The sequence below is a fragment of the Malaya genurostris genome, chromosome 2 (assembly GCF_030247185.1).
Source record: "Malaya genurostris strain Urasoe2022 chromosome 2, Malgen_1.1, whole genome shotgun sequence".
NCBI lineage: Eukaryota > Metazoa > Arthropoda > Insecta > Diptera > Culicidae > Malaya > Malaya genurostris.
In genome coordinates this window covers 117,661,479-117,733,567 of record NC_080571.1, presented here as the reverse complement: position 1 = coordinate 117,733,567, position 72,089 = coordinate 117,661,479, and the positions used below count along the sequence as shown (strand labels likewise).

Sequence of the window (72,089 nt, the reverse complement as noted above, 5' to 3'; positions counted from 1 at the left end):
CTAAAAAAGGTTCATAAAACATTTCGTTAATATTCATAATATTTTGCATTAGATAAACATACATACATACATAGTTTAACCCCTGAACGGCAACTATCTGTATAAGCTAAAAACATCGTTTTCGTTCAGCACGTTCGTAAAGACTTTGCACTTTAGTGCAAAACAAGTTCTGTTTTGCAAATAGCATTAACTTTATGTCTTCATAGTGGTATATTTTGAACTAATATGTGACATAATAGTTCTTCTTGAACTGTTGTGCACCGGCGAGTCTGAGACGAAACGTAAAGCAAAATAAAGACGGCTTTATTCCCAAGTAAAAAAACCTGTTTTAATCCACCTAGTGGTGTAATGATGCCTTTCTCATATCAATCATACTATCATATATAATACTGTGGTATTCTTCAAAATAATTTTCCTCGAACTTAAAAGAATAACCGAAATTGGTTTGTTTGACCGTCTACTGATAAAAACTATCAATTGGAAAAGATTTCAGGTCGATTTAGAAATTTTTTAAAGGTTTTTCCCCATTTTCAGTGATGGTATACAATTTTTAACCCACTTTACCCTATATTTCCAGCACCTTTCATTTGAACCTAAGTTCTTAAAAATCGGTCGCGCCATCTATGAGAAAAGTTAGAACACATATTTTTTTCACATTTTACCCCATAACTCCCGAAACCGGAAGTCGGATCCAAATAATATTCAGGAATTTTGTATGGGACCCCGAGACCTTTCATTTGAATCTAAATTTGTGAAAATCGGTACAGTCATCTCTGAGAAAAGTTAGTGCACTTATTTTCACAATTTTTTGCACATTTTACCCCATAATTCGGGAATCGGAAGTCGGATCCAAATAATATTCAGGAATTTTGTATGGGACCACAAGACCTTTCATTTGAATCTAAGATTGTGAAAATCGGTTCAGCCATCTCCGAGAAAAGTTAGTGCAGAAAAACGTTACATACACACATACGCACACACACACATACACACATACACACACAGACATTTTGCGTACTCGACGAACTGAGTCGAATGGTATATGACACTCGGCCCTCCGGGCCTCGATTCAAAAGTCGGTTTTCGCAGTGATTGCATAAGATAGGATAACTAAATGGCCACTAACTGAATCGGACGGTGTTGGCCGAAACGTCCAAAGTACACGTATTTATAGTAACTTAAACTTTGCAAACTAAATTATTAGACACTCTTTACCTTATAGATCTGGAACCGGTTGTCGAACCTGGATGAAATTAAACAGCAATCTATGAGACTATAGGAACGTTTATTTGAGCCTGTTTGTGGAAATTAATCTAATCATCTCTGAGAAAATTGAGTGATTCTTCAGAGTTTTTGATCACTCTTTCCGGTAGTTGTGGAACCGGGAACTTGGAACCAGTATAACCGAAGTCGGTTCGTTTAGTAAGTAGCTAATATAGCCTACAAATTGAATCAGTTTTGAGCCGAATCTAGAGGAATTTTACACTTTTTTGCATCGTCGCTCTAAATGATAATGTTCAATTTTAAACACACTTTATTCTATGAGCGCATGATGAAATTCAATAGCAACTTGTTTTATTTTATGAGTGGCATTATTGAAACACATACTCACACACATTCACACACAGGCACATACATTGCTCAGCTCGATGAACTGTGTCGAATGATATAGAACACTTAGACCTCGGGCCAATTTTCACTTGTCAATTTTTCAAATGATTACATAAACTTTCTATATGAGAAAGGCAATAAGTGTACTTTTATACTTTTATAGAAAAGCATCGTTATCATGATTTTGTAATAACACTAACAGGTAGGTACAAATTGGAAAAAGATGTACAAATTTACATTGTTTTTCACCTGAAATATATAGATTTAAATGTGGCAACCCTGCACGCTATACGAAATTGAACAAAGCACGCTGCGAATCGCAAAGCCGCACGTACCGACGCGTACCAGTTTTGCGTCGTCATTTTGAATGACGATTTAAATGTTTTGACACTCATCGTCCTATAATTTCGGAACCGGAAGTCGGATTTGGATGAACTTTCACAGTACATTTAAAGACAATGAGAGCTTTAATTTGAATCATGATTCGTGAAAATCGGTTTAACTGTTGCTGAGAAATCGAAGTGAATTCCGTTTTTGAAGCTTTTTTCACTATTATCGGTGCTTTCGGAAGCGGAAACCGGATACTAGTAGTCCCAAAGTAGTTCTATATATTCACTAACTAACAAGATCTATCAACTAACAGTTCGACTGAAAAGTTCGTATCGTTTAATAGAAACACACATTTTTTTGCCAAAATTCGTTTTTATTATTCAACATAATTGCCATCAGAGGCGATACAGCAATTATAGTGATCTTCCAACTTTTCGATACCATTTTTGTAGTACGATTTGTCCTTTGCCTCAAAATAGGCCTCAGTTTCAGCGATTACCTCTTCATTGCTTCTAAATTTTTTACCAGCGAACATTCTCTTGAGGTCTGAGAACAGGAAAAAATCACTGGGGGCCAAATCTGGAGAATACGGTGGATGAGGAAGCAATTCGAAGCCCAATTCGTTCAATTTCAGCATGGTTTTCATCGGCTTGTGACACGGTGCATTGTCTTGATGAAACAAAACTTTTTTCTTCTTCAAATGAGGCCGTTTTTTTTTGAAATTTCATCCTTCAAACGCTCTAATAAAGCTATATAATAGTCACTGTTGATGATTTTTCCCTTTTCAAGGTAGTCGATGAAAATTATACCATGCGAATCCCAAAATACAGACGCCATAACCTTACCGGCCGATTGTTGAGTCTTTCCACGCTTTGGGTTCGGTTCATCGCGTGCAGTCCACTCAGCTGACTGTCGATTGGACTCCGGAGTGAAGTGATGGAGCCATGTTTCGTCCATTGTTATATATCGACGAAAAAAATCGGGTTTATTTCGATATAACAGCTCCAAACACTGCTCAGAATCATCAATTCGTTGTTGTTTTTGATCGATTATGAGCTCACTCGGCACTCATTTTGCAAAAAGCTTTCTCATATCCAAATATTCGTGAATAATATGTCCAACACGTTCCTTTGATATCTTTATGGTGTCAGCTATCTCGATCAACTTCACTTTACGGTCATTGAAAATAATTTTGTGGTTTTTTTTCACGTTTTCATCGGTAACAGTCTCTTTTGGACGTCCACTGCGTTCATCGTCTTCGGTGCTCATATGACCAGTACGAAATTTTGCAAACCACTTACGAATTGTTGCTTCGCCCGGTGCAGAGTCTGGATAACACTCATCAAGCCATTTTTTGGTTAGATGAATTAAGCAGTAAGTTTGATAGAAATGTGTACCTCGTTTCGCTATCGCTTGTGAAAATTTTCACTAATCGCACTGTGATTCTGGAACCGGAAGTCGGGTCAAAATAAAATTCAAGAAAAATGTATAAGGCTATAAGACCAAAACGACACTAAATCAGTGGAATTCAAGACTTAAATACGAAATAAAAACAAAACAAACCAAGTACTGTAATAAAGATGAAATATGTAACATAGAATCACTTAAAATGTAAATTATATAGAGATGTAAAGAGAAAGAAAATAAAGATGAATTTAACTGAACTGAACTAAACTGTTCAGCCATCTCTGTGTCTGACTATTGTTTTCCTTTGACTAGCGTCATTGGAAGTGCAACCAATTTCTTTTATATAATATTACATGTTAATTACATTCCATTATTCAAATAGTAATACTTGTCATGTTAACAAAAATTTCGTCGTATTTTGTGTGGTATTGAGTTATCCAACATTTGGAGATTTTATAAATATCTATTTAGGCTGTGAACCATTTAAACTTTTGGTTGAAATTTGACACTTGAGGTGTTATTTTGTGTCGAGTAGTTAAATTTAACTAAAACTGCGGCCCATTCCAAACTTTGACGGATGGAATGTTATTTGGGTTTATTTTGCACTGGAAATAGTTTTAGCTAAAGAATTGATATTGGAATTTTCTTTGAAAAAATTTTTCAGTGCCGGAAAATGACCATCGATCTGTCAAAAATAACCATGCTTTCGAGTAGGGTTATTTTTGACAACATCATAACAACCGCTCGAGTGTCAGATTTCAACCAAAAGCTAAAATTAACCGCGAAATGGTTCACAGTAGAGATGGGCAAAACAGTTCATTTCAAAGAACCGTTCAGTGATGCAAAGTTCTATTGAAAGAATTAGTTCTTCAAAGCCGTTCGTTCGTTCTTTTCATAGTTGGTTTGTTTGTTCAAAGACTAGACGAGAATATTGTTAGGTTATACGAGCAAAAAAAACAGGTTCCACGAATTAGAACTGAGCTGTCGTGATGCAGCTTTCTTATTATAGAACTACCGTTCTCGAAAAAAGAACTACTGCTCATTCATTCTTTCAAAAGAACTAGTTCTTTTGAACCGTTCGCGAACGAATTGCCCATCTCTAGTTCACAGTCTTAGAGTACCTACAATAACCGCGAAAAAAAACTCATAACCGGTACCAACTAAAGCACCTATAACTTAATGGTATCTTGTCGTATGTTGACTATTGAGGCTGATTCGAAAGCTGTATTGAAAATTTCAGAATATGAATACATTTATTGCATTGTTGGGCATTTTCACTAATCTTACTGCAAACATTGCGAAATACGATGAGAATAACCCTGTGGTAACGAAAACAGTACAACACCAAAAGGCAACCAATCGGTGTAGTTTTGAGTATTTTGCAAGGAAAAAAAATCATCTGTACTTTGGTTGCTCAGTAAAGTAAAGTCCATTAAACTATAAACGAAAATTAAGGGACGGGTAGGGTCTAACACGTTTAAAAAATCATTTATTTTTTTCTTTGTATTTTCTCATAGTAAAACATTTCAATAATATTCTGTGAAATATTCAAGCCTCTCGGAACAAAACTCAGCAAGTTATGGGCCTTCATCTTTGTTCATCTCATACTGCGAAGAAACAAGAGCTCGGCACACAGGCCCAAGATTTCTGTTTCGATTGACTTAATAACTTGACAAAATATTCTTGAAATGTTTCATTATAACAAATTATAAAAGAAAAAATATGATTTTTTGAAAATGTTAGACCCTACGGGCTCTCTTGAATAATCAAATGTTTTCATTGATTTCATGGACAAAATATTTTAAACGCGTTTTATTCGAAAGCAAGAGTGGCATTATATAACTAAGTCGAATCGTCTTCTTCGTACAATCTCTCGTACAAAAATCCTTTCGTTTCGAGTTCCATAATGCGGCCTCAGGTTTTGAAAGTCCGTGTCCATCGTCATTCAAAAACTACTGCACCAATTTTTTTTTTAATTTCTCACACACTTTCTACATATTAAAAACCAGGCCCCAACGTTTTCCGTTTCGTTGTTTGTTACTTTTGGTAGGTAAGCTACAAAACGGCAGATTCTTTCGTGAAAAATCGTAGCTTTCACTTTGAATAACCACCAAAACTTAAAAAAAAATCAAACAGAAACGTTGGGGTCTAGAAAAACTTCTACTCTGACTACGCTGCTTTGATATGTTCACTTCTGATTAGTCTGCGTTGAGATACAGTGGACACCGCAAATCATGATTTTTAAGAAGCGTCCTCAAAAATACTTCTTCACTGACTTATTTCTCAATAGTTTTATATATTACAAAATGTTGATGCTTTTCATCATGCAAAACATTTGAATTTATTTTGTTGAACGATAATTCTGAAAAAAAATTACAAAAGTGATGATATTTTTCATCATTTAGACCCTACCCTCCCTAAGGTGGCAATATGCTAACATTCAGTACTAACATGTGACAAGGGCCTGGCGGTTTGATGCATGGGGCACTGGTCCTACAAGCCAGTTGTCGTATGTTCGAGAACCTGGAAGGATTCGTAGTTCGTAGAATTTGTAGAATCGGCTGCGATGTGTATTGAAGCAGAAAGTCAAATTCCACAAAAGAAATGTTAAAGCTAGACTTTGATTTGTGAAAAGGGCATACGTCAAAATGTTAGGTTTTGAGACATTTGAGGTTAAATTTCGAAGGTATACATTTTAATGCCCTTCAATGAAGATCTTCTTTATTTTTGGAACAATCGGCTGAAAATACGATAAATTTAACAAGACACGTATTCCTATGTTTCGGTATGAAGTTATTAAAATTATGCGATACGCCCGCTTGAGATTGACTTACACGAATGACTGTTGTCGATGAGTATGATTGCGTTATGGCGTTCGCATAAATATTATGATTTAATTTAAAAAAATACCTATGTAGATTTTCCTTTAATGACATTTTCTTCAAATATTGAATTGTTTAGCGGTCTTCGAAAGTTTTCTTTCTCGTTAAATTTCCCTCGAATATAACACATGCAATAATATTTAGAGTTTATAGGTTGATCTCGAGCCGTTCTCTTTTTGTACGAAGTCAATTTCCCCATACTAAATCCAATACAAACTTTAAGCCTCGGGCGAGAAAATATAGTTTCATCGATCGAGTTCAAAATTTTCTATTGTCCTTATGGAACCTAGAAGGAAACACGAAAAGCTCGGTGGAGCTGAAATCGAAATTTTGTTACACCCTAATGAATAATGAATAATCAGGAACATTGTTTGTTAGATTTTACTACAGATAACAGATATACAGGCTCGAACAAAAATTTTCAAACTCCTGTGTAAATTTCGAATTTGCTATACGTTGGAAACACTACTGCCACCTATTCGACTATTCGCCGCGATCTTCCAAAACGTTCCACTACGTTCCGAAACGATAACAAAATCCTCCTGCCTCCCACATTATCAGATCCGAATGAATTCCAAATCGGCGAGAAATTTTCATTCGGAAATCCATGTGGAAATCATGTGGAATTCCGAATAAATTCCACCTCCAGTGCAACAACCGATTCTGAATGGATTTCGCCAACAACCGGTTGATTCGGAAATCTGTCGGAATCACCCATCTGACACCGGTATGTGAGCACCAGCCATTTGAAAGTATACCGATTACGTTGAGCCCCTCGCGTTTCGAGCCCCAAACACTGCGATGTTTTGATACTCATCGCGACTCTCAAATTGTGAAAATTACCTGCACTTGATGTCCCAAAACATTGCCTGCTGTATTTTAGGTAAACCGACAAGTTATTGTGAGAGAGTCGATCCAAAATTCACTAATTTTCGTGCACTAAACAAGGTAAACGCGTAAAACAAATGTATTACTGTTTGTTTGTTTACGTTGCAATCAGCTGATTTTGAAGTTCCGATTTTGATCTCATCAAGATGGCGTCGTGATAGGGGGCCGGTCGGAATTGAGTGAGAAGATGCGGACTGAATTGTCAATTTGTTTTCTTCTTATTCTTTTTCGTTTTTTTGGTTTCGCGCTGATTTTCAGTTTATTTCTAAATAAAAAAATTATATAACTAATATATTTGAATTTAAATCTTCAAGTTTTTCGGATATACAAAACTAGTAAATAATTAGTTCTTTTAGAATTCCAGCATAAATTGTTGAAATTCGCTGGAAATGAACCAAAAAACCCTACCTTAGTCAGCATCATCCATTCCTTTAGCTGGAGTGTAATAAAATGGCGTAAGTCACCTAATTTTTACATTAACATATTCGTAAAATGAGCGAAAACTCAATGACATTTATACTGTCACTGTCAATCGGGTTGATCGAGCACCCAACTCAGGCGAAAATTCTAGCACTGGAACGATTGAGCACTGAAAAATCGAGTAGTCGAGTAAGAATTCATTACTCATTCCGTCATTTCGATAATGCGGGCTGTTGCATAAATATTCGAACTATAACAATTTTTGCACTTATCACACGATTTCCCTAAGTGTTAGAGACAAATTAATTTCCATGTCGCATAAATCACACGAGAATTCGATCGGAATAAAACAATAATAAAATTGCCAACAGCAAAACAAAAATCTAGCGTGGCTCATGTAAAAGCAGCACCCAAATCGTCGTGGCATCCCACACTCATTGAACATAGCTCAAAATTGAGTGACACATCACTCAAATTCTTCAAAAGTGCACGTACTCTAAACTTGAGATACCACCTATCTACTCATTTTTGAGTTAAGGGACGAAATTGTCAAAACTTGAGTAATTTTTACTCAAAATAAGAAAAAAATATTCTGTTCAAAATTTGAGTAAGTTCAACTCAAAATTTAAGTTCCTTGCTCTCAAAATGAAGAAACTTTTCTTCGTTATTTTTATATATAAAATTATTCTTCTTTCTTTTGAATGCGCAAAATAGTGATTTAAAACCGTTTCCTTTTGGACGGTTTGGAGCCAAAATTGAATTATTTTGATATCCCTATGTTGAGCTTTTCACTAAACTAGATTGAAACCACAAAACATCGATGATTGACGTTGATTCATGCTTTCAAAACCAGATCTAGAAACGGCAATGGAAAACGACGTATTCTTGCATTCTTTATTTCAATAAGAATATTCCGAGAATGAAAACGCACTGAACTGCAAAAAGTATTTTTTTCACTCAAATGTTTAAAAACTCAACGCTTACTCTAATATATGAATAAATTTTACTCAAATCCATACTCAAATTTTGACATATTGTTCCAGTTTATGAATTTGAGTAATCGCAACTCAAACCATGAGTTATGTTCAAAGAGCAAAGAGCAACGAACAAACATGTATAGCATCGTACACTTTATGCTCAACTGTATGCTTCATAAGCCATTAAATTATTTGAATAATAATTAAGATGTTTTGTAGTAATTCAACGAAATAGAAATAATTACAGATAAGGAAAAGTATCTGTAGTATCCCACCTCTCCCTCTCATTTCTCAAGAAATATCCGGTTTCGCTACAAGTGGTTTTACTGTATTGTTCTATTATCTAAAAAAGGTTCATAAAACATTTCGTTAATATTCATAATATTTTGCATTAGATAAACATACATACATACATAGTTTAACCCCTGAACGGCAACTATCTGTATAAGCTAAAAACATCGTTTTCGTTCAGCACGTTCGTAAAGACTTTGCACTTTAGTGCAAAACAAGTTCTGTTTTGCAAATAGCATTAACTTTATGTCTTCATAGTGGTATATTTTGAACTAATATGTGACATAATAGTTCTTCTTGAACTGTTGTGCACCGGCGAGTCTGAGACGAAACGTAAAGCAAAATAAAGACGGCTTTATTCCCAAGTAAAAAAACCTGTTTTAATCCACCTAGTGGTGTAATGATGCCTTTCTCATATCAATCATACTATCATATATAATACTGTGGTATTCTTCAAAATAATTTTCCTCGAACTTAAAAGAATAACCGAAATTGGTTTGTTTGACCGTCTACTGATAAAAACTATCAATTGGAAAAGATTTCAGGTCGATTTAGAAATTTTTTAAAGGTTTTTCCCCATTTTCAGTGATGGTATACAATTTTTAACCCACTTTACCCTATATTTCCAGCACCTTTCATTTGAACCTAAGTTCTTAAAAATCGGTCGCGCCATCTATGAGAAAAGTTAGAACACATATTTTTTTCACATTTTACCCCATAACTCCCGAAACCGGAAGTCGGATCCAAATAATATTCAGGAATTTTGTATGGGACCCCGAGACCTTTCATTTGAATCTAAATTTGTGAAAATCGGTACAGTCATCTCTGAGAAAAGTTAGTGCACTTATTTTCACAATTTTTTGCACATTTTACCCCATAATTCGGGAATCGGAAGTCGGATCCAAATAATATTCAGGAATTTTGTATGGGACCACAAGACCTTTCATTTGAATCTAAGGTTGTGAAAATCGGTTCAGCCATCTCCGAGAAAAGTTAGTGCAGAAAAACGTTACATACACACATACGCACACACACACATACACACATACACACACAGACATTTTGCGTACTCGACGAACTGAGTCGAATGGTATATGACACTCGGCCCTCCGGGCCTCGATTCAAAAGTCGGTTTTCGCAGTGATTGCATAAGATAGGATAACTAAATGGCCACTAACTGAATCGGACGGTGTTGGCCGAAACGTCCAAAGTACACGTATTTATAGTAACTTAAACTTTGCAAACTAAATTATTAGACACTCTTTACCTTATAGATCTGGAACCGGTTGTCGAACCTGGATGAAATTAAACAGCAATCTATGAGACTATAGGAACGTTTATTTGAGCCTGTTTGTGGAAATTAATCTAATCATCTCTGAGAAAATTGAGTGATTCTTCAGAGTTTTTGATCACTCTTTCCGGTAGTTGTGGAACCGGGAACTTGGAACCAGTATAACCGAAGTCGGTTCGTTTAGTAAGTAGCTAATATAGCCTACAAATTGAATCAGTTTTGAGCCGAATCTAGAGGAATTTTACACTTTTTTGCATCGTCGCTCTAAATGATAATGTTCAATTTTAAACACACTTTATTCTATGAGCGCATGATGAAATTCAATAGCAACTTGTTTTATTTTATGAGTGGCATTATTGAAACACATACTCACACACATTCACACACAGGCACATACATTGCTCAGCTCGATGAACTGTGTCGAATGATATAGAACACTTAGACCTCGGGCCAATTTTCACTTGTCAATTTTTCAAATGATTACATAAACTTTCTATATGAGAAAGGCAATAAGTGTACTTTTATACTTTTATAGAAAAGCATCGTTATCATGATTTTGTAATAACACTAACAGGTAGGTACAAATTGGAAAAAGATGTACAAATTTACATTGTTTTTCACCTGAAATATATAGATTTAAATGTGGCAACCCTGCACGCTATACGAAATTGAACAAAGCACGCTGCGAATCGCAAAGCCGCACGTACCGACGCGTACCAGTTTTGCGTCGTCATTTTGAATGACGATTTAAATGTTTTGACACTCATCGTCCTATAATTTCGGAACCGGAAGTCGGATTTGGATGAACTTTCACAGTACATTTAAAGACAATGAGAGCTTTAATTTGAATCATGATTCGTGAAAATCGGTTTAACTGTTGCTGAGAAATCGAAGTGAATTCCGTTTTTGAAGCTTTTTTCACTATTATCGGTGCTTTCGGAAGCGGAAACCGGATACTAGTAGTCCCAAAGTAGTTCTATATATTCACTAACTAACAAGATCTATCAACTAACAGTTCGACTGAAAAGTTCGTATCGTTTAATAGAAACACACATTTTTTTGCCAAAATTCGTTTTTATTATTCAACATAATTGCCATCAGAGGCGATACAGCAATTATAGTGATCTTCCAACTTTTCGATACCATTTTTGTAGTACGATTTGTCCTTTGCCTCAAAATAGGCCTCAGTTTCAGCGATTACCTCTTCATTGCTTCTAAATTTTTTACCAGCGAACATTCTCTTGAGGTCTGAGAACAGGAAAAAATCACTGGGGGCCAAATCTGGAGAATACGGTGGATGAGGAAGCAATTCGAAGCCCAATTCGTTCAATTTCAGCATGGTTTTCATCGGCTTGTGACACGGTGCATTGTCTTGATGAAACAAAACTTTTTTCTTCTTCAAATGAGGCCGTTTTTTTTTTGAAATTTCATCCTTCAAACGCTCTAATAAAGCTATATAATAGTCACTGTTGATGATTTTTCCCTTTTCAAGGTAGTCGATGAAAATTATACCATGCGAATCCCAAAATACAGACGCCATAACCTTACCGGCCGATTGTTGAGTCTTTCCACGCTTTGGGTTCGGTTCATCGCGTGCAGTCCACTCAGCTGACTGTCGATTGGACTCCGGAGTGAAGTGATGGAGCCATGTTTCGTCCATTGTTATATATCGACGAAAAAAATCGGGTTTATTTCGATATAACAGCTCCAAACACTGCTCAGAATCATCAATTCGTTGTTGTTTTTGATCGATTATGAGCTCACTCGGCACTCATTTTGCAAAAAGCTTTCTCATATCCAAATATTCGTGAATAATATGTCCAACACGTTCCTTTGATATCTTTATGGTGTCAGCTATCTCGATCAACTTCACTTTACGGTCATTGAAAATAATTTTGTGGTTTTTTTTCACGTTTTCATCGGTAACAGTCTCTTTTGGACGTCCACTGCGTTCATCGTCTTCGGTGCTCATATGACCAGTACGAAATTTTGCAAACCACTTACGAATTGTTGCTTCGCCCGGTGCAGAGTCTGGATAACACTCATCAAGCCATTTTTTGGTTAGATGAATTAAGCAGTAAGTTTGATAGAAATGTGTACCTCGTTTCGCTATCGCTTGTGAAAATTTTCACTAATCGCACTGTGATTCTGGAACCGGAAGTCGGGTCAAAATAAAATTCAAGAAAAATGTATAAGGCCATAAGACCAAAACGACACTAAATCAGTGGAATTCAAGACTTAAATACGAAATAAAAACAAAACAAACCAAGTACTGTAATAAAGATGAAATATGTAACATAGAATCACTTAAAATGTAAATTATATAGAGATGTAAAGAGAAAGAAAATAAAGATGAATTTAACTGAACTGAACTAAACTGTTCAGCCATCTCTGTGTCTGACTATTGTTTTCCTTTGACTAGCGTCATTGGTAGTGCAACCAATTTCTTTTATATAATATTACATGTTAATTACATTCCATTATTCAAATAGTAATACTTGTCATGTTAACAAAAATTTCGTCGTATTTTGTGTGGTATTGAGTTATCCAACATTTGGAGATTTTATAAATATCTATTTAGGCTGTGAACCATTTAAACTTTTGGTTGAAATTTGACACTTGAGGTGTTATTTTGTGTCGAGTAGTTAAATTTAACTAAAACTGCGGCCCATTCCAAAGTTTGACGGATGGAATGTTATTTGGGTTTATTTTGCACTGGAAATAGTTTTAGCTAAAGAATTGATATTGGAATTTTCTTTGAAAAAATTTTTCAGTGCCGGAAAATGACCATCGATCTGTCAAAAATAACCATGCTTTCGAGTAGGGTTATTTTTGACAACATCATAACAACCGCTCGAGTGTCAGATTTCAACCAAAAGCTAAAATTAACCGCGAAATGGTTCACAGTAGAGATGGGCAAAACAGTTCATTTCAAAGAACCGTTCAGTGATGCAAAGTTCTATTGAAAGAATTAGTTCTTCAAAGCCGTTCGTTCGTTCTTTTCATAGTTGGTTTGTTTGTTCAAAGACTAAACGAGAACTTAATATTGTTAGGTTATACGAGCAAAAAAAACAGGTTCCACGAATTAGAACTGAGCTGTCGTGATGCAGCTTTCTTATTATAGAACTACCGTTCTCGAAAAAAGAACTACTGCTCATTCATTCTTTCAAAAGAACTAGTTCTTTTGAACCGTTCGCGAACGAATTGCCCATCTCTAGTTCACAGTCTTAGAGTACCTACAATAACCGCGAAAAAAACTCATAACCGGTACCAACTAAAGCACCTATAACTTAATGGTATCTTGTCGTATGTTGACTATTGAGGCTGATTCGAAAGCTGTATTGAAAATTTCAGAATATGAATACATTTATTGCATTGTTGGGCATTTTCACTAATCTTACTGCAAACATTGCGAAATACGATGAGAATAACCCTGTGGTAACGAAAACAGTACAACACCAAAAGGCAACCAATCGGTGTAGTTTTGAGTATTTTGCAAGGAAAAAAAATCATCTGTACTTTGGTTGCTCAGTAAAGTAAAGTCCATTAAACTATAAACGAAAATTAAGGGACGGGTAGGGTCTAACACGTTTAAAAAATCATTTATTTTTTTCTTTGTATTTTCTCATAGTAAAACATTTCAATAATATTCTGTGAAATATTCAAGCCTCTCGGAACAAAACTCAGCAAGTTATGGGCCTTCATCTTTGTTCATCTCATACTGCGAAGAAACAAGAGCTCGGCACACAGGCCCAAGATTTCTGTTTCGATTGACTTAATAACTTGACAAAATATTCTTGAAATGTTTCATTATAACAAATTATAAAAGAAAAAATATGATTTTTTGAAAATGTTAGACCCTACGGGCTCTCTTGAATAATCAAATGTTTTCATTGATTTCATGGACAAAATATTTTAAACGCGTTTTATTCGAAAGCAAGAGTGGCATTATATAACTAAGTCGAATCGTCTTCTTCGTACAATCTCTCGTACAAAAATCCTTTCGTTTCGAGTTCCATAATGCGGCCTCAGGTTTTGAAAGTCCGTGTCCATCGTCATTCAAAAACTACTGCACCAATTTTTTTTTAAATTTCTCACACACTTTCTACATATTAAAAACCAGGCCCCAACGTTTTCCGTTTCGTTGTTTGTTACTTTTGGTAGGTAAGCTACAAAACGGCAGATTCTTTCGTGAAAAATCGTAGCTTTCACTTTGAATAACCACCAAAACTTAAAAAAAAATCAAACAGAAACGTTGGGGTCTAGAAAAACTTCTACTCTGACTACGCTGCTTTGATATGTTCACTTCTGATTAGTCTGCGTTGAGATACAGTGGACACCGCAAATCATGATTTTTAAGAAGCGTCCTCAAAAATACTTCTTCACTGACTTATTTCTCAATAGTTTTATATATTACAAAATGTTGATGCTTTTCATCATGCAAAACATTTGAATTTATTTTGTTGAACGATAATTCTGAAAAAAAATTACAAAAGTGATGATATTTTTCATCATTTAGACCCTACCCTCCCTAAGGTGGCAATATGCTAACATTCAGTACTAACATGTGACAAGGGCCTGGCGGTTTGATGCATGGGGCACTGGTCCTACAAGCCAGTTGTCGTATGTTCGAGAACCTGGAAGGATTCGTAGTTCGTAGAATTTGTAGAATCGGCTGCGATGTGTATTGAAGCAGAAAGTCAAATTCCACAAAAGAAATGTTAAAGCTAGACTTTGATTTGTGAAAAGGGCATACGTCAAAATGTTAGGTTTTGAGACATTTGAGGTTAAATTTCGAAGGTATACATTTTAATGCCCTTCAATGAAGATCTTCTTTATTTTTGGAACAATCGGCTGAAAATACGATAAATTTAACAAGACACGTATTCCTATGTTTCGGTATGAAGTTATTAAAATTATGCGATACGCCCGCTTGAGATTGACTTACACGAATGACTGTTGTCGATGAGTATGATTGCGTTATGGCGTTCGCATAAATATTATGATTTAATTTAAAAAAATACCTATGTAGATTTTCCTTTAATGACATTTTCTTCAAATATTGAATTGTTTAGCGGTCTTCGAAAGTTTTCTTTCTCGTTAAATTTCCCTCGAATATAACACATGCAATAATATTTAGAGTTTATAGGTTGATCTCGAGCCGTTCTCTTTTTGTACGAAGTCAATTTCCCCATACTAAATCCAATACAAACTTTAAGCCTCGGGCGAGAAAATATAGTTTCATCGATCGAGTTCAAAATTTTCTATTGTCCTTATGGAACCTAGAAGGAAACACGAAAAGCTCGGTGGAGCTGAAATCGAAATTTTGTTACACCCTAATGAATAATGAATAATCAGGAACATTGTTTGTTAGATTTTACTACAGATAACAGATATACAGGCTCGAACAAAAATTTTCCTGTGTAAATTTCGAATTTGCTATACGTTGGAAACACTACTGCCACCTATTCGACTATTCGCCGCGATCTTCCAAAACGTTCCACTACGTTCCGAAACGATAACAAAATCCTCCTGCCTCCCACATTATCAGATCCGAATGAATTCCAAATCGGCGAGAAATTTTCATTCGGAAATCCATGTGGAAATCATGTGGAATTCCGAATAAATTCCACCTCCAGTGCAACAACCGATTCTGAATGGATTTCGCCAACAACCGGTTGATTCGGAAATCTGTCGGAATCACCCATCTGACACCGGTATGTGAGCACCAGTCATTTGAAAGTATACCGATTACGTTGAGCCCCTCGCGTTTCGAGCCCCAAACACTGCGATGTTTTGATACTCATCGCGACTCTCAAATTGTGAAAATTACCTGCACTTGATGTCCCAAAACATTGCCTGCTGTATTCTAGGTAAACCGACAAGTTATTGTGAGAGAGTCGATCCAAAATTCACTAATTTTCGTGCACTAAACAAGGTAAACGCGTAAAACAAATGTATTACTGTTTGTTTGTTTACGTTGCAATCAGCTGATTTTGAAGTTCCGATTTTGATCTCATCAAGATGGCGTCGTGATAGGGGGCCGGTCGGAATTGAGTGAGAAGATGCGGACTGAATTGTCAATTTGTTTTCTTCTTATTCTTTTTCGTTTTTTTTGGTTTCGCGCTGATTTTCAGTTTATTTCTAAATAAAAAAATTATATAACTAATATATTTGAATTTAAATCTTCAAGTTTTTCGGATATACAAAACTAGTAAATAATTAGTTCTTTTAGAATTCCAGCATAAATTGTTGAAATTCGCTGGAAATGAACCAAAAAACCCTACCTTAGTCAGCATCATCCATTCCTTTAGCTGGAGTGTAATAAAATGGCGTAAGTCACCTAATTTTTACATTAACATATTCGTAAAATGAGCGAAAACTCAATGACATTTATACTGTCACTGTCAATCGGGTTGATCGAGCACCCAACTCAGGCGAAAATTCTAGCACTGGAACGATTGAGCACTGAAAAATCGAGTAGTCGAGTAAGAATTCATTACTCATTCCGTCATTTCGATAATGCGGGCTGTTGCATAAATATTCGAACTATAACAATTTTTGCACTTATCACACGATTTCCCTAAGTGTTAGAGACAAATTAATTTCCATGTCGCATAAATCACACGAGAATTCGATCGGAATAAAAAAAAATAAAATTGCCAACAGCAAAACAAAAATCTAGCGTGGCTCATGTAAAAGCAGCACCCAAATCGTCGTGGCATCCCACACTCATTGAACATAGCTCAAAATTGAGTGACACATCACTCAAATTCTTCAAAAGTGCACGTACTCTAAACTTGAGATACCACCTATCTACTCATTTTTGAGTTAAGGGACGAAATTGTCAAAACTTGAGTAATTTTTACTCAAAATAAGAAAAAAATATTCTGTTCAAAATTTGAGTAAGTTCAACTCAAAATTTAAGTTCCTTGCTCTCAAAATGAAGAAACTTTTCTTCGTTATTTTTATATATAAAATTATTCTTCTTTCTTTTGAATGCGCAAAATAGTGATTTAAAACCGTTTCCTTTTGGACGGTTTGGAGCCAAAATTGAATTATTTTGATATCCCTATGTTGAGCTTTTCACTAAGCTAGATTGAAACCACAAAACATCGATGATTGACGTTGATTCATGCTTTCAAAACCAGATCTAGAAACGGCAATGGAAAACGACGTATTCTTGCATTCTTTATTTCAATAAGAATATTCCGAGAATGAAAACGCACTGAACTGCAAAAAGTATTTTTTTCACTCAAATGTTTAAAAACTCAACGCTTACTCTAATATATGAATAAATTTTACTCAAATCCATACTCAAATTTTGACATATTGTTCCAGTTTATGAATTTGAGTAATCGCAACTCAAACCATGAGTTATGTTCAAAGAGCGTGCAGGTCGATCATGGTGAGATCTAAGACAAGACCTGACAACTGGGGGGGGCTGCTTTTGTTTCAAAATGGACCAGTTTCAGATTGGCTGATTTTGATGTTGCTACCCGCACATTGTGAAAAAAAAAAACTTTTGAAGGGTACGCGAGCAATGATGCCATGTATAAAGAAAATCAGAAAACAAGTTTATTACAATGAAAATGAAAATTTTCAGAGAATGTTTCACTTTTTTCCAATCTCATTTGTAATAAATGTTTATAGTGGCAGCACTGTGTACTTAAAATCAGCATCAAGCAAGTGAATAAATGTGTAACCAAAAAAGATTTGTTAAATTAGTGTAAACTCGAAAGTGTGTTTAGTTTTACGAGAAGAATCAACTGTTGTGTTCCACACTCTGGTAACACTAAGCATTTCTATCCAAACTTGACTTTTTCTGGTTTCAAAAAGATCCGGTAATATGTCAACAATGGATTCGATTTTGCGTACAACATGAGATATTTCGTGTTTTGTCATCAAAGCTAAATTAATTGTTTTTAAGCATTAATATATAATAATAAAATGCATTCACCAACACATTTTTCATGTTTATTTCAAATTAAAAACCGACTCTAAAAATTTAACTTTAATAAACAGTTTTTTCTTAGCATGAAGTTATTAAAAAAACTAAATATGACTACACTGTAGCCGATACGTTGGTATTTATTCCACAGGGCGAAAATGATGAGAAGGATGATTCGGAAGAACGAATAAGAAGCCAGTTGTCAGGTCTTGTCTTAGGGTGAGATCTGCAAGTGTTCGTTATGCTGATTGAGCAAATTTTACACACATTTCATATGTGAGTCTGTATATCTGTTATCTGTGATTTTACCGTCGTGTGAAGTCAGAATGTTCCAAATCATGCTTCGCAATGGCATAAGCGTTCATAAAGTTTTTATTCAAGAAATAAAATTTTGGATGAAGATCCAAGCTTTAACTGTATGAGTGTTCGTATCTCGTCTTTCTTGTTCTGAACGGAATTGGCGTGATTAAATGTGAAATGGGAATTGTATATTGAAAGTCGACTAATTATTTTTCACTTACCTCATCAAGGTTAATTTGTGCTAAAGCGCCATGTTATATCAGCGGTATTTAAGACGTAAAAGCTTAGCTCAAATCTCGGGTAATTTTTCATATGGGCGTATAAGCAAGTGACAGTTTCTCTTTAATCACTCTCTCTTTCGATTATTGTGATGTGATTAAAAAGATTTTCTTTGATATCACTATTCTGCTTGAAAGTCGAAAGTTTCGGATATCATTCCATGCAAAGAGTTGAGTGATTAACGTGGAAACCGCTTGGTAATTAATAGAAGATAAAGTAAACAAAAAGAAACTGTCACTTGCTTATACGCCCTTTTGAAAAATTAACCGAGAAATATTACATTTCTTCTACTGTGTCGTGTTTAGATGTTTTATTTGTCGTTTTGAACAAACATAAATGACAACGTGCTTACCGATTACAGACTGTGGTTACTTAGAGTTTTCGTTATAATAAATGAATGATCATAATAACTTTTAGATAATTGAACTACTCTGAAACATTCATTTCATTCACATCTATAGATAAAAAAAACTCCTATAAATAACCGTCTACTTCCTTCTTTTAAGCTGAGTAAAAAATCATAATCGCGGGTCATAATTCAACCCCAAATGAGCGCTGTATATCACTGCAAAGGATTATGCCGAAAACCGGAATGCTTCAGCACGAGGAAAAAATATCACCCCTCCAAACGCTTGACATAATCCGACGTTTTTAAATTAATTTTTGATGAAAGGAATTAAAAATGCCTCAATAATTGAGTGTGAAGATTAAAAACACTTTCCAGCTATTTTTCAGGTGTGCAATGATAACCGAACTATTTTGCTTGTGAAACTATCGTAACTATTCTAGTTTAGTTGATGTTTACTACATCAAATATTATAAACGAAATACTTAAAACACAATTATTTGAGTTTCAACACAATTACATTGCATTTTCCAACGATACATTTTATGCACAAAATTTTACCCTCACGGGCTGATTTTTTCGGCTAATGTTTATTCAGCTGATGTTCTTTTTTTCTCATCCCGATAACGAAGCAAAGGGGAACCTAAATCAATTCACCATCGCCACTCGTTCTACCTCTACAGCACCAGCATAAACTAAAGGAAGCTTTAAACTATAACTCACCAGTTTAGATACACTTCCTCATGAACCGTTTGTTAATATTAACTCATTTCCCGCACGTATATTTGACGAAGTGATTTTTCTCTAATTCTAAGTAATGATATTTTGTAGACAGCTAATTTTTTCGGTAAAAGAAATTTATTTACAATGCTTCAACGTTTAGTACTGAGATCTAATGAAACGACTAGAATTGTTTCAAACATTCATCATTTTCCATGAATAATGATTCATCGTTTGAACTGCTAAATCTATAAATAAATGAAATTCCAAAATGCCACTTGGAATCCTAAGCCAGTCCATTAGTGTATGCCGAAGGGCCAGCTGCGATGTTCCGTTGATTGCTGCGAGGATCTTCCGGGCGCCAGATCCGTGCGAAATAGCGTCCATCAGCACTACGATCACCTTTCCGATGCCACGAGAGGGAGTGAACTTGGCCGCTGCCACCTGCGGGGAAAAAACGAAAAGATAGAAAGCACACCCATCAGTATTTGTTCTGCTTCCTTCTTCCTGCATGCAATGCAATATGCTATCTATCCCTTCGATGCCTCTTGTGGACAGAGGGTACAAATTATGCTTGAACACTCATGTTCGCATCGAGTGTTTACAAATCCAATTTAAGTGATGTTCTAATACGGCGAGCATTAGCGAAAATTATTTACTCAGCCAGCAGCGGGAGAGCAACCGTCGTTTTTCCCACCGCACTGAATGACGACGAAACCGCCAGACCACCGCCGAACGATCCTCTTTTTTTCGAGCACTTTCCGCTCGAGAGGGGTTGAAAATCAGCGTTCACTCTCACGTATCTTATCATTCTAGGCATAGAAGGGGATGTGCAATATTAAACCTAATGAAATCTCATACCATTGAACAATGTCACTCATACTTGGTCTTGGTTCGTGGTTTATCTTGGAAGCTAGTTATCGTATGATAAAATTCAACATTTTTTCTTTAAGAAAACCACAGATCTTTTAAAAAAAATCACGGGTGCGGAAACTGAAAACTGTGCGCTTCAGAAGTTCAGTTCATGAATGGAAAGTGTGTTGTTATACACAGCAACAAAATTTTGAGATTTACAGATGACGCAAATCAATTCAAACTATTTAACAAATAACGTCTTTATAACTTTCACAAGAACGAATGAAATGAATCTGTTTCAAACATTTAAAACTTTTCATTTAAGCACGTAAAGTTACAGTTTTTTTCACTTATGTTTGAGTGAAAGAACCGTATAGTAAATCAACTGTAAAAAGGTGGGTCAGAGACATACCTGGATTGACGTGAATGTGAACAATTTTCACTTTTAAGTCACAAAAATGCATTCAAATCGATACACACAATACATCTGCATGAATGCAAAGCTGCCGAATTTTGGTTTGATTTACACTCGTTTGGTGCGAAGTTCGGTTCACCAAACTAATAATTTCACTTCCGATTTACCCATTTCAACAGTTGAATAATTCTTATAACTCTGTTGTTAACATTTATAGCCCTTAGAGTTGCTGGTTTGTAGAATAGAAAATATGCAAACTGACGATTTCCTAATACCAACGATTAAAATATCGCAATAATTCTTTGTTAAAAAGTGTGGAGACTCGAAAAGAATCGATTGTTCTCGTTGATATAATACACTTCAGCAAAATCTAATTTCGAATTATTTGTGGTTATGTTATTGAACTGAAAATTTTATCTTTATAATATTTCCAATGAAATATATAGAAGAATATGTCAGTATAAGAAGACGTAAATTTACATAATAACGTAATAGAGACATCGTATCTCACATTATCAGCTCGAAATGAATTCCGAATGGAAAAATTTTCATTCAGAAATCCATGTGGAATCCAAATAATGCGAACTCCAGTGTAATAACTTATTCAGAATGAATTTCGCCTCCAACTGGTAGGTTTGAAAATCTGTTACGTTAAATTTTTGTTAAATGCGAAAAAAATATGTGATTGAATATATAAATTTAAATCTTCAAGTTTTTTCCGACATATAGAACTGGTAAATGACCAGCTCTTCCTGCAATTCCAGCATGAACTGTAATGTATGTAAAAATAAAATTGTTTTTCCTCAGATGGGAATCAGAACATACTGCAAAATACTCTACAACGAGAAAATGTGACAATAAGAGCATCACTAGTTAAAGACAAATAATTCTGAACTAGCACAAACCAAACAAAAACATGATGATGAACTCGCTTTTTAGGGACGTGAGAGAAAGAAATTTAGACAGAAACTTCTCCCATGTTACCTTCTTCATCATCGTCAATAATTGAGTGTTAGTACATTCCATGGAACATGCGCATTTGAAATTCATGAATTTGGTCCAACCTCTTTCTTTTGGCTTGTGGGGAAAACTGACGAATGGCATGAGTGATTTCACCATTCACTTCGTACATCATAATGTGGAACTGGAAGGTATGTTTTCACTGTTGCTTGCACGAAGTAAATTATCAGTTTTTCATGTACTCCTACCGCGACAGTATCGATCGTGGCGTGAGAATAAAGGGATTGGTTTGCAGATGTTGGGGATTCAAATAAATACATTTTCTGAGCGATGGGGTTCGAATTTGTTATATTTTATTTCGGTGAAACAACGAATCACGCTATAGATAAGTAAAGATACTGAAATTTCGGAAACGTTTTTCAACTGGTTCGATTGATTTAAACCTTCAGAAGGATAATCTCAGAAAACATGAAATTTAAATGTTCGATAATACTTAATCAAGTTGAATTGATTTGGGGTAAAGCCTATCGATTTTGCAATCAATCGGCATAACAGTTCCGTTATGAAGATCGTAATACGTGATTATTTAGCAGCAAATAACGGCTACGACCGAGCTTCAGCAGTATTCATTTCACAAGTAACCAGTGCCGGAGAGCATTTGGCATGATTTGAACCATATTGTGGCAACCAGAAAACACGCTGTCATCCGTACTCAAAAGACTGCTGAGCGCAATGAAATTCGTAGGGAAAATGATGCACTACATTAGCTACGGTTTACGCTTAATTTAGCCATTCCATTCATCTGTAATTATTTCGTGATCCATATGGACTGAGTGAACCCTACAATTCAATACGAAAGCGATCAAACCGGCTGCATGCAACGGGATCGCACTCTGACGCACGTTCTACGCATAGGACTCGTGATAATTCGTTCGCCACGGTTCGCAATTCGATGCGCTTCATAGCCCATTCGTAAACAACGAAATCATAAAAATGACATATTCCCTCAGTTTTCACCATTTTCAACCGAGCAGTAGATACCTACCGCGAACAATAAACTTTTTCGGTGGTTCCTTAACGGGTGCTCGTTTCATTCCGTTGACACCCGGTTCGTTGCCGTTTTTGTCCTTCCGAAGCATTTCCCCCAGAAAGGAGATGTAGCTGATGGCCAGCTTCAGTGTGTCCACCTTACTCAGGCGCTTTTCGTACGGAAGGGTTGGGATGTGCGTACGGAGTCCTTCGAACGCTTCGTTGATACTCTGCATTCGTCGACGTTCGCGAAGGTTAGCCGCCTGACGCTGCTGTGCCTGCTGGGAAGCGCATTTGGGACGTCGATACTTCGACGATCGTGTGGCGTAGATCCTGCAATCGAAGAATGATAAATTTCCATCATTTATAATCAAAGCAAAAAGTGTGAGTAACGATACGATGAAATAAATAGATTTGAAAATTTCGTTTTTCCAGTACACCTGGATAAAAAACGAGAACCAAACCAACTAAATCGACAAACGATGCTTAAAAATATAAATAACTAGATGCTGTGTTTTCCATTTTCTATTCGGTTGGAATTATGAAAGTGAATAATATGCTTGTGTAGCTATCAAATAGATCATATTATTTATTGTTATTGTTAACCACAGTACAAAACCATAATCCAGAAAACAATCGTGTGTTAGGTCAGCGGTGCGTGGTAGCTGTGTATTGCTTTGTCTGGATGGACTGTTTTTATTCACAGCACCAATGGGAAATCTGCTGGTTAATGAAGATTTGTGGTTCTGAAATGCGTGTGTGTGTTTTGGGCTTGGATTCTAGAAATGAATTCTTAACTGACCTTCGAAACAGTATTCTGGACCTAAGTTCTGAATCTTGATTCTGGAAATGAATTTTGGACGTGGATTATGAACCTGAATTCTGCATCTAGAATCTGAACCTGGGTTCTGGGAATGAAATCTTGAACCTAGATTCTAAACCCAAATTCTGGAACTGGATTCTGAACCAGAGTACAAGTACTATTAGTGAACATAAAACTGACGAATCGAAACCACGGCATTTCGTCTATTCGTTCGTAAACGAGAATGGGACTTTCCGTTCGTACGAATGATGTTCGAATACACGTATCGTTTGAAGCTAAACTGACATACATTCTAGCGTTTCGCATATGGTTAATCATAAGAATTGGACTGATTCCAACAAGGTTTAGCATTTATTTGAAAAAGTTTACTGATATATGAATATTTTGTGGTAAACGAGTCGCGTTCGAATTCATTCGAGTGAAAACAAGAATGGCTTATTCGTATTCGTTCGAAAGTACCCGTTCGTTGTATGGTCGATATGGACGTAAACAAGAATGAAGGTGAATGATCATCTCGTCGGAATTTTTGTAGCAGTATAGTACTAATGTGAAACTGAATCTAGTTTAAATAGTTTACCCGAAAAAACCTCATGTAATAAATTTTTCAATAATATAATTGTTCCTTTTTTCAATTCCGTCATGTTTTGGCGCCCGAGGCGGTCGCCTCACTCGTCTTACCCTCACTACGGTACTGAGAGTAACTACAAGAAAAGTTTTCGAGTTTAGAAAACAAATATAACAAGGAGACACGACGTCTCTAAGAAGGAGAAAGTTGAATAATTATTGCACTGAAATTAAAAAACACGTAGAAGTTATATAAAAAGCATATAATATTTTTCCATGTAGCTTTTCATATAACTTCTATGTACGAATCACTTAGATTCATGAAAGATTAATCTGATCACATTCATTGGAACGATCACATATATGTTTTATGAATTTTATTCATAGAAACTGACTATAATCCCAAGAATTAAAAATAAAACAAAACACTAGGCCACTCTGACGTAAATACTAGTTGTCTATCCTATACAGCTTATGTCCAAAATCAATGCAAGTCGTCTCGTAATCCCAATTGGCATGGCCCTGAATCAAATAGGGCTTGAAGTCGTAGACGCTGAGATTTAGCTAAATATTTTTTCTTACATTTTTATCGGTTATACCTTCTAATATTGCAAAGGACGGATTCGGACAAATCTGAATTAGCCTACAAATCTGAATTTGATCATTCAAACCCACCATTTTAAAACTGTAAATAACACTACTGTTTTTTTCAAGTGTGAAAAGCACATACCATTTTTTTATTCAATAATATAATATTATTTTTAATGTACACTGCTTAAGCTCTAAGATGCCAAGGGTATTTTCTAATCTTAATTATCGTCTAACTTAAAACTAGAATAGTATCATCATGTAATGTAGTATCGGGGTCGCGGATTTTCGAGAATTCAGCTTTTAGCTGGCGATCGGTAGTGGCCGGTAAATTGAATATAGCATGAGAGTCTTCCTGATGGCGTTGGTAAATATCTATGTTGGCCGCATCCTTCGATCCGTGAGGGTCCGCGGGAAGCACCTCCAGGCTAGGAAGGCCCGGCGGGTGGCTTGCATGTTGGTCATCGACAGGAGCGGTCTTCAGTGGATATCATTTATTGGTCTGATAAAATAAAATCCATTGACATAAAATCGCATGTATATGTACTCATTAAATCATATTGATTAATAAATATTATTGGGAAATAAAATTAATGCTATGTGATTTGAACATGATTTTGATTGAACACGCATGACTTGAATGGGTTTGTTATCAAATCGAACTCATGTGTTTTTTTTTATAAATATTATGGGATTTTTGGTTTCAGTGTGTAAGATCAACAGGAAATTTTTATTACGTTTCTTACAGGTACTAACATGGCTACCTACACTCGTTTGTAGATTTTGTATAAGACTTTCCTACAATCAAAGTTAAAAATGTTCAAGATTCAACTAATTCAAATCTAGATTATGAGAATTTACTTTAAAATTATGACAGAAAATTACAGGGTTGTGTACAAGACATGGCCGATAATGATGGCATTAAAAATGCAATTTTAAAACTGTTTTTATTCACAACACCAATGGGAAATCTGCTGGTTAATGAAGATTTGTGGTTCTGAAATGCGTGTGTGTTCCGACTTATAGAATTCAAGCATTTTCTGAAAATTTTAATCTGCGGCTAAAATAACTTATATTTCATATTTTTCGCAATCCATGCAAAATTTGTTGCATAGTTCAGTGAGTAGTTAAAGCTTGCTTCATTTTGGAACAAACTTTTTCTCATATTGTGGCGCTCCTAGTGGACGGATTTGGAAGTTCTTCTCGCCCACGTGTCGGGAATTTTGTCAGCTTCACGTATGATTTTTGACGTTCCGCAAATCGACTGTACTTTGTAAACAATCAACATGTAAGACGGAAAAAGGGAAAAATTGTGCACCGTTATTTGGAAAATCCATTGTGGTCTGCATCTAGGCTAGCTAAATAGCTGAAATTGCCCAGAAATACCATATGGCGCGTTATCAAACGGTATAAGGAAACATTGACGACGATTCGGAAGCCTCAAGCTAATCGTCGGAGTGGAACTGTCGACCGGAAACTGCGTGGTAAGATTTTGAAAACGATTAACAGGAATCCTAATCTGTCGGACCGTGATTTGGCCAGAAAATTCGGTGCTGCCCATAGTACCGTGAGGAGAACGCGACTCCGGAAAGGAATCAAGTCGTATCGAGCTAGCAAACAGTCAAATCGAACCATAAAACAGAATAGTGTGGTCAAAATTCGTGCTCGGAAACTATATGACCAGGTGCTGACCAAGTTCGACGGGTGTCTTCTGAAGGACGATGAAACCTATGTCAAGGCTGACTTCGGAAAAATCACAGGTCAAAAATTTTACATGGTAACGGCTCGGGGGGATGTTCCAGGCAAATTTAAATTTGTTTTTGCCGACAAATTTGCAAGAAAATCTATGATTTGCCAGGGCATTTGCAGCTGTGGCAAAAAAAACGAAAGTTTTCGTTACAAATAAGACAATGACATCGGAGATATACCAAAAAGAGTGTCTCCAAAAACGAATTTTGCCGTTCATTCGATCCCACGACCATCCCGTAATGTTTGGCCAGATTTGGCAAGCTGTCATTACACCAAAGTCGTTCAAGAATGGTATGCAGAGAAAGGGGTCCAGTTTGTTCCGAAAAACCTTAACCCACCCAATTGCCCCCAGTTCCGCCCTATTGAGAAATACTGGGCAATCATGAAGAGGAGACTCGAGGCAAAGGGAAATGTTGTCAAAGACATCAATCAGATGACGACCTGGTGGAATAAGATAGCTAAAACGATGGACGAAGAAGGTGTGCGTCACCTAATGAGCCGTGTTGCAGGAAAAATTCGAGAGTTCCTTCGAAACTGTGACGAATAATTTTATCCGTATTTTTTCTTAAAAGTATGAAGAAAACGCTACATTTGTTAGATAAAAGATCTTCAATTCAATCATAAATAATTGAAATACAGGCAATTATCTTTGTTCCAATTCTATCTGAAGCAAGCTTTCTGTGCAACAATTTCGATGTAATATCACAAACGTGTTGGTGTCGTTCCAAGGGTTGTAATCTTACAGGAAAAGGTGTATAATTTCCTATCTGAATATTCGGCTTGATGGGTCTTTATCCACATATAGATCGATAATGTTTAAATGTTGTTAACCTGTTGAAATGAACACTATAAAACATTCACAACGACTTATTTTACTACGGACTTTTCCAAATTTGCCTTGTAGAAGAATGGGTAGAATTTAATTATGAATATCTCTTAATCTCTTAACCACACAACATAACTTTTTACCATGCTATCTAAAATACTTGTCACTTGTTTGACATTGCATTCTCGAGTTACCAGCTGGGTATGTATAAAATTTAAAAATTTACACGTTTCATTCATTCTATCCTGCCTTGTTGACTTTTAATACCAGTAAATTAATTATTTAAGAACTTTTTGAAATTTTCTCCCATTAGAATTATTGTACTTGGTACCGTGTGTACTTTTGTAAGTGAACAATTACTATCTTTTGCCTTGCTTGATAATTTGTGTGTTAAAGTAAGTGTTTCGTTAATTCGTCGTACTTTAGTATAGGTTAACCGTTGCAAGAAATGAAGCCGCGCACAGTTAACGATTATGAAAACTACTTTAGATATTCAAATGTGCGAAGAATCGTGTTAGTTTTATTCGTATTCACGTCATCCAGTTATGTCTCTGACATTACCAACAAATATTTAATACCCGGGTTAGGTGTAATTAAAGTAATTCAAAACAAGTTGAAGGAGCGTTAAGTAATCTCTACGCTATACTTTATGAGCAATGACGTAAAAACTTATACAGTAACTAGAGTAAAGTGTTTACGTAAGGTGATAAAAATATTTAGTTAGTTGGAAATGTGGAACTTCACTGATGGCAAAATTCTGATGATGACCATTGCACTTGAAGATGAAGAGGAAGAAAATAATCATCTGCTTAAAATATGGGTCCTAGAAGCTTGAACGAAACGTGAAACGGAAGGTAAATTTGCTACACTTTTCAAAGAGTTAGTTGCAAATCAAAATAAATTCCAGGAATACTCCAAAATGTCACAAAACTGCTTTGAATTAGTGTTAGGCAAAATAGAGGTTTTTCTAAAAAAAAGAATGCAAGAAATAATGTGTTTTTTGAATTCATAAACAACATTTAAAACTATTCTCTTAAAAAAACACTTATAGAAATCACACAGATGATGACTTTTGAGTCAAAGTACTCTAAAAAGAATAACTACAAGAAAAGTTTTCAAGTTTAGAAAACAAATAAAACAAGGAGACACGACGTCTTTAAGAAAAAGAAGGTAAATAATTATTGCACTGAAATTGAAAAAAAAAACACGTAGAAGTTATATAAAAAAGCATATCATATTTTTCTATGTAGCTTTTCATATAACTTTTGTATGCGAATCACTTAGATTCATGAAAGATGAATCTGATCACATTCATCGGAACGATCACATATATGTTTTATGAATTCTATTCATAAAAAAATAAAGCAAAATACTAGGCCACTCTGACGTAAATACTAGTTGTCTATCCTATACAGCTTATGTCCAAAATTAATGCAAGTCGTCTCGTAATCCCAATTGGCATGGCCCTGAATCAAATAGGGCTTAAAGTCGTTGACGCTATTCAGGAATTGTCAATTCCACAGTCTGCAATTGTCAAGAGATTTAGCTAAATATTTTTTCTTACATGTTTATCGGTTATACCTTCTAATATTACAAAGGACGGATTCGGACAAATCTGAATTAGCCTACAAATCTGAATTTGATCATTCAAACCCACCATTTTAAAACTGTAAATAACATTACTGTTTTTTTCAAGTGTGAAAAGCACATACCATTTTTTTATTCAATAATATAATATAATTTTTATGTACACTGCTTAAGCTCTAAGATGCCAAGGGTATTTTCTAATCTTAATTATCGTCTAACTTAAAACTAGAATAGTATCATCATGTAATGTAGTATCGGGGTCGCGGATTTTCGAGAATCCAGCTTTTAGCTGGCGATCGGTAGTGGCCGGTGAATTGAATATAGCATGAGAGTCTTCCAGATGGCGTTGGTAAACATATATGTTGGCCGCATCCTTCGATCCGTGAGGGGCCGCGGGAAGCACCCACAGGCTACGAAGGCCCGGCGGGTGGCTTGCATGTTGGTCATCGACAGGAGCGGTCTTCAGTGGATATCATTTATTGGTCTGATAAAATAAAATCCATTGACATAAAATCGTATGTATATGTATTCATTAAATCATATTGATTAATAAATATTATTGGGAAATAAAATTAATGTTATGTGATTTGAACATGATTTTGATTGAACACGCATGACTTGAATGGGTTTGTTATCAAATCGAACTCATGTGTTTTTTTTTATAAATATTATGGGATTTTTGGTTTCAGTGTGTAAGATCAACAGGAAATTTTTATTACGTTTCTTACAGGTACTAACATGGCTACCTACACTCGTTTGTAGATTTTGTATAAGACTTTCCTACAATCAAAGTTAAAAATGTTCAAGATTCAACTAATTCAAATCTAGATTATGAGAATTTACTTTAAAATTATGACAGAAAATTACAGGGTTGTGTACAAGACATGGCCGATAATGATGGCGTTAAAAATGCAATTTTAAAACTCTCTCACCGATAGATTTAAATTTGAAAAATAGGCGAATAATTGTTAAGGTATAGACGTTTATGTTTCACAGCGATTATCTTGGAAATTCACACAGCGATTATCGTGGCAATCGAAGACGATTCTGCCAAGGCCGATGTGAACATGAGCCTAAATCGAATACTGCGTACTAATCGATGTAATGTTTCTTGAGACAGACAGAGCTCACGAAAGAGAGCCTAGTCTAGAGACGTAGAGCGACATTGAGCTAGTTTTTAAATTTGATCTGCATCTAACAAGGAAAACAGATGGGAAACTCTTTAGGATATTTCCAGTTGAAAATCCTTTCGGTGAATTACCCTTTGGGGAAACGGCTTTCGGCAGAATGACTCACTCCCATTTTACATTACCCAAAACAACAGGTTGAACACCTGCATGCCCAAGGACATCCAAGATAGCAACAGAAACATTCCACGGTTCCGGGGAAGGCGTTTATTTTAACATTTCTAATTAAAAAACGAAATTTTCGTAGAATCTCGTGAAGCGAAGCTAATAAAGAATGCGGAAAGATGGTTGCGTGTTTGAGCAGGTAGGACTTAATTTCTCATACAGCGAATTTGGTTCCATAGCAGTTTAAACGACTCCATGGCCTGTAATGAATGTGCCCTCAGTTCACTGGATCTGACTTACCTTACCTAACAGCTATATGCCTGGGGTGTCTTTTGCTGTATCAAGCATACGTCTCCACACAACTCGGTCCATGGCTGCTCGTCGCCAGCCACTCAAGGCACGGATGCTTCTGAGATCACCCTCCACTTGATCGATCCGCCTTGCTCGTTGCGCTCCTCTTCTTCTTGTACCAGTCGGATTAGATTCAAGAACTATTTTCACTGGGCTGTCGTCCGACATTCTTATGACATGCCCAGCCCATCGTAGACGTCCGATTTTAGCTGTCCGTACGATAGGTGGTTCCCCTAGCAGCTGTTGCAATTCGTGATTCATACGCCGTCTCTACGTTCCGTCTTCCATCTGCACTCCGCCATAGATGGTCCTCAGTACCTTTCTTTCGAAAACACTGAAGGCGCGTTGGTCCTCTGCCAACATAGTCCAGGTCTCGTGGCCATAGAGAACAGCCGGTCTAATGAGCGTTTTGTAGATGGTCACCCTCGTGCGGTGGCGTGTCCACTCGTGTCGATCCTCGCTCTTCGAATCACACCATCCAGGGCAATATTGAACAAGATACATGAGAGTCCATTACCTTGACGTAGCCCTCTCCGAGATTCGAAGGGACTCGAGAGCGTCCCAGATACTCGGACGTAGCACATCACTCTATCCATCGTTGCTTTGACCAATCGCGTCAGTTTATCCGGGAAACCGTATTCGTGCATTATCTGCCATAGCTGTTCTCGATCGATTGTGTCGTATGCCGCTTTGAAGTCAATGAATAGGTGATGCGTGGCTACGTTGTATTCACGACACTTCTGGAGTACTTGTCTTATTGCGAATATGTGATCCGTAGTGGCGCGGGCTCCAGTAAATCCCGCTTGGTACGGCCCTATGAATTCCTTAGCTATTGGTGATAGACGACGGCAAAGGATTTGGGAGAGTACTTTGTAGGCGGCGTTCAGTAATGTGATTGCGCGGTAATTGCAACAGTCTAGCTTATCGCCCTTTTTGTAGACGGGACATACCAAGGTCCCTCCGGGATTGGTTACCCGATCTTTCCTATGGTTACTCGTACCCCAGCCGGCACCGCCGGGAGGTAGTAATAGGAGTTACTGGACAAGAGGCTAAGAACCACATTGGGGCCTGAATTGCGCATTGTCCAGTCGTTTACCAATCAAATTTCACTGGATCTGAACTACTTCTATTATTTTTTGGCCGTTTGTCTATCGAAAAGGAAAAAGCACCGGATGTCTACCCTGCTTCAGTTCAAGCTCCATCGAATTTGGGACGAAAAACCGATGCTGTGCAAGCTGCTTGAAATCGGTGAAAACAATTACAAATAAGACCTCAAATTTGTAAGCCATTAGAGCAAATTCAGCAGCTGCACGATTCATATGAGTGGTCTATAATATAAATAAAACTGAAACGAACGTATCCCCAGTAAGCCGTTTTAGTATTATTTTTTCAAACAGTTCTACTGTCAAATTTAAAACTGGTTCGGATTGCGAATGATCAGTGTCCCATCTCAGATCTCACCTTTCTCTCTAAAAATATCTTCTTAGTAACCTCCGAGTTTCATTTGCATATGTGCTTATAACGTACTTGAATTATTATGTATATGTGCTTGTAACATACTTCCGTACTTCCTCGTCACATTAGATATACAATACCTTTGGCTTCCAGGGCTATAAACACTTGCTACTTCCTCTTCATCAGAAAAATTTTTGACATCATTATGTCCACGTAATTGCTCAAGATTTCCATCTGATAATGATTACTTTTAACGAAAGGCTGTTTAACATCATAACTACAGGGTGATTTTTTAAGAGCTTGAGAACTTTTTTAAACAATAAAACGCATAAAATTTGCAAAATCTCATCGGTTCTTTATTTTAAACGTTAGATTGATACATGACATTTACTTTTTGAAGATAATTTCATTTAAATGTTGACCGCGGCTGCGTCTTAGGTGGTCCATTCGGAAAGTCAAATTTTGGGCAACTTTTTCGAGCATTTCGGCCGGAATAGCCCGAATTTCTTCGCAAATGTTGTCTTCCAAAGCTGGAATAGTTACTGGCTTATTTCTGTAGACTTTAGACTTGACGTAGCCCCACAAAAAATAGTCTAAAGGCGTCAAATCGCATGATCTTGGTGGCCAACTTACCGGTCCATTTCTTGAGATGAATTGTTCTCCGAAGTTTTCCCTCAAAATGGCCATAGAATCGCGAGCTGTGTGGCATGTAGCGCCATCTTGTTGAAACCACATGTCAACCAAGTTCAGTTCTTCCATTTTTGGCAACAAAAAGTTTGTTAGCATCGAACGATAGCGATCGCCATTCACTGTAACGTTGCGTCCAACAGCATCTTTGAAAAAATACGGTCCAATGATTCCACCAGCGTACAAACCACACCAAACAGTGCATTTTTCGGGATGCATGGGCAGTTCTTGAACGGCTTCTGGTTGCTCTTCACTCCAAATGCGGCAATTTTGCTTATTTACGTAGCCATTCAACCAGAAATGAGCCTCATCGCTGAACAAAATTTGTCGATAAAAAAGCGGATTTTCTGCCAACTTTTCTAGGGCCCATTCACTGATTTGCAAGCGTTGCTCGTTAGTAAGTCTATTCATGATGAAATGTCAGAGCATACTGAGCAAATAATAATGCATGAAAATCATAACCTCAAAAAATCTGAGCAAATACTAATGCATGAAAATCCTAACCTCAAAAAAATCACCTTTTACATTCGTAATATAGAATAACTTTTTATATCATTTATTTTACCCTGACTTTAACCATTTTGGTCGTTAACTGGAGAGAAAAACGTATAGAATAACGATTCAGTTAATACAAATGTTGTTGTAAACTTATTTCCATCACCTTCAGTCGACAGTTTTCTCAATTTACATAAAAATTGCACCTTGATTGTATGATTGTGTCAATTCAGATCAATGTTGAGAATACTTATACACTCACTTAGTTGCTAGAAATATGCTGTACTAGTAAAGAAGTACCAATTTTTCGTAAAACCCGATCAATTTTTCTTTCCACTTTCCATGTTCGGGGCACTTGCTACACTCCCTCACCCTCAAAATAAACTTATAATCTATTTTGATTTACCTTCCTTTTTGTCAGTGAACTTACTACACAGCTCCTCCATAATTACTCTTAGTAGTGTAGAAAGTATCTGTGCTTTTCAAAAAAATATCGATTTCCACCTTTGGTACATGTGCCAAATTTGGTGGCGATTCGTTTATTTGTTTTTATGAAACTTAAATACACTCGCGTTCATAGGCAGATTATTTTCCCTTAAATCTTTGAATTCCCCGGCAAAATGGAAACTTTTGCCTTTGAAATTATTTAAAAAAAATTGCGTTGCATTCAACCTAACAACAGCAATACTATCTACTACGACCTTGAAATTCTTGCCACTATATTTGACAAAAAATGGGAGATGAATAAGAATACTCTTAAAACTATCTCTGAAGAGCAAAAAGCATCTGTGCCAAGTGTGATAGCAATCCCCCTTTTTTGCTACATCCTCCTCTCATATCTTAGGTATCGACAATGTTTGCATGGTCTTCAAAAATTATCGATTCTTGTCAAATTTTATGAATTTTTTCATGATCTTCCCTATTAATGTTACTTGCTACGATTCCTCCTCTATAAAAATACTCATATGACTATTTCTGAAGAGCCAGAAATACCTGATATCTGTGTAAAGTTTTATAGCAATTCGTGCAGTAGTTCCGGAATTATGCCGTTACAAACATTACACTCCCTTTTTCAGAGGCACTCTACACCCTCCCACCATCGAATATCCTTATAATAATATCTAAGTTGTGCAAAAAGTATCTATGGTCTCCAAAAAGTACCGATTCTCGTCAAATTAGATAATTTTTAATGACACCCTTTGTTAAGGACACTTGCTACGCTGCCCCCCCCCCATAAAAATATTCTTATAATAAACTCTAAAGAGTAAGAAGTACATGTACCAAGTTTGATAGCAATCCGTTAAGTAGTTTCGGAGTTATGCCATTTCAAACATTATATCTCTTTTTTAAAGACACTTGCTACATCCATCCCCTATATTATCATATCTAAAGTATGCGAAATGTTTCTATGGTTTTAAAAAATATCGACTTTCGTCAAATTATATGAATTTTTTCATGACCCCTCCTTGCTAATGACACTTACTACGCTCCCTCTCCTATAAAAAAACGCTTATGACTAACTCTGAAGAGCTAGAAGTACATGTGCCAAGTTCAATAGCAATCTATTCAATACTTTCGCAGTTATGCCATTACAAAAATTACACCCCCCTATTTAAGGCACTTGCTACATCTAGTCATATGTAAGGTATGCAAAATGTTTCAATGGTCTTCAAAACGTATCGAGTTTTATGAATTTTTTCATAACCCCCCTGTTGATGACACTTGCGCTCCCTCCCCCCATAAAAATAATCTTTCAACCATCCTTTAAGAGCAAGAAGTACATGTGCCAAGTTTGATAGCAATCCGTTCAGTAGTTCCGGAGTTATGACATTACAAACATTACCCCCCCCCCTTTTTAAATGCACCTACTACATCCACCCCCATATGTTTCTATGGTCTTAAAAAGTATCGATTCTCGTCAAATTCGGCACATTTTTTAATGACCCAAACCCCTCCCCCCCTCACCATTTTTAGTGACAATCTGTTGAGTATTTTCGGAGTTAAGCCGTTTTAAACATTACACACCTTATTTTAAAGGCACTTGCTACATCCACCCCTCGCAAAATGTTTCTATGGTCTTCAAAACGTATTGATTCTCGTCAAGTTATATGATTTTTTTCATGAAAACCAGTCCTTATTCAGAAGAAAAGTAATTGAAAATTTGATAAATCCTTCCGTAAAACTAGTTTAACGGGGTCCGATGCCTTATTTGTAAAATTGTACTAACGGCCTAATTAGGTAATTTTTCTAACGGGGTTCATTCAGCGTTTTCCCCCAAAACCATTTAATTTAATTCCGTATCGGATTCTTGTGATTTGACCCGAAACCTGCACGGTATTCAAATCGAACTATTTTTGAAGTGGGAGTTTTTCACACATCTGACAAGAAAGTCAGGTGTCGCTTGACGCCGGTGTTGCTACTCAGGTAACGCTTTGCGTAACATGTTGCGACTAGAGTGCCTATAACCAGAGTGACGACATCTCATCCGTAATGTTGGCAACAATTCAAAACATTCCATTAGCTTTACATTGAATTGACAGGTCGTTTGCTCGTTTGGAACTGGTAGCTGTCATTCCAAACGAACAGATGTCGCCACTCTGATTATAGTCACTCTAGTTGCGACTATAAAAGATTTTCCGCTGCCAGCGTAGTAGGCGTAATAGCATTGGCAGGTGTAATTTTGAACAAAACATTTTTGGTATCGAAACAATCAAGATGCGTAATCTGTTGACGCTTTCGTTAGTGCCGCTGATGGCCACCATCGGTTTTCTCGTAACCGATACAGCTTCTATCGGACAGGACGCGATTGTTAGCCTGCCGTTGATTGTTTTCCGGAAGAAAGTTGGTTCGCAAACGCTATCCCCGGACGGTAAATTACATCGGGAAGATTTCTGTGATACCAACCGTGTAGCAAACAACGATTTTATGACGGCTGTCAACTGCTTAGTAACCGATTGGAGGTAGGTTCATTTGAAAAAATAAAAGGCGGGTGGGTAATGTCAGAGACATAACTGGATGTCGTGAATACGAAAACAACTGACATGTTCCTTAACACTTCCGAATATCAATTGTATGAATTATGTACGCATTCCCCTTTTTCACATTTTTCGCAAAAACAAAGAACGCTTCACTTGATCTCGATTACTGTGAATTTCACACAGCGAAAAGTGCACAAATCTAAGCAAACTGTTCTTGATTTGCAGTAAACTGAGGATATTTCCCTACGATTTGCAAACAACAAATCCTAATAGTTCTTTAGAAAACTTTTAGAGCCATTAGAACAGCTGATATTGTGCAATGCTCTCCACCGTTGTTTTTTCCCAATGCTTATGACTGGCAGCTGTGACGTAATCGCTCTTGTCGAAAGCGTGCAGACGACACAAAACACATCTGCTCGCAGTGGCGATTGAATCCAAACTGATTGAATTTTTGTTAAGAGATTTCCTTTTATGTGATTTCGTTTGTAGCTTTTTCACTAATGGGCGGTCCTAACGGCTATAAAAATAGCCGCATACAGAATTTTATTGTCGATTATTTCATTTCGGATTTGCATAATTTATTGAATCGTTTCTAGCATTCACAAGGACCAAATTGAGGAACTCACTGTGATATTCACCACTTTTCGGAACATTTTTCCCGGACGATTTGTTGTACAGCAGCAGATATTTTGTTCTCTTCCTTAGACCGCGTTCTGATTGGCTGGTGTTGACATGGAGCAAATGAGACAGGTTTTTCAATAGTGTACTATTGAAATACTTCATTGCTTTTGCTATACACGTTTAAATTGAAAAATTTCGATTCTATTGGTAGTTAGATTATATAAATCCTTTCACAGATCACTGAGCTATGAGCTTTAAAAATACGAGAAAGGCAAACGTGCCTTATGAATTATCCTCTTTGATACTCGTTTATACCAAACATTTCAGAAAAGTTTAATTTTGAATTATTTGAGACTATGTCTCAAAACTGAAAATTTTATCATAAAATTGTGATCATATTTCCATGTCGGCATGTCGCAAGTATTATGTTGATTCATTAGATACAACGATAGATATTCACGATCAGAAACTTATCACTCTCTCAGAGGGTAAATTTTGAAAAGGCACCCCATAGTAAAGTAAGTCGTATTCACGACAAAAATGGGTTGTATAGAGGTACAGTAAAGTAAATTCCGCATAATTCTTTAGGAGTATTATTATGGTTTTAAGAAGAACCGAATAGAAGTCTGGAATAGAGAACTGGACCCTGAGTTCAAGACCTAAATTTAGACCCAATAACAGACTCAGAATCCAGTTTCAGTCGCTGCTGGTTCTCGCCTTGATGGCGAGCAAGCGAATGAGAGATGCGACCTGAGCGTTTGAGGTTTTTAACCACGCAGAAGGTGCATTCTCCGTCGCTGCTGGTTAACTCTCGCTGCTGCTGCTGGCTGGTCCTCGCGCCTCGATGGTCCGCAAGCGAATGAGAGATGCGACCTGAGCGTTTGAGGTTTTTAACCACGCAGAAGGTGCATTCTCTCTCGCTGCTGGTGGAAAGTTTAACTCCCGCTGCTGCTGCTGGCTGGTCCTCTCGCCTCGATGGCCAGCAAGCGAATGAGAGATGCGACCTGAGCGTTTGAGGTTTTTATTAACCACGCAGAAGGTGCATTCTCTCTCGCTGCTGGTGGAAAGTTTAACTCCCGCTGCTGCTGCTGGCTGGTCCTCTCGCCCCGATGGCCAGCAAGCGAATGAGAGATGCGACCTGAGCGTTTGAGGTTTTTATTAACCACGCAGAAGGTGCATTCTCTCTCGCTGCTGGTGGAAAGTTTAACTCCCGCTGCTGCTGCTGGCTGGTCCTCGCGCCTCGATGGCCAGCAAGCGAATGAGAGATGCGACCTGAGCGTTTGAGGTTTTTATTAACCACGCAGAAGGTGCATTCTCTCTCGCTGCTGGTGGAAAGTTGAACTCCCGCTGCTGCTGCTGGCTGGTCCTCGCGCCTCGATGGCCAGCAAGCGAATGAGAGATGCGACCTGAGCGTTTGAGGTTTTTATTAACCACGCAGAAGGTGCGTTCTCTGTCGCTGCTGGTTGATGATTCCACTCCCACGACGTCTGCTTCCATCGAACGCACGAAAAGAAATGATCGATTTTCGACCACGGTTCCCCTTTTATACGCATTCAGTTGAAGATATGTGCCTGACTATCTCAAAATCGTCGTCCTTGCGCGAAAAACCCAAGCGAAAGTAAAAAGTTTTCCGCGTTGTTTTCAAATTTTAAGAAAACTTAATTTTTGAGTTGTTTGTGGTTATCGAACACTGTTCAAAATATTATCCTGAATTCCTGATCATATTTTTGATGAAATGGTGAAAGAATTATGTTGCTACCATTAATACAAGTCGAGATATTCGCGATTAAGTTCTGCCCATTCTTCCATATGGCTAATTTTGAAAAGGCGCCCCATAGTAAAGTAAGTCGTATTCACGACAAAAATGATTTTGGGTTAGATTCACATTTTTCCCGGACCATTGTCGAACCCAGTTCTTGCAATATATGGCATTGAACTCGTACGGAAAGGTATGAATCTAACCCATTCTTTTAAGTCTTTTTTTAGAAGGGCATGAATGAAAATCAGTGGTAAGTGAATTTTACGTAACCAAGAAACTGGATTTGAAGGCATGGAAGCTCGAGTCCAGAGTGAAGCCAGTATTTGATGCAGAAAACTTCGGGTGGTATTCAAGACGGAACAACTTCACGTTTCGAAGAAGGATTGCTGCGAGATATCCAGGTGTGCAATCTCTAGGCCACAAATCGACGAAACGATTTCCGGGTCTGTAGATTTTTAGACGGTCTTCTGTGAGTACACTTCTGATAGCCATGTTCTGGACGCAAAATCTAAGGATGAACATATCAAATCGGAATACTTGTGCCGCGAAAGAATACGACAAGCAAAGATGAGATGCAGCAACGGAACTATTAGTTTGTTTTTTTTTTTTGAAGTTTTATTAAAAATTTTGAAAAATTTTGATTGAAATAAATTTTTTTTACTCGTGAATAATTTGATTATTTTATTAAATGTTTTTCAAAATATTTTAAACTGCAAGTTATTAGATAAAGAAAGTTCTAGCAATTTTGTGTGTAGAAATGTTTGTTTAACGTTCGATGATTTCCATCAGTTTCATTTTCTATCAATTGTCTTCAATATTCGTATTACAAAATTCTGCTAAAAAATGGACTACTTAGATGAATATGAACAGAACAAACACGATTTTTTTCACTATAGAGAATATCTCTGTATGTGGTTTTTGTGTTTTGGAAAATCCGGAGAAGTGATCAGTGAGGCAAAAGTGGAAGTGAGACCGATAATAATAATAATTCCGAGAAAACATGGTTCAATTCGGTAATGCTGTGGTGGGGCTAACATTTTTTAAACCGGGGCAAAGATTTATGATCAACAATCGGATCTGTTTCCACGGCGGGTCTCTATCATTTGAACTTAATCGGAAGTGCAAATATAAAACAATCAACTTTGACTACATTCTCCATTCCGAATAGATTTGAACTACAATTGCTTGGACAAATTTTAAACCTAGTCTTATGTTGTTTGTGTTGTGAACTGATTGTGTTAAATCATCCAATTAAGATAATTTACAAAAGTAGATAAAAGCTCGTTTAATTATTATTAATAACTTGCTTCATTGCAGAGAGAAGAGCTGGGGTTGGCTGGTCAACCTACATAACTGTTTTATTGATTGGAAGCCGAATTCAGAAAGCACTCGGTATATATACTTACTTTTGAATAGTATAGTTTGATCATATTCAATTATTTCTTTTCTCAATCAGACTTCATACAGAAAACATAGCAGATAAATCGAACATAGAATCACATCGAATGTTCGATGTAAGAATATTATATTTGCCTTATACTAACTGATTAAGTTCAAGCTTCTATTTCTTTTTATAGGATTCATCCAGTACAAGTCAGAGTACTTTTGATCCTAGATCCGACACTGATCATCTGGATGAGCCGTTTTCAGGTGTTAAAACCTTATTCGCGGAACTCCGCGAGGCATCGGATGAGATACTGCGCGATGTGCCAGCCATAAAAGCTATGAAATTTAAGATTTTACTATACATTATTGAATTCTTATTCAGTTGAATTGAATATTACTTATTCTGTTGTTATATTTACGGTTATTGTTAATTGCTATGTTGTGAAATAATAAAAAAAATATAATAACTACAAAATCCATGATCAGTTCATCCGAAAACTCTATTGGTTCTGTTGCATCTGAGCAATCACAAAACTAATGAAAAACCAATTCCTAATTCTCCTAGTAGTGTGATAATGTCGATCGTTTGTCATCGACACTTTTTTCCTTTTTGTTTTTTTTTTTAATATATCTTAGTAATATCTTAGTATGATACGAATTTGGGCTCATTTTTGATACAAATTATTCAGGTTGAGCACTAATACATTTGAATCTGATCATTGATCATTTTCTGAAATAATTGTGCGGTCACGTCACTTTCCGAAACTTGAAGTGTCAGCCAATTGATGTTGAAATTCGATCCACAACCCAGTATTAGTCTCGAACGAGCTTAACATTATTGAAATCGGTTCATCCATATCCGAGAAAATTGAGCAGTATCGAGTTTTGTCGTTTACGACACTTTGCTAATATCTTTTTGGCAACACTGATTTCGACAGATCACGCTTCAATCGTGTCTTGTGTCATTATCAAACTTGTTCAGTTTGGTCTATAATTGATTCATGAATCGACTTACAACGTCTAACGTCAACGTGGATGGACGCTGACAAAGTTGGAGGAAGATCCAACTTTTTTATCGAAAAATTGTGCTCAACGCTGAAGCTCATTGTTGGTTGAATAGATACGTCAACAAGCAAAATTGCTACATCTGGAGTAAAGATCAGTCCGAAGCATTGCAAGAGCTACTGATGAATCTCAAAAAAGTCACTGTTTGGCGTAGAAATGAAAATCATAATGTACGATTCAGACGATCCGGCTCCTTCCGTCACAGTCAACCTCCATCACCGCCACCGTCAACATTAATTACATGCATTCTTATGGAGCCATTCACACGTAACGTCACCGTCACGGAACGTCTTGACGGACGGAGCGTGTGAACGTTTCGGTAAAGGAAGTATTAAACTAATTTTGACGGAAGCTGACGTTCCGGTGACGGTGACGGAAGAAGGCGGATCGTCTGAATCGTACATAAATCCAAATGAAAAAAGAAATGCACACAAAAAACCATCACGGGTAAACATTTTTGTTTCTAGTGCTTCTCAAAGCCTCTATTTGGAAATAAGCAGATACGTAAAATGATATATGTGGCATTCCACGCAAAATCAGCCACCCAAAATGTTTTTTTTTAATCTAACTATTTTTTTTCGGTGAAAAACTCGAAAATATTCGACATATTTTTTTTATTTCAATGTGGTACGTGGAATTTTCGAGATATGATTTTTTGAAGTTTCGCGTTTACAAAAAAGAGCAATTTTTCAACAGCCTATACTGTAGAATCTAATAAAGATACAAAAAATTGCCCAAGACATGAAATGTGAGTCTTTTCCTAGGCTTTCAAATAAGTAATTCTATAAAAAAAACTTTATAGTTTATTCAATGAAAAAGGTAAAAATTATAAACAAATAAACCAAATTTAAACTTGGGCCTATTTTTTCTCTGGTTTTAGTTGAAAAAGAAGCCTTAGGGGTTTAACTCAATCTTGGCAAAGTTTCAGAGTGGGAAGATTAATACTTTCGGAGCAGTGAAATTTTCAATCACGACTCACACGCTAGGGATGTCCGATACCGAGAAGATACTTTAAGGTATCTATACTTTCTTTCAAGAATCGGGTATTTTTGGTATCGATATCGCATCAGAGTGATACTGTTAGTATCGATACTTTTGGTCTTCATACTTACAGTATCGAAACAGATTAAAGTCAATTCCCATTACGATTTGTTTTTGTTTCAATTGAACGGCTGAAAGCAAAAATCGGACAAGTGCAACATAGTTTGGAAAACCCGTTTAAGTGTTTTTGAATGCAAGAATCGGATAAAAACATTGATAACAAAACCCGGACATGGATTTTTCAATGCAAGAATTGTCTAAAAACATCTTTTCTGCACGAACCGGACAAAATAACTTTGAATGCAAAAACCGGACAAAAACTTAACCGGTTCTTCCAAAACAAATGTATTTACCCGGTTTTTGCATTCAAAGTTTTTACAAACTGGCGCTGTGGGAACGCAACTTAGATTAATTTGCCCTTAACAAACAAGAAAACCATGCTTCGTCCACAGCGACAGTCGGTAAAAACTTTGAATGCAAAAACCGGATAAATACATTTGTTTTGGAAGAACCGGTTAAGTTTTTGTCCAGTTTTTGCATTCAAAGTTGTTTTGTCCGGTTCTTGCAGAAAAAATGTTTTTAAACGATTCTTGCATTGCAAAATCCATGTCCGGTTTTTGCTCTCAATGTTTTTATCCGATTTTTGCATTCAAAAATACTTAAACTGGTTTTCCAAACTAGGTTGCACTTATCCGATTTTTGCTTTCAGCCGTTCAATTATAGAGGCTTTAACCTTAAGGTCATTCGCCTTTTCGAGCCAGAAAAACTTTCTAATCCTAGGTGTGGGGTTGGGAATCGAACCCAGGAGGGGTACGTGAAATATATTAATATGATGTGCACTAGCCGTCATTGAAATTCGTTCTCGACAATCTCGCTTCGTCCCACAGGTGCGCTGAAAGAGAGTGCAATGAGAGAAAACCATAAAAAACACGCACATAAAGGTCATACTCTCAGAGAATACAATCATTTCAATTTTTCACACTTATTGAGCTCTCTTTCAGTGCACCTAATAGCGATGGAATAATAGCAACAACAAATTGATGCACAGCAAAAAAGAATTGTTACAATCTCGACGTTAACCCGGCGGTTGGCGGTTCAATGCATAAAACACTGATCTTACAAGCCAGTTGTCGTATGTTCGAGCTCTGACCTGGAAGGATTCTTATGGCGTTTTTCATTGAACAATACTGGTGGCGTGGATTGCTCTGGTTTTGCACTTTCGAGCAGAAATGATAATGAAACACCGTCAAAAAATGGCACTTCTGCTCAAAAGTGCAGAACCAGAGCAATCCACCACCAGTGTTTTACAATGAAAAACGGCATTAGTGTCAGTAGGATCGTAGTAGGTAGTCTGTACGCTTTGAATCGGCTGCGAAGTCTGTATAACAGAAAGGCCATTTCACAAAAGGAATGTAATGGACTTTGACTAACAATCTCTATGAGATTATCAATTGATGTGAAAAAACTTAGACGTACTGAACATGCAATAATTTTCTGTTTTCACGAAATATTGCAGATAAATCACACGTTATTACATCGAAACAACGTATTGAGTACATTACATCACCTTAACTGAAGACGCAGCGCAACTTGCTCGAGCACGGGCTTGACCAGGGATACCAGGTTCACAGATTAATTTATGTGTCACAGATTTTCAATTTTCTGCACAGAATTTAAAAATGACACAGATTTTAACAGGATTCTGAAATCGATCACATATGAGTACCAAAAAGTTTTCATTTTGCTAGGGACAATTGAGAGAAAATAAATATCGAACAGAGAGCGTTTGGAAGTAGTTTTCAACGTTTTGTACAGTGAAATTTTCACGCGACAGTTCATGTAAAAGGGCCATACGTTGGTGCTGGAGGTACTATCAAAAGAATGGCACGTCGCGCAAGTTTACAAATGATCAATGATTGTCAAATTTCGACCGCGAATGAATTGTACGTGTGGGCTAGGAATGCATCTTCACTACCCAATATTTCAGTCATATACAAATGTTCGGAAGATTATGCAAACGCAAAGAAATTTCTTCTAAATCGTTTTGAAAAATATAGAATTATTTCTGGAACACAACCGTTTCACTATGTTGAGCCGCCCGGAGACAAGGAATCAAAAATGAAAGTTTTTTCTTCCCAGGACACGTTTGAAGTATTGAGCTTTTGTAAACCAGAAAAACCAAATCATAGAAAAATTGCAACTGTTCAAAAACTGTATGTCACTATTGTCACTATTTCGGCATTAAAAATGCCTTACTCTTCACTATACGGGGCCGGGTGTCAATTAAAAGTTTCAAGATAGCCGCGTAACCTTTTTGTGTCATAATTTTGAACGTTAATAACTCGGTCATTTGTTGATGGATTGTTATAATTTAACAACCAATCGATTCGGAAACTTTTAACTTAAACATGTATGACGACGTCGTTTCAGTATTTCAATAGCATACTATTGAAAAAATGGTTGGAATCGACCTATGTTTTCATCCACCAATCCCTGCTGTACAAAATGACGTCAACTTCTTGTTCGGCATAGGAGGCTTTGCGTCATGCATAAAAAACACCGCATCGTTCTGCATAGTATGAAGAGAAATCTATAAATATATTTCTTTGCCTAGTTGATGTTTGACTGCGAATGAAACAAGTAGCTCGTCCAGTGAGCTGATGACTGGATTGTATATGCGACGCATATTATGCGTTCACTTGCTGGATTGTCGCTTTTGCATTATGTGTTAAAACATGCAAAACTAAGCTCGAGTCCAGAGTGAAGCCAGTATTTGATGCAGAAAACTTCGGGTGGTATTCAAGACGGAACAACTTCACGTTTCGAAGAAGGATTGCTGCGAGATATCCAGGTGTGCAATCTCTAGGCCACAAATCGACGAAACGATTTCCGGGTCTGTAGATTTTTAGACGGTCTTCTGTGAGTACACTTCTGATAGCCATGTTCTGGACGCAAAATCTAAGGATGAACATATCAAATCGGAATACTTGTGCCGCGAAAGAATACGACAAGCAAAGATGAGATGCAGCAACGGAACTATTAGTTTGTTTTTTTTTTTTGAAGTTTTATTAAAAATTTTGAAAAATTTTGATTGAAATAAATTTTTTTTACTCGTGAATAATTTGATTATTTTATTAAATGTTTTTCAAAATATTTTAAACTGCAAGTTATTAGATAAAGAAAGTTCTAGCAATTTTGTGTGTAGAAATGTTTGTTTAACGTTCGATGATTTCCATCAGTTTCATTTTCTATCAATTGTCTTCAATATTCGTATTACAAAATTCTGCTAAAAAATGGACTACTTAGATGAATATGAACAGAACAAACACGATTTTTTTCACTATAGAGAATATCTCTGTATGTGGTTTTTGTGTTTTGGAAAATCCTGAGAAGTGATCAGTGAGGCAAAAGTGGAAGTGAGACCGATAATAATAATAATTCCGAGAAAACATGGTTCAATTCGGTAATGCTGTGGTGGGGCTAACATTTTTTAAACCGGGGCAAAGATTTATGATCAACAATCGGATCTGTTTCCACGGCGGGTCTCTATCATTTGAACTTAATCGGAAGTGCAAATATAAAACAATCAACTTTGACTACATTCTCCATTCCGAATAGATTTGAACTACAATTGCTTGGACAAATTTTAAACCTAGTCTTATGTTGTTTGTGTTGTGAACTGATTGTGTTAAATCATCCAATTAAGATAATTTACAAAAGTAGATAAAAGCTCGTTTAATTATTATTAATAACTTGCTTCATTGCAGAGAGAAGAGCTGGGGTTGGCTGGTCAACCTACATAACTGTTTTATTGATTGGAAGCCGAATTCAGAAAGCACTCGGTATATATACTTACTTTTGAATAGTATAGTTTGATCATATTCAATTATTTCTTTTCTCAATCAGACTTCATACAGAAAACATAGCAGATAAATCGAACATAGAATCACATCGAATGTTCGATGTAAGAATATTATATTTGCCTTATACTAACTGATTAAGTTCAAGCTTCTATTTCTTTTTATAGGATTCATCCAGTACAAGTCAGAGTACTTTTGATCCTAGATCCGACACTGATCATCTGGATGAGCCGTTTTCAGGTGTTAAAACCTTATTCGCGGAACTCCGCGAGGCATCGGATGAGATACTGCGCGATGTGCCAGCCATAAAAGCTATGAAATTTAAGATTTTACTATACATTATTGAATTCTTATTCAGTTGAATTGAATATTACTTATTCTGTTGTTATATTTACGGTTATTGTTAATTGCTATGTTGTGAAATAATAAAAAAAATATAATAACTACAAAATCCATGATCAGTTCATCCGAAAACTCTATTGGTTCTGTTGCATCTGAGCAATCACAAAACTAATGAAAAACCAATTCCTAATTCTCCTAGTAGTGTGATAATGTCGATCGTTTGTCATCGACACTTTTTTCCTTTTTGTTTTTTTTTTTAATATATCTTAGTAATATCTTAGTATGATACGAATTTGGGCTCATTTTTGATACAAATTATTCAGGTTGAGCACTAATACATTTGAATCTGATCATTGATCATTTTCTGAAATAATTGTGCGGTCACGTCACTTTCCGAAACTTGAAGTGTCAGCCAATTGATGTTGAAATTCGATCCACAACCCAGTATTAGTCTCGAACGAGCTTAACATTATTGAAATCGGTTCATCCATATCCGAGAAAATTGAGCAGTATCGAGTTTTGTCGTTTACGACACTTTGCTAATATCTTTTTGGCAACACTGATTTCGACAGATCACGCTTCAATCGTGTCTTGTGTCATTATCAAACTTGTTCAGTTTGGTCTATAATTGATTCATGAATCGACTTACAACGTCTAACGTCAACGTGGATGGACGCTGACAAAGTTGGAGGAAGATCCAACTTTTTTATCGAAAAATTGTGCTCAACGCTGAAGCTCATTGTTGGTTGAATAGATACGTCAACAAGCAAAATTGCTACATCTGGAGTAAAGATCAGTCCGAAGCATTGCAAGAGCTACTGATGAATCTCAAAAAAGTCACTGTTTGGCGTAGAAATGAAAATCATAATGTACGATTCAGACGATCCGGCTCCTTCCGTCACAGTCAACCTCCATCACCGCCACCGTCAACATTAATTACATGCATTCTTATGGAGCCATTCACACGTAACGTCACCGTCACGGAACGTCTTGACGGACGGAGCGTGTGAACGTTTCGGTAAAGGAAGTATTAAACTAATTTTGACGGAAGCTGACGTTCCGGTGACGGTGACGGAAGAAGGCGGATCGTCTGAATCGTACATAAATCCAAATGAAAAAAGAAATGCACACAAAAAACCATCACGGGTAAACATTTTTGTTTCTAGTGCTTCTCAAAGCCTCTATTTGGAAATAAGCAGATACGTAAAATGATATATGTGGCATTCCACGCAAAATCAGCCACCCAAAATGTTTTTTTTTAATCTAACTATTTTTTTTCGGTGAAAAACTCGAAAATATTCGACATATTTTTTTTATTTCAATGTGGTACGTGGAATTTTCGAGATATGATTTTTTGAAGTTTCGCGTTTACAAAAAAGAGCAATTTTTCAACAGCCTATACTGTAGAATCTAATAAAGATACAAAAAATTGCCCAAGACATGAAATGTGAGTCTTTTCCTAGGCTTTCAAATAAGTAATTCTATAAAAAAAACTTTATAGTTTATTCAATGAAAAAGGTAAAAATTATAAACAAATAAACCAAATTTAAACTTGGGCCTATTTTTTCTCTGGTTTTAGTTGAAAAAGAAGCCTTAGGGGTTTAACTCAATCTTGGCAAAGTTTCAGAGTGGGAAGATTAATACTTTCGGAGCAGTGAAATTTTCAATCACGACTCACACGCTAGGGATGTCCGATACCGAGAAGATACTTTAAGGTATCTATACTTTCTTTCAAGAATCGGGTATTTTTGGTATCGATATCGCATCAGAGTGATACTGTTAGTATCGATACTTTTGGTCTTCATACTTACAGTATCGAAACAGATTAAAGTCAATTCCCATTACGATTTGTTTTTGTTTCAATTGAACGGCTGAAAGCAAAAATCGGACAAGTGCAACATAGTTTGGAAAACCCGTTTAAGTGTTTTTGAATGCAAGAATCGGATAAAAACATTGATAACAAAACCCGGACATGGATTTTTCAATGCAAGAATTGTCTAAAAACATCTTTTCTGCACGAACCGGACAAAATAACTTTGAATGCAAAAACCGGACAAAAACTTAACCGGTTCTTCCAAAACAAATGTATTTACCCGGTTTTTGCATTCAAAGTTTTTACAAACTGGCGCTGTGGGAACGCAACTTAGATTAATTTGCCCTTAACAAACAAGAAAACCATGCTTCGTCCACAGCGACAGTCGGTAAAAACTTTGAATGCAAAAACCGGATAAATACATTTGTTTTGGAAGAACCGGTTAAGTTTTTGTCCAGTTTTTGCATTCAAAGTTGTTTTGTCCGGTTCTTGCAGAAAAAATGTTTTTAAACGATTCTTGCATTGCAAAATCCATGTCCGGTTTTTGCTCTCAATGTTTTTATCCGATTTTTGCATTCAAAAATACTTAAACTGGTTTTCCAAACTAGGTTGCACTTATCCGATTTTTGCTTTCAGCCGTTCAATTATAGAGGCTTTAACCTTAAGGTCATTCGCCTTTTCGAGCCAGAAAAACTTTCTAATCCTAGGTGTGGGGTTGGGAATCGAACCCAGGAGGGGTACGTGAAATATATTAATATGATGTGCACTAGCCGTCATTGAAATTCGTTCTCGACAATCTCGCTTCGTCCCACAGGTGCGCTGAAAGAGAGTGCAATGAGAGAAAACCATAAAAAACACGCACATAAAGGTCATACTCTCAGAGAATACAATCATTTCAATTTTTCACACTTATTGAGCTCTCTTTCAGTGCACCTAATAGCGATGGAATAATAGCAACAACAAATTGATGCACAGCAAAAAAGAATTGTTACAATCTCGACGTTAACCCGGCGGTTGGCGGTTCAATGCATAAAACACTGATCTTACAAGCCAGTTGTCGTATGTTCGAGCTCTGACCTGGAAGGATTCTTATGGCGTTTTTCATTGAACAATACTGGTGGCGTGGATTGCTCTGGTTTTGCACTTTCGAGCAGAAATGATAATGAAACACCGTCAAAAAATGGCACTTCTGCTCAAAAGTGCAGAACCAGAGCAATCCACCACCAGTGTTTTACAATGAAAAACGGCATTAGTGTCAGTAGGATCGTAGTAGGTAGTCTGTACGCTTTGAATCGGCTGCGAAGTCTGTATAACAGAAAGGCCATTTCACAAAAGGAATGTAATGGACTTTGACTAACAATCTCTATGAGATTATCAATTGATGTGAAAAAACTTAGACGTACTGAACATGCAATAATTTTCTGTTTTCACGAAATATTGCAGATAAATCACACGTTATTACATCGAAACAACGTATTGAGTACATTACATCACCTTAACTGAAGACGCAGCGCAACTTGCTCGAGCACGGGCTTGACCAGGGATACCAGGTTCACAGATTAATTTATGTGTCACAGATTTTCAATTTTCTGCACAGAATTTAAAAATGACACAGATTTTAACAGGATTCTGAAATCGATCACATATGAGTACCAAAAAGTTTTCATTTTGCTAGGGACAATTGAGAGAAAATAAATATCGAACAGAGAGCGTTTGGAAGTAGTTTTCAACGTTTTGTACAGTGAAATTTTCACGCGACAGTTCATGTAAAAGGGCCATACGTTGGTGCTGGAGGTACTATCAAAAGAATGGCACGTCGCGCAAGTTTACAAATGATCAATGATTGTCAAATTTCGACCGCGAATGAATTGTACGTGTGGGCTAGGAATGCATCTTCACTACCCAATATTTCAGTCATATACAAATGTTCGGAAGATTATGCAAACGCAAAGAAATTTCTTCTAAATCGTTTTGAAAAATATAGAATTATTTCTGGAACACAACCGTTTCACTATGTTGAGCCGCCCGGAGACAAGGAATCAAAAATGAAAGTTTTTTCTTCCCAGGACACGTTTGAAGTATTGAGCTTTTGTAAACCAGAAAAACCAAATCATAGAAAAATTGCAACTGTTCAAAAACTGTATGTCACTATTGTCACTATTTCGGCATTAAAAATGCCTTACTCTTCACTATACGGGGCCGGGTGTCAATTAAAAGTTTCAAGATAGCCGCGTAACCTTTTTGTGTCATAATTTTGAACGTTAATAACTCGGTCATTTGTTGATGGATTGTTATAATTTAACAACCAATCGATTCGGAAACTTTTAACTTAAACATGTATGACGACGTCGTTTCAGTATTTCAATAGCATACTATTGAAAAAATGGTTGGAATCGACCTATGTTTTCATCCACCAATCCCTGCTGTACAAAATGACGTCAACTTCTTGTTCGGCATAGGAGGCTTTGCGTCATGCATAAAAAACACCGCATCGTTCTGCATAGTATGAAGAGAAATCTATAAATATATTTCTTTGCCTAGTTGATGTTTGACTGCGAATGAAACAAGTAGCTCGTCCAGTGAGCTGATGACTGGATTGTATATGCGACGCATATTATGCGTTCACTTGCTGGATTGTCGCTTTTGCATTATGTGTTAAAACATGCAAAACTAATCGCGTAACATTTTTCTGCCATAATTTTGAAAGCTCATACCTCAGTCATTTGTTGATGGATTTATATAATTCAACAACCTATCGATTCGGAAACATTTAACTTAAATTTATGAGATAACGTCATTTGAATATTTCAATTGCATTCCATTGAAAAATTTATTTGAATTGAGTATTTTATTTTGGTTCTCTGGTAACTATCAGGCTAATTTAGTATTATCGGCAATAGATCTAATACGGATCAAATTTGCAGCGCTTGTTCCTCGATGATTTGTTAATGGATTTTCCTTATTTAAATGATTCCAAAGCTTCAATATTGTAAGCTAAAAAATGTTTTAATTTGTCAACGGATCGGTTTGCATACTTAAATCTCCATTCCCATACGAACAAAACGGTGGCGCGAAAATGGATTCAGTATAAAGTTGTGTTATGATGATAATCATAGATACTTCTTCTTTATTATATGTGACTGAACAAGTTGTTGTCCCACCAGTAATTAAACGCTTCAAAAGATTCAAAATTAAATTCTGAAACTTATCTAAAAGCGGCCTCCTCGGTTTGGTAGTATAAATGAGTTCCACAGGCTCACATATACAGTACAATTAGATGCAATATCGTATAGTATCAAATGTCGTTTTCGTTTTTAAATTGCACTACACCGGTGTAGCGAAAGCTGCACCTAAACCGTTCGTTTTTACCAATTGCACTACACCAGTGCTACACTTTTTCTGCACCGATACCACTGGTGTAGCACTCATGAAAAGTTTGGTGTAGCTCTGTGCAATGGAATCGTTTATTGTAGTCAATGGTTACTGTTTATGTTTTCGTCATTTTTGTTCGTTTATTCATGCCTCAGTGTAGCACTGCACCGGTGTAGTGCAAATTAAAAACGAAAACGCCAAAAGATAAACTGAAGGTAAGTTTACTTGCGATTTTACATGTATCGTTTGAATAGCAACCCTTGTAGAATTTGGTTAACCGCCAGTTTCAGTTCAATTATTATTTGCTTCAAAACACGCGTTGTAATTATGACAATGTTCATTCATATATTAATAACATCAAGTTACAATATGAACAAAATTTCTGAATTTTGTTGCGTATCCATTTCGTATAGCGAAAATCAATGTAAGTAACTAAATATTTTATGCGGACTGTTTCACATTTTTCTTCCTCGTATTGTTGCCATATTATTTACCGACACTTTCCGAAGATTATCGACGATTTTGAAGAAGGATTAATAAAATTACACTATTACTGAGCTTACTGGTACAACATTTTTCGTTGAAATAAATAAAATCTTCTCTTGGATCGATTAACTGTTTATAAAATTAATAAGTTTGCACGTTTCTCGAAGATTATTATCATAAAATAAAACAGTTTCATTTGTTCAGGATTAAATCTTTAGGTTGTTTGTATCTAAAATTGAGCTTTCAAGTAACTTTGAATTCTAATTAAAGGACGTTATTCAAAATCCTAACAATGTAAAAAGTTGTGGAAAGGGAAATAATTGAATATAATTAATTATCCAGAAAGAATCTAATTGTCAATTTTATCATTCGCTAACAATCTAAGCGCTTAAACTAGAGCAAGTTTGTAATTAGTCAATTGAAAAAGTTTTTAGTTTAGTGTATCATCATCATTATCATCTTTATTTTTGTATATATTATGAAGACCCTAGAAACGTTCCATTTTTAATGTTATTGTGCTCGGTCGTGTCTTGAATACAACCCTCTAATTTTTTTTTTACTCACTGCACACAAAACCTCTTTTGCTTGCAAAAAATCGATTTTCTCGAGATAGGAAGAAGAAACTCAACGTAAGGAGTGTTTTTGATTTTTGAATTTATGTTTACACCGCGATCTTAACTGAAACGTTGCTAACAATAAACTGTCAAAGTTATGATTCGATCAGTGGCGCGACATGTGTCGACAAGTTAAGTCCGTATCCAAGCGAGTTGCGCTGCGATACGCTCCGCGCGTGCGGGTCTTCATTGAAAAATTCACTGTTCCGAAAGTACAGTCCCAAGTTTGATCTATTTTTATCTGTTTATTAATTTTTAACTTTTTTCATTGAATAAACTGTAAAGGTTGTTTTATTGAATTACTTATTTGAAAGCTAAGGAAAACACGCACATTTCATGGCTTGGGAAAATTTTTGTGTCTTAATTAGATTTTACAGTAAAGGCTGGTGAAAAGAAGCTCTTTCTTGTAAATGCGAAACTTAAAAATATCATACCTCGAACATTCCACGTACCGTATTGAAATGAAAAAATACGTGTGGAATATTTTCGGGTTAAAAAAAATAGTTTGATGAAAAAAAATTTTTTGTGGCTGATTTTGCGTGGAATGCCCCATATATGTAATGATATATTTATTTAGCAAAGATTATCATGAAACTAAACATAAAATTCGGAGAACAAAAATGGTAGCAACTCGCAAAATACGATACCCAAATTCTTGCAAAAACTCACTCTTTGATACCGTCGTTATTCTCCTGATCACTGTTAAAACCACAGAACGAGTCGCTGTCGGTCGTGTTCTCGTCATCCGCGAGAAAGTAATCCGAGCTGTTGGACGTCGTGGAGTCCACATTTGCCGTCTGCAAATGATGATGGTGGTGATGCTGAATCGACGGCCCATCGAATAGATGTCGGCTCATAACGGCCTCAAAATCGAACGTATCCATCGAGAACATGCTGACACAATTTACTATAGATATGATTCACTGCTTAAACACTATTCCATCACATACAAAATGACTAGAGGAAGGTAATTGAAACGGTTGCGATTTGAACAGATTTTCACATGATTGCACGTGCCACCTGTGACCACAATCGCTCCGCGGTACCACTTTTTGATCCTATGCGTAAATCGCTAACAGCCACACGTGACTTAAGCAAATAGCGAAGTTATCGGCCAATTTACCATCTTGAAACCCTCCGACGGGACAGGGTTGCTACCAACCATACAGTCACAATGGCCACGTGCGGACTATTAGGTGATAGCCTATTCAAACTTAAGTGTTACTAAATAGCTATCGGTGCGTTTCTGACAATCGATGTAAGCAGTGTCACAGTCGGAAAAGGACTAAATATGCCGTGGCGGACCGGGTTCATTTCTGGAAATTTTATCAAGTAGGGGAGCGAAATTCACTCGAGAGAAAGTAAAGTCCTGAGAGAGTGAATCACGTTTGGTAGCGGTAGGGTGTATGGTTTTGAGAAGCTATATATCAACAGAGGGTGAGATTTTCCTGGTTCATTGCTGCGTGGAGGCCGCACTGTATTCGCTTGATTGCATATTACTTGTTATCGTTCAATTTCAATCGGAATAACATAAAGTGTAGTATATTTGAAAAACCTTCATGCAATGTTTGCATCAAAAGAATTCTAACAACATAGAGCTATTTGCGATCTTATGTGGATTTTTCTTTCTCAAATTCGTAACACACAATTTCACTGATTGCTCACACGGAAAGACCGAAATAAGCAATTTGGCGAAAAAATATGTTGATTTTCTGATTTTAGTTAGTTATTTTTTGAGACAACTAAAAAAATCTTCTTTTGCCAATTTAGATTATTTAATTTTCATTCCCTTAATAATAATAAAATATTTGTTGAAATGGCTATTTTTTAGTTGAATTCACCAATTGAACGTGCTGTCATTTCTTAGCTAAGGCACACTTCATTTCCATTCAACTAATTTTTTAGTTGAATTTGAGAAATAAAACGTTGTTTTCAACAAACGTGAATGGTTGAATTGGCTTGTGCAATTTGCAGCTATATGGCACACTGTCACCGAAAAAACGTTAACACCGTAATGACAACCAGCCACTAGATGGCACACTACTACCGAAAAGAATTTGTAGTCGCGGTTGTCTTTTCTATATTGCCAGGTATAAATACGATGTTGTATTGGAGAAAAAGACATAAACGAAACATAATCTTCTTCTTGAACATTTTTATTCTAAATCTCTGTTTTCTTCATTCGACTTCGACTCTCTCACTGAAAACTTTGAGCACTCGGAAAACAAAAACCGAATACAAGTAGCACACCGGACGGTGTAGCCCAAAAGGTTGGAAGATACAAAAAACATCATTTGACATATACAATTAGAGTGCAACATTCGAAGCTCATTTCACTGTTCCGCGTAAAAACATTATTACGCACAATCGCTTCAAATGCGCACAAACTCTGAATAAATACACTTTCCACTAACAGTTTACGTCATTTTTACATATCGGTTTAGAAATTTATATATGGATAACACATGCGAAAAACATCCAAACAATTTGCAAGCAGTTTCAACAAGACGGTCCTTTTTAGCTTTTTAATGGATTGTTTTGCTTTGACACTTCCCATGAGTTTTTGGCTACTAAACTTGTTAATAAAACCAATTTCATTTTTGTTTTCTTTGAGCTGTCCTTCAGCAATGATGGTGATAGATAAATAGAAACAAATTTTCTGATTCAATAACAATTTAGTTGTCAATGAGAATTTCGTGTTGGATTGAAGTATTGCTGGTTTGTGTCCAGGATATTCGCCAACTAAACACATTCTCTAAGCATAAGAGATTTTTCAGCAAAGTAGAATTTCAATTTTAACTAATTTTTTAGTTATTTTGGAAATTTTGTTGTTTTGTTTTTGAATTAGTTGATTTTAACAACAAAATTTCCAAAATAACTATAAAGTTAGTTAAAATTGAGAATTTACTTTGCTGAAAAAAACTCTTATTTTTAGACAATGTGTTTAGTTGGCGAATATCCTAAACACAAACTAGCACTATTTCAATCCAACACGAAATTCTCATTGACAACTAATTTTGTTCTTAAAATCAGAAAATTTGTTTCTATTTATCTATCACCATCATTACTGAAGGGCAGCACCAATAAAACAAAAATGAAAAAGGTTTCATTAACAAGTTTATTAGCCAAAAACTCATAAGAAGTGTCGAAGCAAAACCACCCATTAAAAAGCTAAAAATGATAGTCTTATTGAAACTGCTTGCAAATTGTTTTAATGTTTATCGCATGCGTTACGATATATCCATATATAAACTTCTAAACCGATTTGTAAAAATGACGCGTAAACTCATAGCGGAAAGTGTATTTATTCAGAATTTGTGCGCATTTGAACCGATTGTGCGTAATAATGTTTTTACGCGGAACAGTGAAATGAGCTTCGAATGTTGCACTCTAATTGTATATGTCAAATGATGTTTTTTGTATCTTCCAACCTTCTGGACTACACCGTCCGGTGTGCTACTTGTATTCGGATTTTGTTTTCCAATTTTTCACTGAGAGAGTCGATTTCGTGAAGTCGAATGAAGAAAACAGCGATTTAGGAGACAAATTTTCAAAAAGAAGTGTATGTTTCGTTTATGTCTTTTTCTCCAATACAACATCGTATTTATAACTGCCAATATAGAAAAGACTACCGCGACTGATTTTTTTTCGGTGGTAGTGTGCCATCTAGTGGTTAGTAGTCATTACGGTGTTAACATTTTCTCGGTAACAGAGCGCCATATAGCTACAAATTGCAGAAGCCAATTCAACCATTCACGTTGGTTGAAAACAACGGTTTATTTCTCTAATTCAACTAAAAAATTAGTTGAATGGAAATAAAGTGTGCCTTAGCTAAGAAATGACAGCACGTTTGATAGGTGAATTCAACTAAAAAATAGCCATTTTAATAAATATTTTATTATTATTAAGGGAAAGAAAATTAAATAATCTAAATTAGCAAAAGTAAGATTTTTTTAGTTGTCTCAAAAAATAACTAACTAAATTCAGAAAATCAACTAATTTTTTCGACAAAATGTTGATTTCGGTCTTTCCGTGTACCATCATTGCTGAAAGAAAACAAAAATGAAACTGATTTTATTAACAAATTTATTAGCCAAAAACTCATGAGAAGTGTCAAAGCAGAACAATCCATTAAGAAGCTAAAAATGCTAGTCTTGTTGAAACAGTTTGCAAATTGTTTTGATGTTTTTCGCATTTGTTACGATATATCCATATTTAAATCTCTAAACCGACATGTAAAAATGACGTAAACTCTTAGTGAAAAGTGTATTTATTCAGAACTATGCGCATTTGATGCGATTGTGCATAATAATGGTTTTACGCGGAACAGTGAAGTGAGTTTCGAATGTTGTACTTTATTTGTATATGTCAAACGATGTTTATTTATTCTTCCCACCTTCCAGGCTACGCCGTCCGGAGTACTACTTGTAATCGCTTGGTTTTTGTTTTCCGAGTGCTCAAAATTTTCAATGAGAGAGTCGATTTCGCGAAGTGAAATGAAGAAAACAGCGATTTAGAAGAAACATTTTTGAAAAGAAGTTTATGTTTCGTTTATGTCTTTTCCTCTAATACAACATCGTATCCATACCAGCAAATATAGAAAAGACAACCGCGACTGAAAAATTCTGCTATTTCAACTAATATTTTATTATTATTAAGGGAATGAGGATTAGAAAATCTAAATTAGCCAAAGTAATATTTTTTTAGTTGTCTCAAAAAATAACTAACTAAAATCAGAAAATCAACTAATTTTTTCGCTCAAATGCTGATTTTGGTCTTCAGGTGTGTTGTTACTGGGAATGCCTATGCAGTTTTGGGACGATGTGTGTTTTCTCCAGAATGTTCAGATCGCATTAGTACACAGTATTCTGGAATTCGGTGTTACAATCACTCTCATCAACCAACACACAAAAAACGAAAATGAAATTTGAGACTCATCTACTGCCCCATTTTTTTGGATGAAAATTATTTTAACGTTCTGGGTAGATCAATCTGGATATCGAACTTTCTTCGAAGCTCAATTTACCGTACACAGTGCGGCCATAACAATCTCATTGATGTTCGTGTTCACCGCTTCAATAGTGTACATCATCGTTTGAATTCAAATATTATTAAGTTGACATGTGTGCAGTTACATAGTAGGTTGTGCAGAAGGCAAATTCTAATCGAAGAAAACAAAACATATCCCTCATTATCCAGAGCCAATGTTGTAGAAACAGATGGGGCAAGCACAACTCTTTTGTGTTAGTGAGTTAATTTTGCTTCAGCAAGCCAAGTAAAGCTAAAAACCACGTGCTTGCTTTCGTCACATCGTTCGGACTAGTTGGCATCGAATTGAAGCATGTTTATTTTTCATGTATGTCGTCATACCGAACTATTTGCAAATTTTTGGTTACCAACGCAAGCAAGCCATGTGGTCTGCCCCACCTGTGTATATCACATTGATCCAGAACCGGATGAGACTGTATAGAAAGTGTTACATTTGTGAGAATCATAGTAGTCATCTCTGAGAAATCCTTATGAGTTTCGTTTTGGAATTTTTTACTTTTCTGTTGCTACATTGTCACTTCCGATGAAGAATTGGAATTTTCAACACTAATCACCCTGTATTTCCAGACCAAAAAGTTGAATTTCGATAAAATTAAATAGGATCATGTTGGATTATAAGACGCTTCATTTGAATGTAAGTTCGTTAACATCGGTTTCGCTGTCTCTAAGAAATCGGTGTGAAGTTCTATCTTGAAATTTTTGACCGCTCTTTCAGGTGTTTTCCAAATCGCTATATTTCATTCAAATTTATTTGACAAATAATCACCAAATTTGCATACTAGAAGAGCTTACTGAAAAAGCTTTCAGTGTATTTGCTCCTACTTACAACTTCACTTATAGAAACACATCAACCCATTGAAAATATGAGACTACTTAATTAAATTGTTAATTTTTTCAACGCGAATTCGGAAATTAGTTTGTTTGATATGTGCTCACACTTCTAAGAAATAAAAATTACTAAAGACGCATCTAGGACTAGACACAGACTAACAGACATGACACTATGAATAAATTCTTATAAAAATATTATAATTATTATAATGATATTATAATGATAATATATTTAGCTTTTTCAGCGATGTTTGAAGGCAACAATTCATTTTTCTCAACGTTGTTCATCTAGACTATTTTTGATTGTGTTGGTAATTTTCACCCGCAATTCGATTTTGTATGGCGTTGAAAGAGGAGAAGTAGGCACAATTTTGTTTTTAGTTTTAGCAATATGTATTAAATCTGTATCCTGCATGAAATTCGCATTCGTACACAAATCGATACAATAGAAATAATTCTGTATGAATGCAACTCTGTTGGTAAAGGAAAAAATAAACACATTATAGATAACAGACTAGATGTTTTTGATAGGGTAACGTGGCACCTGTGGTATTCTTTGTATAAAAAATCTGTATTGATCTGTATTCACTAATAAAATGAAATTCTCACAACAAAATGATGATAAAAGATGTTATTCCAATAGATTGTGGTTGTAGGATGGTAGATTCAATCAGTCAACTCAACGACGAAGTTTCATAGTTTTTTTATCCACAATTGAATTGCAATTCCATATATTTATCTAGTTTGAAATTGATGACTTTATAATTTGACATGGAATTTCAACGCCCAATATGCAACGACAAGTCGGTTCATACAACTCTCAGTTTGACAGTAAAGTTTCATGATGCCATTACTTCCTTAAATAAAGTACTGTCTCTGAGCGTATCTTTTTCCAAAAAAAAAACAATTCTTTCGGTTAGTTTTTCATTCATTTGGCTTCTCCAATATATGTTTTCACTCAGTCATTGAACAAAATTGAATATCAGTTCAAATTGGTTTCAAATTATAATATAAATGGATTTCACAGATTTTCATATTAATTTGTGATTTGTCCGTTGATTGATAGACTTTTATATCGTCACTGGAATCAAATACTAAAAGATAGCTCAGACAGAAAAGTTAAATTTGTTCTTTCTTACTTTTTGTGACATCTGTATACATCTGTATAAAATTTAGAAAATCTGTATAAAATCTGTATGCGTATTTAAAAATCTGTATAAATGGCATCTCTGATCGTGACATTTGCGAGTAATATCCCAACTAAAGGAATATTCGAAATGACCGTTAAAATGATTAAAGAATCCAATTTGAGTGTCATGTATGTTAGTCTGTGGACTAGGTACATAAAGAACCTTCCGTTGAATGTTTTTTTTTAAATAACTTTTTATTGGAATATGAGTTAAAATTAAATTATTAAGATTTAAATTGGGTGTTCAGCCACAAGTGGTGACTTTTCAGCCCTATTATATATATGATTTGGTTATTACCATGAGGACATTATTTGCTTCCGCAATTCTGAGATTTTTGTGTAGAGAAAATTCTAAACCTACTTGTATTGTGTAATGGGGAAAAGGAACTTATATACTAACTTACTAACTAATACAGAGAGCGAATCGATTCAATTGAAGATTGCATCGATTTTTGTCGGAATTTGCTTATAATATTAAGTGACATTACATCTAATGGTTCTATATTTGTTAGTCTGTGTAACTCATTTGTACTAAACCAGGGAGGACGCTTCAAAATCATTTTCAGAATTTTATTCTGAATCCTTTGAAGCGTTTTCTGCCTGGCGGAACAACAAATTGACCAAATTGGTACTGCATAAAGCATGGCTGGTCTGAAAATTTGTTTATAAATTAACAATTTGTTTTTTAGACAGAGCTTAGAATATCTGTTTATAAGAGGATATAAACATTTAATTTATTTATTACACTTTGCCTGGATTCCTTCAATGTGATCCTTGAAAGTGAGTTTTTTGTCCTACGTTAAACCTAAGTATTTAGCTTGATCAGACCATGTTGCGTTTTTGATGCATTTGGTTTATTTTTCCATTTTGACAGATAATCACTGAAAATATTTAAACTTCTTTGTAGGCGACTGCAGATCACTCTTAGATTTCTTCCTGTGGCTAACAGACTTGTGTCGTCACAGAATAGCGATTTCTGACAACCAACGGGTAGATTTGGAAGATTAGAAGTGAAAATATTATACAAGATTGGAGCTACGCTCGAACCCTGCGGAACACCGGCTCGTACGGGTAGCAATTCAGATTTACAATTCTGATAGCTAACCTGAAGAGTACGATCAGTTAAATAATTTTGAATCATTTTGATCAAATAAATAGGAAACTGGAAATCAGACATTTTTCCTATTAAACCTTTGTGCCAAACACTGTCGAATGCTTTTTCTATGTCTAGAAGAGCAACTCCAGTGGATAACCCAGAAGATTTATTTGCTTTTATCATGTTCGTTACTCTGACAAGTTGATGAGTAGTTGAATGTTCATGACGAAATCCAAACTGTTCTGGTAAAAAATTGAATTCTCATTTATATGAGACATCATTCTCAACAAGATATTTTTTTCAAAAAGTTTACTGATAGAAGACAGTAAGCTAATTGGTCGATAACTTGATGTTTATGCTGGATTTTTATCAGGTTTCAGGATAGGAATTACTTTAGCATTTTTCCATCTTTTTGGGAAGTAAGCTAATGAAAAACACTTGTTGAAAATTTTAACCAGGAGTCTCAAGGCAACATCGGGAAGATTTTTAATAAGAATATTAAAAAATCCATCATTACCAGGAGCCTTCATGTTTTTGAGTTTCCTAATAATTGATTTAATTTCGTCAAAATTCGTCTCAATAATGTCATCGTGTGATAACACTTGGGTTGAAATATGCTCATATTTCAGTGAGACTTCATTTTCAATAGGACTCACAACGTTCAAATTAAAATTGTGTACACTCTCGAACTGCTGAGCAAGTTTTTGAGCTTTTTCGCCATTTGTAAGAAGTATTTGATTTCCTTCGTTGAGAGCAGGGATTGGTTTCTGAGGTTTCTTAAGAACCTTAGAAAGTTTCCAGAAAGGTTTAGAATATGGTTTAATTTGTTCAACTTCTTTAGCGAAATTTTCATTTCGCAAAAGAGTAAATCTATGTTTAATTTCTTTTTGTAAATCCTTAACTATGTTTTCCATAGCAGGATCACGAGAACGTTGATATTGTCGTCGACGAACATTCTTCAACCGAATGAGCAGTTGAAGATTGTCATCGATGATAGGAGAATTTAATTTAGTTTGAGCTTTGGGAACTGAAAGATTTCTAGCTTCGATAATATAATGATTCAAATTGTCAATTGCTGTGTCGATGTCCGCAGAATTTTCTAAAATAGTTTCATGATCCACATGATTTTCAATGTGAGATCTGTAATCCAACTAATTGGCTCTATGATAGTTGAAAATAGAACTAATTGGATTAATTATAGCTTCGTTGGAAAGTCTGAATGTTACAGGAAGATGATCTGAGTCAAAGTCAGCATGTGTAATCGGTTCACTACAAATATGACTTTGATCTGTCAGAACCAAATCAATTGTAGACGGTTTTTTACGGAAGAGAAACAAGTCGGATTACTGGGATGAAGAACTGTGAAGTAACCAGCTGAGAGTTGATTATGAAGTATTTTACCATTACTGTTATTTTGCCTACAATTCCACTGGACATGCTTAGCATTTAAGTCCCCTATTACGAAAAATTTCGATCGATATCTTGTGAGTTTTTGCAAATCGCCTTTAAAGAAATTTAATTGTTCGCCGGTGCATTGGAATGGCAAATATGCTCCAGCGATGAAATAAATTCCATGAATGGTTTCAACTTCGATTCCCAAGCTTTCAATAACTTTAGTATTGAAAGAAGGTAAAATTCGATGTTTAATTTGCCGTTGGACAAAAAATGGCAACTCCACCACCCATTCCAGTAATCCTGTCAAATTGATGAACCACATAATGTGGATTACTTTTCAATTTGACATTTGGTTTAAGAAAAGTTTCTGTCACAATGGCAATATGGATTTTGTGAACTTCGAGAAAATTATAAAATTCATCTTCACTCGGTTCCAAAGATCGAGCATTCCAATTTAAAATATTCAAATAATTATTTAACATCACTGTTAAATTTTAAATTCATTATAATATTATTTGCAAATTTCCATCCGATTTGAAATGCTTCAAAAAGTGATGAAGTCGAATTCATTCGGATGATCATTTGAAAAAGTTGATCTTGTAGGTAGATCATTTTATTTTCAGTTATATCGCCTAAATCGACTTCATTTAAAGAAGCGAATGGCATTGAAGGAATATTTATAGGTAGACTGCCATTAGAAGAAGATGATTTGGCCGGTCTACCTATTAATAAATTGTTTTCGTTAGAAGATGAACTGCAAGGCGGTCCTGTGTTTTGATTATTTACATTAGAAGAAATAGGTGGTAGATTTCTACCTAATATACCAGCATAACTGACATTAGAAGAAGATGATGACGAGGTCGATCTACCTGTCAATAAATTGTTTTCGTTAGAAGACGAATTGGCAGGCGTACCTGTTTTTTGTTTTAAATTCGAAGAAATCAATGCCTTAGAAGAATTAGGCGTGGCATTTGTAACGGTTTTTTTGATTTTCAAGTATGTTCTGTAAATTTAAGGTCGTTGATTTGACTTGTTGTCTAAGCGAACGAGCGTTTAAAAAATTTTCCCTGACAGGACATTTCAAATAATTGGATTTATGATTTCCATCGCAATTTGAACATGAAAATTTATCAGTGGTTTCATTCATTGGACAAACGTCTTTCGAATGCGATTTACCACAATTCAAACACCGTATATCCATATGACAATTTTTGGTTCCATGACCGAAGCCTTGGCAACGACGACATTGAGTTAAGTTTGCAATACGATTATGCCGTTTATAATGTTTCCAATAAATTTTAATGTGGGAAATGAAACGTACTTTTTGTAAAGTTTTCAAATTGTTTACATCATTTCGATTGAAGTGTATTAGGTAAAGTTCATGGAAAATTCCAGAGCGTGGTTTAGAAGTACCATTCGCTCTTTTTTTTCATAAGTATTACTTGGGAAGGGGCAAAACCAAGCAATTCTTTTAGTTCATTTTTAATTTCATCAATACTTTGATCATTTGATAAGCCTTTCAAGACAGCCTTGAAGGGTCTGTTTGATTTTATATCATATGATTAAAATTTATGAAGTTTCTCGGACAAATATCGAATAAGACGTTCATAATCTTCCAATCCTCCAACCAAGACTCGACATTCTCATTTTAGTCCGATTTGAAATGAGACTTTTACTTCCGGGAGAAAAGTAGAAAGCTCAGTACAGAATGCTTTGAAGTCGGAAATCAACACCGTCACTGGTGGCATAGATTGATGTTTCTTCCCAAAACGATAAGCGTCCATTTTGGGAATTTTGAAGAATTTTCATCTATGTCGCTACAATCGGATTCAGGAAGAATCTCGTAAATATTGTTAGACGGCATAGGATCATCGGAAGGGAAATCCGTCCGTTGTCTTTTATTTTACATTCAGATTCTATAAGATCGTGAATGTTATTGGAAAAATGTTGAATAACGGAGTGTAATTTATTCCGTATTGAATTATTTTTAGCCTTAGGCTTGTTGCCTTTCCGGTTGGACGCAGGCATTTTTGAAATGAATGGAATTTTGAAGTTTGAATAATAGTTCTTTGAATAGATAGCCTTAAAAAAGGCTGATTAATTTCTTAGTCACTCTAATATCACTCTTTGTATCACTTAGTCACTCTAATATCACTCTTTGTATAGCCTTGAGAAAGGCTGACTAATTGTTAGTCTTTGAAAAGACTGTTAGTGATTCAGGTAGCCTTGAAAAAGACCGAAGCCTTGAATCAATGAAACTCTAGGTAGCCAGAAAAAAATTCCAGGAGCCAAGAGCTATAGGCGTGCGGTGCGAACGACTGTTCAACACCGACTGCGTTGAATGTTTATTTTTTAATTGTGCGCTCCTCCCGAAACGAAATCCTGGTTCCGGGTATGAATCAACATAGAAACACTGTACGGTGACACTGACAGCACCTGTGAAAAACGGGTGTACTTTTTTCTATTTGCTGTTGTCATAAATAAAATAAACCTAGATTCCCAAGTGTAATAGTACTGTAGTTGAGCAACCGGTGTCACAGCGTAAATGCTCCTAAAATGCATGTACAAAGTTTGGAAGCATTTACGCACCCATTTTTCATCAGAATGCGTTTTTGGTGTCACGAGGTGCTCAACTACATTACTATTACACTGGGGAATCTAGTAGTATTTTATTTATGGTACGGGCCTGATTACAATGAACGCTACCTCTAAACAAAAAGAAGCTGCCATTTTCAGATTCGATTTAAAGACTTTTTCATTTCGGTGCGGTTTAATTTCTTATCATTTTCATATATAGATTTTCAATTTTGTTTGAATCTAAGTTTGTGAAAATCGGTTCAGTTATCTTTGAGAAAAGTGAGTGACTAGTTTTTCCATTTTTTTTGTGCATATCACCCTGTAATTCCGGAACTGGAAGTCGGATCGGGATAAAATTCAATGGCATTCTATGGAATCATAAGACCTTTCATTTGAATCTGAGTTTGTGAAAATCGGCTCAGCCATGTCTGAGAAAGTTGAGTGACATTAATTGTCACATATACATAAACATTTTGGATCTTGACGAAATGAATTGAATGGTATATGACACTCGGTTTTCACAGTGATTGCTTAGCCTTTCTATATGAGAAAGACAAAAATGGAATTAGTCCAAAAGAAAGAAGTCAGAAACTACGGTCTATCCAGAAAGTATAATAACTACAAATTATTGTTGATTATTTATGGAAATCTCCAGCATTCACTGTCGGGAAGTCATTATACGATATGTCGAAGAACTTCAAAGACATGTCAACCAACATATTCGACATTCGGCGTTTAGTCCGAATTAAATATTTTACAATTGTACTCCCTCGAAACATCAGTAATGTAAAGAATATTTTTTGAATGTATATACACACTAAGATTTTATTTCGCTGTTCGGTAATTTCTTTGACGAAAACTTTCGGTAAAGATAGGAAATAATCGAATTTCCGGTATACGAGTTTTAGTTTACAAAAATTATGCACATTTTTACAGTACGATCAGTTGCACGCAATTTTTTTTACAGAATTCTGTTAAAAAAGCACAATTGATACGGTAAATATGAATAGTCGCCGAGTACGGTAAAAAACATACCGTCCGCACTGTGAAATAATTTTCGATTACCAAACTTCGGTAAATATAAAAACCAACGAAAACAAACTGTCAAACAATAATTTGAGAATTTTAAACGCGTAGAATTGAAATCATTCTAAAAAATTGATTTATCGAGTGAAGATGAAAAGTGTACGGAAATAAAATAAAATCACAGATAAAAGATATACAGGCTCGAATAAAATTTTTCACAATCATGTGTAAATTTTAGATTTGTTATACGTTGGAAACACTACTGTGACCTATTCAACTGGTCACCGCGTTCTACTGCGTTCCAGGTTTTGCTGATAATTTCGGTAATAACTGACGTTTGTCAGATTTGAGATTGTCGATACTTTCGCATTTGCCGAGATGATTATCGAGTGCTTCGTTCGTTTGAGGATTCACAATACTAGCCCTGCTAAGCAGACGCAAAGTTTACACAAAACCATTATTTCATTCTCACGGATAATTTGAGCGCTATTCAAGCTATGTGTTCAAATAGTATTGTGAATTATGAATCGTTTTTCCAGGGGCAAGATACAAGAGTATCTGAACGATGTATGGAACAACATTTACCCAATTAAAATAATTTGGATTCCAGCCAATTTGGAGTGGACAGTTTAGCCAAATATGGTTGAAATTTTTAACAAATCATCACTTTCAACGTATTCCTAAGTGTGTATAGCACACTTACCAGCTGGCTAGATTCCTGATTCCTGGGACGAGGACAATCAGGGTCAGTGGTTGCGCTCAATTGTTCCAAAAATATCGACGAAGGCATAGCTGCATGTGAGCAGGGATTTCATTTGTGTGATGTTCAGATTTACGTCCAATAAATACATGGTCGACGGACTCCATCGTGTTGGACTTGTTGAGAGTAATTTTTGTGCTTATGGTAGTCGCGATATTCAGGGCGGCAAGTTCCATGAAATATTGGAGGAAGGGAAGGGGGGGGGGTTATGTTGTTACAAAAAATTATTCAGGAATCAGAACAAATTGGCTCAAATGGCACTCAGGGGACGGAGGTTAGAGCAAATAAAAAGCAACCAAGTAAGCAAGTTTAATTTCTCTTCCGAATGTTGTGATGCGATCAAAAACATTTTGCTTACTATTTCAGTAACAACCAGTATTTGAAAGTGGTAAAGTATAGCACATTTCACATTGTAGTAAATTAATTTTTAAAGTTGTAGTAACTTAGTTAAGAAATATGGACGATTACGGAGACGAATTTCGGGGGTAACAGAAAAAAGTGTCATATCATAAGATATTTCTAGAAAATTTTCAAATATTTATTTTAGTAGCCAAAATATTGAAAGGGCATGGATATTCCAAAAAAATATTTTGGAGAGGCATAATTGCTTTGCCCCCCCACGACTGACGATATTAATTAAATAGAAAAAAAAAATTTTAGTCTTGAGAAACATTCCGTGTTTCTTTTCGGTCCCATCAGGAACTATGCAATATTTTAGCACGATCGTGAAACTATGCTTTCGGGTTCGCGGTAAAAGTTGATATGGGATTAAGTATGGGGAAACTAACTTTTCACAAAAAAAAAATCGACGGGAGGTTACGCTATAGACTCTAAAAATTAGCACATACATAATAGGATTAATAATGGATTACATAAGAAACTTTGTTTTATGACTACTGTACTCGAAAAAAAAATTACTCTTTGTTTTTGTTTATAATCTTTTATTGCTTGGGTAAAAATTGATGAAATGTTGAGAAAATCTTGTTTGGAGTGTAATGTTTATATGAGCGAAATTTCGTCACAGTCTGTCACAGTCACAGTATAAAGTATTTAACACACTTTACCCAATAACTGCGGAACCGGAAGTCGGATCCGGATGAAATTCAGGAATTTCGTGTGGGACCGTGAGACCTTTAATTTGTAATTAAAAAGAAGTTTAAATAGTGACAAATATCAGAAAAATATTTGTTTATTTGTTAAAATTATTCTCCTGACAAAAAGTAGTATTATTATCCTTTCGAGTTGGGCTTTCAATAAAGGCACATTTTAGTACCAGCTAGTGATGACTTATCGAAATATATTCAGATAGGACGAAATTTCTAAAACACTTTAACACTAAAAATTTTTCAGGAGCATTTTTGAAATGTGTACCAGATGAAATGGGAGATCAATAAAAAACACCAACTAAGCAGCTCGTATATATACTTATAGGTACAACTGATATTAGTAGTACACCTTGTCCAGAAGTGAAAGCCTATAAATTATGAAGCACAACCGACAATTAAATAACTGTCATATGGCAGTTAAACACTTCCGGCTCGCATACCAAAAAAGGACGATTAAACCAAACGGCACTTGTGTTCCGGAAACAAATAATGTCCTCCTCAGATAAGCGAGGTGCGTACACCGACCTTTTCCCCTAAAAGGGGTCAATTTGTTGTTATTTTTCTCGTACAAAGGGACTTCCACTACATTACCGCCTATGAGAATTAGACACCTGGTGCTTTTGGGTTCGATCTGAGGCACAGCATTGACGAGGAATGCACGATGACAGAGTTCCGTTTTTGGTGTTACTCAAAAGGTGAGGGAGACCGACTGAGTGTTTTATTTGACCCTAATTTGTTATCGATTGCACTATTGTTCCGCATTCAAGCGCGAAAATAGCAGTCATAAATGTCCGGTTTGGGGTGAATCTTATTGGTATCTTCATAAACTGGTTTTCTCGTTTAAAATTTTATCAGTGGTTCCGCAGGAATTCAAGCTTCTGACACAAGAGTTTTTTTGTTCGCGAAATTCACGAGCTCTTTGCTACCAAAGTGATGCGCATTAGTGAGATGGCAATCAGCATGGAAATACGATAATCATCGGTAAAATTAGCCAACCGTGAATATCACAATCATACTATCAACCTAATGCAAACACTGCCTGCGAATGTTGCTCGTCCCTAACCACATTGCCATGAGGGAAGGATGCATGGTGGAAAAACAAACTACAGCTGCATAAATTAAATTAAAAATCTTCGATGCGGTAAACGAAAATTAAGATATTATTGTTTGCGTTTTGAATGAAGCTTGCTTCCCTGTCGATCGCTATGATAGATTGAGAAATTTGGTCATCATTTCGTGGTTGGCAATAGGTCTTATGCAACGGTAAAGTGAAATGCAACTAGTTATGTGGGAAGACCTTTGACTCACCCTCCACATTGCAGTAAAACACACACGATCGCGAACCGTTATTATTCCGTTTCATTTTGATTCGAAATTGGTGATAATGGTCATTCATGAAATATACCGCAGCTGTGATCTTCTCATTGAATTAAGTTTATACAAAAAATAGTCTTTCAGAATCACAGATTTTTCTATAAACTAACTACAGACCAAATATTTTTTTTTGAATGCGAGTATTAAGAGCATGAATGAATAGTGTGATATAACTAAACAATAGAAGTACTCTTTATGTTAGTGATGATGATTGCGGTGTCATTGTACACACTAAGATTCAATTCCGTTGTTAGGTCATTGTTTTGATGAAAACTTTCGGTAATCAATAGAAACTGATATCGATATTTCGGTACATGAACTTCATTTTACAAAAATTATGCAAATTTTTACCGGACGATCAGTTTTTCGTAAGTTTTCATTACAGAATTCTGTAAATAGATATACAATTCATACGGTAAATCTGGATAGTCGCCGAGTACGGTAAAAACCATACCGTCCGTATGGTAAAATAATCTTCCAACAGCCGAACTTCTGTAAATACTGATTGCCGTGAAAACTAACTGTCAAACAGTTATTAAAATTTTATCTGTAAGTGAACGAAAAACCTTATCGTAAGCTCAAATTGTATGTTGTTTTATGAAATCCGAAAATCTATTCAAATTCAGAATTTTACCAAAAGTAAACAAACGCAAAAAATTACCGAACCATTCGTTAGATCCATTTGGTTTACAGTTTACGGTAGTTGTTTGACAATTCAGCAATAACCGAACGATCGGTATTCAATTCAATTACCGAACGTTCAGCTGTTGAAAGTTCGGTAAAAAATTACCGAATTCTGCGAAATTTTCTAAGTGTGTAGTTGTTTTGAATCCAAAGCAAACTGTAACGAACAGTTATAATTACTTTGGTTAGACTTCGAAGACAATATCATCAAAGGTCTAGAAATAAATCTATGACACTGAATAGAATACGGGAAATATGATAGTATTTGAAATAAATGAAAATTTTGTGGAGAATCTGAAACTAGATCTAAACAGTAATCACTAGCAAATGGGAAAGTTAAAACCAAATACATATTATTGTCGTTACTACGATACAATATATAAGAGACAATAACAAAAAAAAACAAATATGAGCATTACCAAAAACAATTCAACACAAACAAGGGCACCGATTCGTTAATTTCCAACAAAGCTCCGCCTACTATTGCATCTTAGAGCAGTTTCTCCCGCCCATGCTCTCTCATCACAGTAGTGAATGAATTTCGACCAAATTCGAGTTGGGGGAACGATTCGTGAGTTCATCCTCTTTTGACGAAAATCCTTCTTATCCCGGCACTCTATTTACGCTACATTACATGCTTTGAAGAGTGTGAACACGTGCAGCTGTGTTTTTGTTTATATTGTTTACAACAACAAGAATGCTCTGTCATGTGGAAACATTGAATGAAATTGAAAGCTGGGATAAGACGTTCTTTAAAGTAGCAAATCAACTTCGGAGGAGAGTTCGCTGAACTGAACATTTTTTCAAATTATTTTACTATTACAACGATTTTTTGAGAGATATAAAATACAGAGGTTGGTTGGACAAAGGCAGAGTGGCCATATTGATGCGTATGACGTACCTGTTGTCAAAATAATGGGTCCTATGAATAAATTGTAGTAAGATCTGATGTTTGTAGTAACATCCCAAAAATAAAATCCACAAAAAATCAGTGTGTGAATAAAAACAAATTCGAAAATGAAAAGTATTCTACATTCGAATTTAAGTATTCACGAAATGTCATATCCACACGTAGTTGAAAAATGGTTAACTGACAGACACAGATAACATACAGTTACTCACAAAATTGATTGTACACTCGAAAAAATATCACATTTTCACATTTTGTTGTTCAATTAGTAAGTTTAAAGTAACAAACTATATGTAACTTCAATGCTATATATTTCATGAATTGGATTAATATACATTTTCTTTTAATATTAAGATTCTTCCCATTTGATAGTTCGATGCAACAAAAAACGCGTTAGTTCTATCTCACAAAATTGATCGTACACTCATTATGGAAATCTGCATTATTAAGTGTAGCTGGGAAATGCGGATTGGAATATCAAATTTAGTACTTAGTGTGGCCTCCCTTAGCGTCCATTACGGCTTACAAACGACGGGGCATTGAGTCCACTAGTTCTTTGCGCAAGATGTTCGGATGTTTTCCCATATTTATTTTATTTTCTGTTTCAGCGTGTTTTTGTTTAAAGTGTTAGTATCCTTGAACCACCGATTAATTTTATCCCATGGGTTTTCGATGGGATTCATGTCTGATGACTGTGGTGGTGTATTGAATTGCTTAGGAATGTTATGTAACGACCATTCCCGAACAACATGTGAGGTGTGTTTTGGATCATTGTCCTGTTGGAAACAATATCCTGATGATAGTCCTAATTTTTGAGCACTTGGTTTCAGCACAGATAACAGATATACAGGCTCGAATAAAGTTTTTCAAAATCCTGTGTAAATTTCAAATTTGCTATACGTTGAAAACACTATTGCCACCTACTCGACTGTTCGCCGCGATCTTTCAAAACGTTCCACTACGTTCCGGAACGATAACAAAATCCTCCTGCCTGTTGTAGAAATATTCCAACTACAACAATTTTAACACTTATCACACGATTTCCCTAAGTGTTAAAGACAATTTTATTTCCATGTCGCATAAATCACACGAGAATTCTATCGGAATAAAAAAAATAAACTTGTCATTTTAAACAAAAGCAAAACAAAAATCTAGCGTGAAGTGAATGTTGCACCCAAAGTTGTGTCTCATGTGAAAGCGGCACCCAAATAGTGGGGGCACCTCGTGTCGATCGTGGTGACATCTGTAAGTGTTCGTCATGCTGATTGGGCAAATTTTACACACAGTTTATATGTGAGCCTGTATATCTGTTATCTGTGGTTTTAGGTTACGTTTTAGGATATCCATATATAGCATTTTGTCCATATTCCGGTCGATAAACTCCAG

General features: G+C 35.9%; 1 protein-coding gene across 1 annotated transcript; it reads right to left on the bottom strand.

The window, feature by feature from the left end:
- Positions 1 to 19,815: 19,815 nt before the first annotated feature.
- LOC131430876 (pancreas transcription factor 1 subunit alpha) lies at positions 19,816 to 53,977 on the bottom strand. Its single transcript, XM_058596118.1, has 3 exons — positions 53,376 to 53,977; positions 22,969 to 23,285; positions 19,816 to 20,137 (listed from the first exon to the last, which is right to left on the bottom strand). Exons 1-3 carry the CDS (start codon positions 53,597 to 53,599, stop codon positions 19,980 to 19,982), a joined length of 699 nt encoding a protein of 232 aa, XP_058452101.1. The 5' UTR covers positions 53,600 to 53,977; the 3' UTR covers positions 19,816 to 19,979.
- Positions 53,978 to 72,089: the final 18,112 nt, after the last annotated feature.

Excerpts from the sequence above, each read along its gene's own strand:
- LOC131430876 (XM_058596118.1), bottom strand. The coding sequence starts at position 53,599 with ATGTTCTCGATGGATACGTTCGATTTTGAGGCCGTTATGAGCCGACAT. Across the intron at positions 23,286-53,375 it reads AATAACGACGGTATCAAAGA|GATCTACGCCACACGATCGT; the intron begins GTGAGTTTTTGC and ends CTTCGATTGCAG. Across the intron at positions 20,138-22,968 it reads GAAAAAGTTTATTGTTCGCG|GTGGCAGCGGCCAAGTTCAC; the intron begins GTAGGTATCTAC and ends TTTTCCCCGCAG.